Source organism: Haliotis rubra, unplaced genomic scaffold (genome assembly GCF_003918875.1).
Source record: "Haliotis rubra isolate DU_JTF1 unplaced genomic scaffold, ASM391887v1 Scf2084, whole genome shotgun sequence".
NCBI classification, from domain to species: domain Eukaryota; kingdom Metazoa; phylum Mollusca; class Gastropoda; order Lepetellida; family Haliotidae; genus Haliotis; species Haliotis rubra.
This window is the reverse complement of record NW_025766097.1, coordinates 1-67,492: the sequence shown is the minus strand read 5'-3', so window position 1 is coordinate 67,492 and position 67,492 is coordinate 1. Positions and strand designations below refer to the sequence as shown.

General features: G+C 42.2%; 1 protein-coding gene and 1 long non-coding RNA gene across 2 annotated transcripts; both read left to right on the top strand.

Annotated features, from left to right (window-relative positions):
• Positions 1-21,342: 21,342 nt before the first annotated feature.
• Positions 21,343-28,754, top strand: LOC124276379. Its single transcript, XR_006898532.1, has 3 exons — positions 21,343-21,494; positions 25,041-25,137; positions 28,599-28,754. It is a non-coding gene; the product is annotated as an uncharacterized LOC124276379 (long non-coding RNA).
• Positions 28,755-36,785: 8,031 nt separating this feature from the next.
• LOC124276378 (multiple epidermal growth factor-like domains protein 6) lies at positions 36,786-45,207 on the top strand. The gene is made up of 5 exons (XM_046712024.1): positions 36,786-36,871; positions 39,660-39,718; positions 42,293-43,321; positions 43,520-43,640; positions 44,744-45,207. The coding sequence occupies exons 2-5, from the start codon at positions 39,667-39,669 to the stop codon at positions 44,985-44,987; spliced, it is 1,446 nt and encodes a 481-aa protein (XP_046567980.1). The 5' UTR covers positions 36,786-36,871; positions 39,660-39,666; the 3' UTR covers positions 44,988-45,207.
• Positions 45,208-67,492: the final 22,285 nt, after the last annotated feature.

Sequence of the window (67,492 nt, the reverse complement as noted above, 5' to 3'; positions counted from 1 at the left end):
TGTTGGCCGCTAGGATTTCAGTTGCGTATTGCTCTAGATTACTGCTCCACAGGGGAGGTTGTACTCCTTGAGGCGGTCAGTCTCTGCCGACCACTTTCACCACGAATTAGATTCCTCTGTAGATTTCTGTCGTCAAATGTGCCACCCAGTGGACAGGGGAGGTGCCATTGTCCCTTGGTAAGTCTGAGTTACTGCTGTTTTTGAACCGTCATACCTCCAATTGGACGGGCAGGTCATTACTATGAGATGTTACTACCCTATGTTTGTGGCGGGCGGCATTGTACAGTTAGTTAATACAGGGTCCTGTCTGGAGCTCAGCTCGTTAATCGTGATACTGTCCAGCGTGACCATATGTGGTTTCAGCTACAGGCGCGGCCGGCTAAGCAGTCTCTGAGGAGAATTAAGTTAATTGGCTATTTGTTCTTGTGAAGATTCCAGGTTGTTTCCTTAGCTTTGTTTGTTTGTTATGGTTCTCGGTCCACTGGGAATATTCTTGGTAAATATTCTATGCCAGCACTCCTTTACCTTTTTAAAATCGATTTGGGGAACCAATTATTTAGGCGTGAAATGTTCGTCAGAGGGATGTCCCCTGCGTTGTGTTCCAGTTCCTGGTTTGAATAATTCAGTTTCTGTTCACCCAAAGATAGCCGATGGTTCCATTACCAACATGGTATCATGTATAGTCAGGGCCGTGGGTTATCAGACGCTCGTCGTGAACATACCAGGCGTTAATGCTCATAGAGTTACTAAAGTAAAAACACGCAAACGCAACACACACATACTAGGTATTGTTGTTTTTGTTATACAAAGGAACAGGTCGACATATTACCTCCTCTTCCAGGATCGTTGACACGGGAAGGGTCCCAGTTATGATGATGACACAGTTACATGCTGAATGTTTACACACAAAACTGAGTCCGCAGGGTTCCAAGACGATGGCGAAGACCACGTACTTGGCTCAGTTGTGATTATTCACCGGCTCGTATTGGGGCCTGTTACCGTAACAACGGTAACACACAGTGGAGGAATTGTTACATTTCAAAGATAGGTCCATTTAGACTTTAGGGCGTTATAGGCTACTGCGATACTTCAGGCCCTACCTTCCTGGAGACAGAAGCATGAGAGTTTACTATAACGTTAAGATACATCTTCATTACCCGCACGACTAGGATGCTAGCGTGTAATATGTACACACCAAGGGTAGGTCGAAGGTTTTGGAAGCATGGAGAGTCGGCGTTTAACCTTGGCCTATTTCGGTCGGGCCCCTTCTAGCGCACCAGGGTCCTTTTTTAGCATCAGTGTATGTTCATCGTAACCTGGCTGTCCGTTCGTCCCTGGATGGATGTCCTTGGCTATCCGTGGGAGGAGTCAGATCCAGGATAGAGATGACGGATAGCTCAACGCCGTTGTAGACCACCGGGGTCCTCTGCTTTCTCCATCCGGTAGAAGTGCGACGAAGACGCTACTTCGCTGTCTGAAGAGATGTTTATAGCACCTTCCGTGTTATTGAATTCATCTCATATCGGATGTAACGTCAGGTTGTGTTCTACCCACTACTAGTTTAAATAGGTTCAGATGCGCACATTACTATTCCCCCTAGTATTGCTACGATAAGAAATCCGCTGTACTGCTAGAAAATATTCCAATGTTTACGGGTACGCCCATCTCGACCATAGTGGTATCTATATCCATGCTGTTGTGGGTGGTTCCTTAGGAATGTATTTAACGTCCTTAAAACGGCACGAGGCACTTTATGAGAGATCAAATTATTAAAATGTATACACGCAAAGGTTCCAGCATTAGTATTTCCGGAGATGTTAGCGTTATTGATTAGATTCTAGAAAATTATCATTTTACTGCATGGTACGTTTCACGGTGATAATAAGGTGGCATTTAGATGATTATTGGGAGGCAGAACATGTTTTCATTTAATCTTAATGGGCCTAATGGGGGCTTTACAGGTGGGGTTCTAGTTTTGTCTTACATCTTCCCTTACACACAACTGTAAATACCAGAGCAACTCTATTACTTTAGCGAAGCGTATTCCCTTGGCTATATAGGTTTGCCTGTGGCAACAAGGCCCGGAGTCGAGACGATCTGTATCCACAAAATGGTTTACTTTGGCATTTTGGGCCAAATATAGAACTATGCTTACTACAAATTGACTCAAATTGATGGGTATACCGGACTTTCGATAAAACAATATTTAGACATGGGGTGTGTGCAAATTATTAGCACCAGTTCTTTTTCGCGGTAAATTACTGGGTACGTTTAGCGTTTGACGATCGTGTTTGTTTCCCTAATCTATGCAGGATAACATGTTGTAGACTGATTTGTTGCCTGCTTATTGATCGTTAGTAATTGATTTGGGACCGGGTAGATTGTGAACTCTATGGGAATTTCAAATGTCCATTAATATCCAAAGGAGTGCAGTAATAGCGGGACCAATATTTTGTCGTCATGAGAATAGTGCTACATTTAAATGTTTATATAAAGTGAAATCCCAAAGGGGCTAATTGGAAATGGAAGTTTGAATCTTGAGGGTAGATGTACTTTAACGTCGTTCCAGAATGGTCAATAATGATGTTGGGGTAGTACTTAGGGACATGTGTCACAAGCATTGGCATGGTAGGTTGTAATTGGATTAATGTAGAATAACCCTTGTTAGAAGATGAACAATGTCCCTCATTTCTTGGATTGCTGGTTTAGTTTGGAGATACATTGGCTGTGGCCCATTCTAAGTTATGATGCATTATATTTAACATATGCGTTACATTGCTTATCATAATGTCCTGACGTAATTTTCCGGGTGAACATCTTGGTATTCCTGTTTCCAGCTAATCTCTACCGGGGTATTTAGAATGGTGAGACTTTCGTCTACTACATGGGATAAGCGTTCTTGGTTATTTGCTAAGTTTTAGACATTTCGTTTTAATATACGAACCGTCAGCTTCTGAAACCTATTACCAAATAAAAAACTTAAAGCTCTTCCAAAATTGCGATCGTTTGGGTCTGGTCAGTCGCTGATGATTGTTGAAATTTGTTTTAATGCTGTCCAGGTATCGTTGGACTAACTGCATCTGCGTCTAATTTAAACAAATTGAATTATTTTGGTTACCTTGACGCACCCAAATCTTCTGAATCAAATCGTGAACAAGGTCACGTTCAATGTCCATTACGACATTTTTTCTTGAAGAGCATAGTATGGTTCTAAGTCAATTACCAAGTGAATTAATCACTTTGATCGATGTAGTCGTGATATCATTAAGCTTTTTGGGATACGTTCTCATACATCCCTTAGTACTGCTGGCTATGCAAACAATAGTAGAACGCTCATGTTGTGTTCTACCAATGAAACTTATAACAACCATATGTAAAATAAACCGACAGATATATATATGATTATGCACAAGTTAACTGTCTCAGTCTTATTACGAAGCCTATAATGACTGGCTACGGCTTTCAGAAGGGTCTTGACCTTCAGGTCTCTGTGAATCGACTAGTCTGAACACTGTTCACCGTGTTCACGATGTCCATTGGTTCGTCACTAGGTGGGGTCATGTCAGATTATTTCGTCAGGAGGGTGGTCAAGAGGGGGTGTCAAATTTTATTGTAATTATCTTGCCTGTTTCTCAATCTTTTAAAAGCTAATTCGGCTAAGGGGATATTATCTTCATCCCTCTGAATCTGATCTCACAAATTATTAGCGTTTAGCAATTCGTTTCAAAAGGGGTCACGTGGTTTGTGGTTGGTCTTCGTCAGGCTAGAATCGGATGGGAAACTACATGATGCTTTTTCTCTTGGTTTCGCCATCTTTAGTCTTAGGGGATGCCATTTCAATGATATCACAGCTATGCGTAGGTGTTCAGCATGTGTACCTTGGTGGTGGTCCCGTCAAGCTGGTTTTCGGATGATCAAGCGTTACTGGTGACGTTTGATCAATGACTTTGGTAGAATGGTTTCATGTAACGCTCTTGCGCTGATGAAACCTATAATACACTGGGTCTCCAACCTTGATGCAGATTGGCTTGCTGTTCCCTATCTGCATACTTGGCTTGTCGACGCTTGGCTTTCTTCATGTTCCTGTGGACCAAGAACAAACGACTTGTGTTGTTGTAGGGCCATCTTGTGTTCATCTTCTCCCTGGTACTTTCGCCTGGGTTGCAATAAAATTGTCTAGGTAGCAACTTCACATCTCGGTTGTACAGGAGGAAGAAGGGTAAAGGAGCACTTGGTGGATTGCTTGATGTTGAATCTGATGGCCGCTTCTTGATTTGGTTCAGTGAATCCCAAGTTGTCAAGATTGTCATCTAATTTCTTGGCTAGCACATCATGAAGTGTTCTATGAAACGTTCGACTCGGCTATTGGATTGAGGGATGGTAGGATGTGGTCTATGATGAATGCCTGGGGCTGTTAGTGTTTCTCTTACCTACCGGTTTATTCTCCAGGAACCCGTTGTCTGTCAGAACTGCAACACGGACCCACTTTCTGTGGAAAGATTTCCTCGATGAGCAGATGGGCCACCGTTTCCACCAGTCTTGTCGGTACTGGGGATGCTTCTAGCCATCGCCCAGAAGTGGTCCACAAACTGATTATGTAACGGTTTCCAGGCATTGGTGGGAGTAAGGACCACTTAAGATCCATGCTGAGCTTATGGCGTATCCGTTTCTGTAGGAATTTCTGCTGCTTCATGGTGCGTGCTTGGCAAGTGACACATCTGGATACATAGAATTACAGACCTTTGTGCCGTTTCGGCCAGTAGTACCGCACCTTGATGGCATCAAATGTCTTGTCAATGCCCATGTGTCCATTTCATCATGATATTGCTGACCACCATTGGCTGCAGATGTTCAGGAATATACAACCTCGGGTTAGGCTCTCACCGTCCACTTCACTGATGAAATTATAGTAGTCAAATCTATCAAACATTCTCTTCAAGAGGCCTCACCTTGTCCTTGGTTCAGCTGTTTCCTTGATCCCTTGAATTGATTGGTCCTTGGCATTTCAGTTTTTCATGTCGAGGGTACCATATGAAGTGGCGAAACGTGGTTATCGCTATCGTTCGATCTGATCAGTCAAATAGTATATCTTCAAATCTGCACTGGTGACTCAAGCAGGTGCTGAGTGGTTGGCGGTCCGTCTTGATGACAGAAGTTGGCATTTAGTAAGGTGTCCAGTTTCTGGGAGCGTAGTGGATGGCGAACCTTCTCAATTGTCGAATGGCGGCTTTTGGGTGTCGGACGGTTTGTGGGACTGACGGGAAGTGGACTAATCCTACCTCAGTGCTTCCATCGTCAATGGGTGAAGTTGGGTGGGAGACAGGCGCCAACACAGTTAACTGGCATCAGTCAGGTACGGCGGGTCGGTTGGTGTTCCGGGTATGTCAGTAATGGGTACAGCTGTCGGGCTCTGCTTCAAAAACCCTAAACGCTTGTTCACCTTGTCAGACCACAAACCTGGCATACTTCCTTGTGAGTTGGATCATGGGCTCGGCGATCTTGGAGAAGTTGGGAATAAAACGCCGGTAGTAGCTGCACATACCAATGAGAGCTTCTGACCTCCTTCACTGAAGTTGGGAACTCATCTCTCGGATCGCCTTGACCTTGTCTATCCTGGCTTGATGTGATCGCTGATCACGAATCCCAGGTACTTGGTCTCCCTGTTTGTAAAGCTACCGGACGGTTTAGTTTAAAGAGATGTTGCCCTGATCATATCAAATACCACCTGAATATGGTAGATATGTTCACTCCGGGTCTTTGAAAGAATTAGGATATCATCTAAAATTACGCTAGGGCAAATGCTTCCATGTCTTCCTGGTACAATGTTCAATGTTCTACGAAGATCGAGGGGCGTTACGCAATCAAACACTTGGCATTACAGAGTTCAAAGGAGTCCCCTATGGCGCACCAAAGCAGTCTTCTCTCTATCCTTCTCATCATCAAAGAACTTGCAATGTCTGACTTTAAATCTAAGGTCATTAAGAACACCTCCTTCGCCTAATTGAACTAGAATATCGTCGATTAACGGTAGAGGGATGCTCCTGGGACGGGTAATCTTATTCAACGCTCTAAAGTCCACACAGGGCTTCATCTTTCTTTGAATAGCTACTATCGGAGAAGAATACAGGGAGATCGAGATCTTTGAATGATGCCAGCGTCTAACATTTCATTGATGTACTTATCTACAATGGGACGTTGGTCAGGGAGTTCGGTAGGGTCTCTTTTTGATTGGGGGGTGTCGCCGGTGTCTATCTTCATACGAACCGTATCGGTATGCCCTAAGTCCAAAGCCAATGTTTGTGGCGAATAGAGTCCAGAATTGCTGTCAATGGTTCTGAATGTCCAGCCTGATTCTCTGAAGGCTAAGTCAATGTCTTCTTAGTTTGTCAGCAGGAATTTTTGTCATTATCTAACAGGTCCGTCCAGGGCTAACTACATTTTCAGATGTGGCTTACAATCTTACCAAGTAGACAGCCTCTTTTTTAAACCTATTATGTCGGTTGGTATTGTTCACTATCATAACAGGGGAGGTCTTGTTTCTTGTCAAGCCTTAGCTTTGCTTTATTACTAACCAAAGTCCTGATTCATTACTTACATATCCTCTTTCTAGTGCAGTGGTAAACTGATACTCTTGGCTTGTTCCTACATTATCTCTGTTCTTGACCATTTTACCTTACTACATACCTACTCTGAGGGGCCAAGGTCCTCTAGCTCTGCTCTAACAGAGTGATGAGATATGGATAATAGCTACCTAAGGGATGTAAGAAGTTTTGCCTATTCTCCATACTACCTAGGTCAGAAATATATCCTAACACCAGCTTCTGTCAACCAATCATGTGTCAAAGGATAACATTTACGATTCATGTTGCTTTGACGACGCAGAATTGTGTTCAAGGGACCCGGACCCTTGGGTTTTAAACTAGTTTAGCACTTCGTCTACTATCAATGAATTCCCATTTACCTTACAAGGCTACTTTCTTTTTCTAACGGCCTTTAATGACTCAAATGCTCTTCTATGTATGATCGATACTTCCGCGCCTGAATCACCCTAAACATCTAAGCTTCTGCTTTCCTATCTTTATGCTACAAGAATTTGGTCCTACCAGCTAGATTGATTGAAAACGTTTCAGATTGAGTTCTTCCTCAATGAAACTCGTTGAGGAAGAGGGGTCTAGTTAAAGAATTCTCCGTACCAGTGTTTAGATCGACTCTACACTTTGGGGTTTGGGACTAGTGTGTCCTACGGAGTGTTGGACAGTCTGCTCTGATATGACCTTGTAAAATTACGATTATAATATTACGTGATCTCTGGATCTGGAGACAAGCTTGGGTAGAGACACCATTTACAATCCTACGCTGACGGCATTCCCTAAACTTTATGACTGGTTTATTACAGTTATGACAACAGGTTGTGGCACAAATGACTGATGTTTCGCTGCTTCCTGTCTGTGTGCGTTGTTTGCCCCAATGCCTATTTGGTGATACAGAGTCACTACGCCTACGGGGATGGTTCTGTCCTACACCACGAGAAGAGGTTCTGTCCTACCCTGTTTTGCCTAGCCTAAGGTCAAAGCGGGCCCTAAGATTTTGTTCCCAATGTTGCCGACGTTACAGCGGCTGCCAGAAGTGTTTTGGATTTTCTCTCATAATCTTTTTCTTGAGGTAATCATTGCACTGCTAACCCGTCAGTAAAAATCCTACTAGTTGCCTTTCTACCTGCCGCCCCATTCCCAGCTAATCCTGCCGCAGCTTCCTCCAGCTAAATTGAGTAGGCGTTCTGCAAACATTTGCACGCTTTCTCCTGACATCTGTCTGATAGATCTAAGTAACATGCAAGCATGCTACTGAGCATCCCGTAATTTCAGCAGATCTTTGAGCTAATTCTGTTTTAATGCTGCCAAAGTGGCTTGATCATGATCATTCATATACCTTTGTATGAAATCAGCTTAACGGTCCTGAACTACTTTGGAAAGCAATTGGTTTGCGTTGGTTATCATTAGCATTAGTCAGAATTAATAGCCCATTTCCTATTGACCCTAACCCATTGACGGAAGGAGGATGGTTCTCCTTGGAAATTTGGTACAGCACTAGCAATGCCCTGAGCTCCTAACGCTGCTGACAAATTTGAAAGTTGCCCCGTGATTTGCCCTACAATTCCCTGTAAAAATTCTCCTAATTCCGGAGCTGCCATTTCGTAGTGAAGATACAAACAACCTAGTTACTCACCGATGCTGCACGAACTCCTGGTCTTCAGATCCGGTCACGGCACCAAATCAAGTGTCTCGTCCCCTTCGTGTAACAGAGTTGCAATTCTGGGCAGAACAAGAACACAAGCACAGCAAAGGAAGGTGATCAGGTTTTATTCCAGAGCTGCAGGGGAAGGCGTGGCAGGCAGCAGAGGCTCGGAGGGGTCAGGAACATCAGCAGGCGTGTAGAGGCACAGGGCGGCTGGCTGGCTAGATGCTGCTCCTAGAGGGAGGTACTCCTTGAGGCGGTCGAGGGCGTGAGTCTCTCTTGACCACTGCACAGTGGGTCCTTATAAACAGATTTCTGTCCAAAATCCATCATGTAGTTTGGGCGTTATTATCTCCCTGTGAGGCTGGGCTGGTCCTCTGAGGTCGGGAGTTTGGGCGTTATTATCTCCCTGTGGGGGCTGGTCCTCTGAGGTCAGGGAAGTTTGGGCGTTATTATCTCCCTGTGGGGCTGGGCTGGTCCTCTGAGGTCAGGGGCGTTAGTGCAGCTGGGCTGGGCGTTATTATCTCCCTGTGAGGCTGGGCTGGTCCTCTGAGGTCGGTCCACTGAGTTTGGGCGTTATTATCTCCCTGTGGGCTGCTGGGCTTTGGGCGTCCCTCTGGGCTGGTCCTCTGAGGTCGGGAGTTTGGGCGTTAGTTTGGTCCTCTGAGGTCGGGAGTTTGGGCGTTATCTCCCTGTGAGGCTGGGCTGGTCCTCTGAGGTCGGGAGTTTAAGGGCTGTTAGGTCAGGAGTTTATCTCCTGTGGGCTGGGCTGGTCCTCTGAGGTCGGGAGTTTGGGCGTTATTATCTCCCTGTGAGGCTGGGCTGGTCTCTGAGGTCGGGAGTTTGGGCGTTATTATCTCCCTGTGGGCTGGGCTGGTCCTCTGAGGTCTGGGCTTATTATCTCCCCTGTGAGGCTGGGCTGGTCCTCTGAGGTCGGGAGTTTGGGCGTTATTATCTCCCTGTGCGGCTGGGCTGGTCCTCTGAGGTCGGGAGTTTGGGCGTTATTATCTCCCTGTGGGCTGGGCTGGTCCTCTGAGGTCGGGAGTTTGGGCGTTATTATCTCCCTGTGAGGCTGGGCTGGTCCTCTGAGGTCGGGAGTTTGGGCGTTATTATCTCCCTGTGGGCTGGGCTGGTCCTCTGAGGTCGTGAGTTTATTATCTCCCTGTGGGCGTTATTATCTCCCTGTGCAGCTGGGCTGGTCCTCTGAGGTCGGGAGTTTGGGCGTTATTATCTCCCTGTGAGGCTGGGCTGGTCCTCTGAGGTCGGGAGTTTGGGCGTTATTATCTCCCTGTGAGGCTGGGCTGGTCCTCTGAGGTCGGGAGTTTGGGCGTTATTATCTCCCTGTGCGGCTGGGCTGGTCCTCTGAGGTCGGGAGTTTGGGTGATATGTTCTCCCTGTGAGGCTGGGCTGGTCCTCTGAGGTCGGGAGTTTGGGCAAACTGGGCTGGTCCCTCTGAGGTCGGGACTGGCTGATTGATATAATTTCTTTTAGATATACTGACATAGTTCACTTCCCAGGAGAAAGTTGGCTAGAGGCCTGTGAGCATTTGCATGATGCTCCGTATGAGCCATCAGCTGCGGGGGGCTGGTCCTCCAATCGTACCTAGCCCTGTGGGGCTTCTCTGAGGTCGGGAGCTGTTTCTTAGAGTGTTTGCCTGGTTGTGTCAAAACGCTGGCAATCCAGTATAATGTGAGGGACAGTAGCTTTGGTGTGGCATGTTGGACAGTCTTTGTAAGAGGTTTTGGTGAAACCTAGCCTAAGGCGGGTGATCATGATGTCGACTCGCCTGTTTTGTTAGGGAGTGGTTCGCTTCCCTTTCACACTGGGGCGGGGTCCATGATACCATCTGCCTTTGTCTGAGGTGTCCCATTGCCTCTGCCACTTGCTAGTAATTGAACTTTGGATCATGCTACGAATTTCGCTTTCTGAGTAAGGATGGTCCAGTGACAGGTCAAATTCTAGCGATTGTCTAGCTAATTTGTCAGCTCTCTCATTACCGGGGATGTCTATGTGAGATGGTATCCAACACAGCGTGATCTCTTTCTCATTTTCCCTTCTTAGTGTCTGAATGAGAACCAAAATGTTCCGGATGGTGTCAGGTTTACTACTCGAATGCTTAGTTGCAAATGACTGCAATGCACTGAGAGAGTCAGAGAGGATGACCACTCTTTTCTCTCTAAGGTTTCGACTGTACCTTAATGCATGGTGTATGGCTTCTAGCTCCGCTGTGTAGACTGACTGTCTGTTGGGAAGGCGGACCAAGATTGTTTGGTTTGTAGAGGCTGTGTATATCTGGATACCATAGGCGGTTCTATTTCTCACAGGATCCTTGGATCCGTCGGTATATATGTGAGCCGAGTCTTCGTAATGTGAGTCAATCCTACCAAGCGCAATGCTTCATAGCCACATTGGGTTTTCACGTTTAGGCACGATTCCCTACCTAGGGTAGGCTTATATAACTGTCATCGTGCCACGTGACTGGGGAAATCCCGAATTCGGCCAATTCGCACACTCCTTGCATCTCTGCCCCTCAAGATGGCGGAGCATGCAAGAAGCGTGACATCACCCTGTCTCCCCAGCCACGAGGTCCGCATGGGCCAAAGCTTCTACACATAGGACTACAAAGGTAGGTACTACGTCGGCCGACCACCCAACTACATAACCTAACCCACCCACTATGAAACTATTATATTTAGCATACTTATGCCACGAGACGCCCACATTCCCCCACCCCCCTTAAAGTCAAAAGTTACCCTTTTGCTAAATCTAATCTCCTAGAAATCCCCACAAATATATAAAAAATATATAAAAAATTAATAAATTAGCACTTAACAAAAGAACAAAACAAGTAAGTAACAATTAACAAGAAAAAAATTCGATTTAAATGCGATGTAATCAGTCACTGGGGAACTCCTGCATCGACCTTGGATGCTCAGCCTCTTGAGCTTCACGGCTCAGACGTCTCCGGGGGATGGCTGCTCTGGCCTGAGCTGCCTGGTCCTGAGCTAACTGGCGGGGAGCTGGCAGAGGATCCCCTCCGAGAGAGGAGACATATCCCCGGGTCCCGAAACTGCCGGTTCCTTCGTTGTATCACTGTCACGCTGCCAGGAGAAGTATGGGTCTTAGCATGTTCCTCAGCACTCTTCTTCCTCTGGAACACCTTGAAGCATGTGGTGCACTAGTAGTATACCATGCTCAACCAGGACCGCCCGAGCTAAGCCCCCATGTGACGTCACAGGTCATGGGGGCAACCGGAAGTGACGTCATGACCGGAAGTGTCGACATACCGGATGTGCCGTCATTACCGGAAGTGACATGAATTCTGGATAAGATATGGTTAGGGTAGTCCACACTTATTGAGTCGGTCTGTCTGCCGCATATGAGTGCTTTCACACTGTCAAAGTTGATATGCTGGCTTGCACGATAGTTGAGTGTGAACCCCCTAACCTTACACACTGTCCTTGTGCCGTCTTCTTTAGGTCGTGTCAGTTTGTAGGCATAGTTCTTTGGGTCACCTGACACGAAAGTTGATATGCTGTTGCCATCCAGTTTATCTGGCAGGTCTCCCAAAGTCTCCTAACGTCAGGCTTGTGGACGTAAATGATGCTGTCCGTGTCAAAATACAGCACCCTCCGTTCAAGCGGCGTCAAGTAACTGTGAAAAAAACATTAAGATATATTGTAAATACTTTTATTAGATATTCATATAATGTCTCAAATTTTCCATATTGAAGTTATTTAGTTAAGTTCTAACTTTGCTATTTAATCTAATACCTTACCTGTATAAATTGAGCCGTGCTTGTGCTGTAACCCAGGCGGCGATGACGACATCGGAGGCAGGATGCGATGAGTCGAAATCTGTCCTTGGTTCCGTGGAGACGAACAGCATGTTTTCGTTGACGATGAGGACATATTTGACTTCATGCCGCTCGTCTCTGCACATGGCAAAGAAAGCGGAACGTTCTGTGATATAGCTGACTTTTCCAAACCCTAATCTCTGCCCAAACTTGCCCCAGTGATTATTCAGACATCCTGTTGCCAATGTCCGCAGTCCGGGTTTTTTCCTGATTTGGGTTTGGTCGAGTCTGACCCCTTCTTTCTGGAAAATCTTCTCTACATAATTTTGAGTATCAGTACAGCCATCAGGTTGGCCGCTAGCTTCTTGTTTTATTTTGAAGAAGTTATCCACATAGTTTGCAAAGAGACCTCCTTGATGGGTATTTCTACAGTATTGGGAAAACCTATCAAAATGCCAGGCTTCGAATATGTGTAGAACCCTGTCTGCACCTGAATGGTTGTGTATGTTCCAACCCATGCACGTTCCTCATCCGTATGACGGCAATCCCCATCCAGCTGCCCATCTGCACATGTTCTGCATAGAGGGAACATGAGTTTCCCTCCCAGCTCTGTACGGCAATAAGGGATGGTACAGTTATGACGGAGGAAGAGTGCGACACTGGATGAGTCCTAGCTGATTCAATAGGAAACGGAATTTATACAATCATTTGTTACCTTGGCTTACTTTCAGTTCACAAAGACCAGGCAAGTAACATATTTCTACTCTACTTTCTACAATGTTTTCGTTGACTATAAGTATGCAGTGATATAAGCAACAGATCACATTCCAAAATACTACGAAATATGTCAAGTCCAAAGATCGGGTCGAACTACAAAGAAATAAGAATGTTCATTGATTATCATTAAGTATTCATTCATTGAGTTCTCAAGAAACAGGCAACATTTTCCCTCTGGACAAATCTATGATGTAAGGTACTAACATTCAAGTCTGAAATATATTTCCGTCTCTCAAGAACTGTTAATAACTGATTTTGGAAAAAAACCCAAAAAACATTGGGCTGATTCTGTCAGGATCTCCCTACATCAAAAGGCATCGAGTACCTGTTTACATGTCGATGTCTGGTGGGCTGCCACTTGCTGGGGTGCAGGTGAAGCTGTTGGGTCTGGGGTCAACACAGACATTGCTGACTACGTTTGGGTTAAAAAACTTGCCTGAACATAGAGCTGTGTAAAGCGGCATGGTACACATGTAAAATACTAGGACATATAGTTGTCACTCCCTTGTCCCTCGACGATCAGGGTTAGAGTTGTGTAAAGCGGCATGCTACACGTGTAAAATACTACGACATATAGTAGTCCCTCTTTAGGCTCTGACTTGTGATGATCCGGGTTAGAATTGGTCTTCATCAACCCACGTTTGTCGTAAGAGCCGCCTAACGGGATCGGGTGGTCAGGATGGCTGGCTTGGTTGCTACGTGTCATCGTATCCAAAGTGAGCATATCAATGCTCGTGATGTCGATCACTGTATTGTTTGGTCTAGACTCGGTTATTTACAGACTGGGATATTGCTGATTGTGGCGTTGCACAACAAATCAACCAACCAAATCTGTAGCCTCTGCCCATAATTCTGATATGTTTTGTCCACAGCAACAGCTGACGGGGAAGGTTTGCTTGGAGTTTGTAAGGTAAGTGCCGGCTCTTCAGTCGATTCATGCAAGTGAGTGAACAAGTTTAGTTCATAGTTCGCATGGACATTCGGTTTGAATATTAACGTCTACGGGCGAAATTACATGTGTGTGGAGACCTGGAGGAAGCAAAGGTACTGTAAGTCCCCATTGTCCCTTGTATGGTGATCTCCCTACAGTTGTTGCCATCTATAGCCCTTTTTTATTTTGCATTGTCTTTCATAGTTAAGATATTTTAGATTTTCATACTAATTTTACAGTTATATCTGTGATATTCTAGTTATTTTTACTGTCCTTCGCCGACAGGTTTTATAAATTACCATGATTTTTTATGCAATTTTAGTCACGATATGGTCGATATGGCTTCACTCCCTCACTCACTCACTCGTTTATATGAAATAATCTGTTTTGCAGGCTTTGGAAAAAACAGGGAGTCAGGATATTCACCCAACGAAAAGCCCCCGATAAACACTGGAGCCTTGGGTGAAGGCAGACACAAGACAGTATGAATTGTTTGCATCAACATTTGAAGAAACTCAGAAAGAATAAATGAAGAGTTAACAAATCAAGTGCGTAAACTGTTGTGCGATAATAATGTTTCTAAGTGCTGTGCAGATACTCAGAATATAATATGAAGACACAATTTTAGTTTTATTATAATTCATCTGCAGATTTACTGAAGGGGAAGACTTGCAGAAAACAGAAAACTCGCCATTGACGAACAACAACCACAGGAGTATATGTTGTATACAGTAGGGTTGAGCAAGAAAGTCGGCCATTTTGTTTTATGACGTAATCACACAAGTGTGTGACCTTTTTATGACCTAATCGATTTTGATAGTGAGGTTTGAACCCTAAAGCCCCACCCCCTTTGGGATGGGTCTCCTTCAGGCCCAGGTGTGTGACCTTAGGTTAAGCTCAGTGGTCTGTGAATATTATTCAATTATTTTATGTATAAGAGTGGTATGCAGTGGCGTAGCTACAGCGTAGCACAAAAAGCACGTACTTACACTTTAAAATTGAAAAAAAATGTTGTGATTCAAGATGGGGTGGTTTCTTGTATAGTACCGTGGCACCCGAACGCAACTTGCCTCGCGGATTATTTATAGACAAACATGTTTTGTCAACAGTATGAAATTAATTATGTCTGGAAATAGGCCGAAATTTTTTATTTATTATTAGATATTTATATAGCGCACATATCCACGCACTAGTGCATGCTCAAGGCGCTCGTATTTTCCGCCTCGATCATTGGAGGTCAATCTCAAAGGCACATCGTTTTATCAATCTCCGCTCCCTGGGGATCAAACAACTCTTTCTGCCACAAGGCGCACCGAGTTATTGCGGCTTTCTCATCCTTACGAAGTACCCATTCACAGCTGAATGGACTGGGACACATAGTCACAGTACTTTGTCCATGTTTACTGCACGTTGCTGTACCCGCAACTAGGTGTTTGCACGTATTCATGTGGCCACCATCTGGTCATTTACCACGGATTCGTGGGTTCTTTAAGTGCACAGGGTTGTGTACTGTACCCTATGGGTTGTGACAACACTGAAAGAGTTGACTCCAAGGTTTTTACACCCGGTCACAGGTGGGTTCGATCCCGGCACCTCATGCTCGCTGGATCACTAGCCTGGCGCCTCAGCCAGCTCGCCCACCATGCTCCCATGCCCGATATCGCTGATAAACTCTTTGAAATTGTTTTACCCCTTAACTATTGTATCTTTCGCTATGTGCAGAAATGAGTAAAATTCTACAATTGTTTGTTACTTCGTAAAACAACCCAAATCGACTGAAACGCCCGTTTTACCAGACAATAGTACCCAGTGTTCCCAAACACATTCTGTAATACAATAGCATTATCTGTCATGTACTGGTTCTTCACCAATTCTTAAATCATACACTCAGAAACCATCTACTGTCTCTGTTGAGACAGTAGAATTGACAAATGTTAAGATTGGTTCACGTACATCGTGATTTCGTGGTAGACATTGACAAAGTCATTGACATATTCGCACAAGGTCAAGCTAGAAGACTGGCTCTTTGCTTTGACTAACATCTGTGACGACGCAATGCTGCTCTGGTGGTTTGTTGAATCCTCTCAGTCGTCATGAAATCCACGTTACGCTTTGAAGTTGAAGTGTTTCATTTACCGAGCTTTCGAGTTGGTTAGGTACTTAACTATTTGCAATATTTACGTGGGTGTACAACCCCAATATGTAAAATCATTTTACATATTGGGGTTGTACAGGGTCCGCTAGTTTGGAGTTAATTTTTATGTTTTGCATGCAAATTGTAATCTCAAATCTAACATGCGTTACAATATACAGATCAACAGTTTGGAGAGTATAACACTATGCTAGCTGCTGAACCTGTTTGTCGTTTCTGTATGTTGTGTACAGATAGGAATATGATTTTATTCAACTCAACTAGGGTAACCGAACGAAATAGAGTTAGTTATATATATGTAGTCCAAATCTTTTTGCGTGTGACTTTTTCATTACAATAACATCATTATCATAACAAGTAATTAGAATTATCAGCTTTAACTTTCGTTCCAGTGTTTGAATATAATGAGTAATCATTATGTGACAGCAGTTTGCCTACCGTATGTTGAAGTCACATCCTGACTACCGACGATCGTTAATAGTGGTTTTACATATCGATCCTATTACTGATCGTAGTATTATTTGCAACCAGTGCTTTGATTGGTTGAAATGAACAACGTCCGAACAATTCTTCGACAGTAACCAATGGCATCCTGTGTTTAAAACAAGTAAAGGATTTTCCGATAATCAAATGTAAAAGACCTATGACTGCTAATGATGTCGACTGCGAAGACATAAACGACTTACCTGGAGAAATATAATAATATGATGTTTCTGTATGTAATCCGTGTACGTATTACAGTTCATATGCTTCATCATACACTTTTTTATATATTTTTCATAAATTAGTCTTAACAAAGGAAATCTGTATAGGTGCAAGTCGCTGTGCATAGTGTTTCTCGTTTATAGCCCCGCATGTCAAGCACAGTGGTAGTCTATTATCAAACCGGTCCACGCCAACCATAAACTAATTAATCAAAGATGAAGACAGTGAGCTGTGTCGGCTCCGTCCTTTCTTCTCGGGTACTTCCCTTACCAACTACCTCGTGTAGCATACTTTGTCAGCGTAGGATAGATAAGGCATATGGAATCTCCAACTTTAGGGAAACTGGATAATGACAAATGAGTGGGTTAGTAAATCCTGGGCTCTTCCATCTCAGGCACACTTGCTTGAATAAACCCAAGGAACTCACAGCTCTCTCCTTTCTTGTTTCAAGGTAAGAAACATTTAAACATTATTTTTGTTTATGTCTAACTTGTTAAGTTCTTTGTAATTATTGTCTATAAAATGTTAGAGTTAAGTTTGAAACATCCCTACGATATTGCAGCACTTTTAGAAATACCTACCTTTGTAAATGCTAGTTCTAGATAACCGATTAATAATTAGGCACTATCCAGTGATATCTATGCACATTGTGTCTTGGGCTCCTCAAGTTTTATGTGTTTCATGTACAAACAAATATTTCTATGTTTCAACACTCATGTGTATATCCCCAGTCCTTGTCTTGTTGTATTCAGTTGCGTGTTAGATCTGTATATGCAGGTTAGATTCTCGTTCAGTAGCCTAGATTCCAGTACCCTATTCACAAAAACATTTCCGAGAGTTTATACAATCATTTCTAGCAAAGATGAATTGGTATGTAGGTCAGTTATTCCGTATTTTACGATAGTCCGCCGATCAAATAATATTTACAACAGATACGCACCGCCTCCTTGGTGTAGTGGTTAGAGCGTCCGACGGCATAGGTCAAATCTGAGCACTTCGCGCCGTTTACCGCACTTGCTAAATGCATGTATTTCATCATCATCATCATAATCTTTATTTCCTCCATTAGGAGATTATTGTGAAGATATTTACAAATTTGGACAGTAGATGGACATTTACATGTTTTCAAAAAGAGATGTTAGTAGTTAAGGAGTTGGTTTGATTAGGAATTGCAAACATATTGGAACATGTATAATATCACGGATAAAGTATCATTCATATGTCTGTGGCATCTGCATAATGCCTCTCACTGTTCATAATTGTGAATTGAAAGCTCTCTTTGGTAGGTGGCCATGATTTTCATTACAAATGATGCACTTAGGTCATAGAATAGGTCACTGCAATCAGAGTCAGATATTGCATCACAAGGTCGTCCGATCAGGTGCTGAAGGAGAGACTCGTCGTCAGTGCTACTTAGAGTCACTGTCAATTGAAGTGGGAATCTGTCTGTGATGACTGACCAGAAGTTCTCATAATGGTCCCTCAGATGGTTACATGATAACATCACGTGTCTCAGTAGGTCAGTGTGCACAGTGTTGCACAGGTCACAAGGTTGAGGAGTGACCAGCTTTGGACCCAAACACAATTACGTGGCATTTGGAGGGGTTAAGTTCATACCTCCACTTCTGTGAATACTTCGACACAATATCCAAGAGGGTCTGCAGGGTCTCTGGTGTGATTGCAAGTAGGGTGATGTCATCAGCCAATGTTGGATTTCCAAGTTTAAGATCAATAACATTCACACCACATCTTGATGCCTCAAGTTCGTCAAGAAGTTCATCAGTGAAAATGAGATATAAGAGAGTGGACAACACACCGCCTTGTCTTACACCTTGGTGTACGGGGAAGAGTCTAGACTGAATGCCATTTACAAAGACTGAACTCTCGAGGTTGGTGTATGCGTTGATAAGGATTCTCCAGGATTGCCCTGTAATGCCAAGTTGATACAGCTTCAGAAACAGGCCGTTGTGCCACACTGTATCAAAAGCTCTTTTATTGTCTAAAAATGATGTATAAACTTTGCTTCCTAATTCAAGATTATGACATATTGATTCCGTTAGGTTGAACTCTGCAGTCATGCATCCGATTCCCCTTTGGTAACCCTGTTGTTGCTGATTTGGAATTGTGAAGTTGTTTAGCGTGAGCCAGGATGTTAGTCTGTTGTGCAAAAGTTTCTCAAAGAGCTTATAAATGACAGGGAGCAGGGTTATTGGACGATAATTTCCGGGATCGTTCTTTGGTTTGTTGCCCCCCTTGTGGATAGGAATAATTATTCCTGACTTACAACGATTTGGAATAAAACCGAGCTTTAGCATTCCATTGAACAGATTTACTATATATGCTGTTAAAGTTTGTCCACCATAGATGATGTGTTCGTTTTGTACATTGTCATCTCCAGGAGCTTTTGACTTCTTGAGGTTCTTAACTATGCTGCTGACTTCACTCCGGGTAACTTGTTCTTTCAGGGCTGCAATGTGCTGAAAAGATTCTGATTCTAATAATTGAGAAACCTTTGATCTTGTGGCGTTGTAGAATTCATCATAAATTCCTACTGTAGTTACTGCATTAAGCGCGACAGACCGTAATAGTAATAAATTCCTACTGTAGTTACTGCATTAAGCGCGACAGACCGTAATAGCTGTAAATTACTGTAGCTACTGCATTAAGCGCGACAGACCGTAATAGTTGTAAATCCCTACTGTAGTTACTGCATTTAGCACGACATACCGTAATAGTCGTAAATCCCTACTGTAGTTACTGCATTAAGCGCGACAGACCGTAATAGTCATAAATTCCTACTGTAGTTACTGCATTAAGCGCGACAGACCGTAATAGTCGTAAATCCCTACTGTAGTTACTGAATTTGCATTACTGGACGACAGACCGTAATAGTCGTAAATCCCTACTGTAGTTACTGCATTAAGCGCGACAGACCGTAATAGTCATAAATTCCTACTGTAGTTACTGCATTAAGCGCGACAGACCGTAATAGTCGTAAATCCCTACTGTAGTTACTGCATTAAACGCAACAGACCGTAATAGTCGTAAATCCTTACCGTAGTTACTGCATTAAGTGCGACAGACCGTAATAGTCATAAATCGAGTAGTTATCGAATCAGGCACTACATGCTGTAATTGAATTGTCAAGCACGTCTCTCCGTAATTGTCCTCTGCAATTGTTGTTGATGGTTAATTTATACGTGAGATTATGTTATTTATCAGTACCGTAGTTACTCAAGGAAATGTTGTATTATTTGTATAATGTTTCTGTAAGCAGTTACCGTACAAACCCTGTTGTACCACACATTGATTGTATTACCTGACTTAGACTGTATTAGGATGCCACTGATTATTATTTCTATTATTGTATGTCATTATTATTGAATTGACGTGTGTTGAATGTCATGCAAGAGTATCCCGCTTTATCATGCCCTTTTACGTCCGCGTCTCCTCTCCCAGCTGAGGGAGAACGTTTTTTGTTCCTCGTTTGATCATTTGCTGACATCACTGTGATATATATGTTACATATATGTACGCTTCTCTATCTGCTTTCGGTATGATAAACCGTTATTATTGGAATAGCTGACGCGATTGCAGAATCTAAACAGTAAGAGTCGTGAATACTGTACTCTATCACTAGACATTGTTCAGCACGACATCATGTAAGTAAGATTGCGAGTGAAAGGACCGTTGGGGTTCCATGTACATTATACATACATTTTATCATTATATCAAATATGATAAAAATGTTACTTTTTAATGTTAATATTTTATACGCTCTGTGGCATTGTACATTGTTGTTATCTATCTGATGGACAATAAAGCCTTTTTTACACTATCATCGTCGCCTCAGTCCTCATTATCATATCGTCGGCGAGGACCCGCGACATGCAGGGTTTAGAGCGTTTGTTCTGACTACTGTTTACAGAAAATGCTTCACACTAAATCACGGCCTGTGTTGTTCGTGAACACCCTGTTATATCAGTGGCAAGAGACGAGATAATGCCAGCAGTTCAAGTTGATATTGGGCAGCTTCAGTAGAACAAACCAGACTGACAAAAGGTCTCACAGAAGTGGTTAAGAGGGTTAAATCCGTCAGAGTTCCACCACTCAGATGTTGGTAGACGTTTTGTGTTCCACAGGGATCTATTCTGAGTTTAGATTAGTTCAAACGAGTTCTGTTGGTAATTTCACTGGATTTCACCTTATGTGAACAATGCTATTCCCTGGAATATAATTATACAGTCAGCCTCGAGACATTTTTGTCCATTTGTACTGACTATTCGCGGTTATGATTTGGATATATGAAACCCGTGAAAATCCGGGTTAAAATTGGTCTTCAGTAACCCATGCTTGTCGTAAGAGGCGACTAACGGGATCGGATGGTCAGTGCGCTGACTTTGTTGACACATGTCATCGTATCCCAATTGCGAGGATCGATGCTCATGCTGTTCATCATGGGTTTGTCTGATCCATTCTTGATTATTTACAGACCGCCACCATATAGCTGGAATATTGCTGAGTGTGGCGTAAAACTAAACTCACTCGCTCACTTGGATATATGAAAGCAGTGATGAGACATGCGACCTGAGAATCACAGGGTAGCATGAATGTTGTGATGTCATTGCTGTTCCTGCTCTGTCAGGTGGTACTAGTCCCATACTCTGCATGGTCATAACACTGTGAACACTAGCTGTCGGTCATGTACACACACTTGCAGTAAATGATTACAGATAACTGGCAGTTGTTCTGGTTACACCCTACCTTCCTTATCGAGACAGGCCTGACTTGTTTGGGGACACCTGGACGCTCTCTCTAACGTTGTGTCACTTTCTGTAGACAACAGACACAGCAACACCTCATTATGGATTTGCGAATAATTCTGCTTGTCGTGTTCAGTAAGTTGGATTTAAGCTCAATAGATGGGTTACAGACCATGTTAGACATTTAAAGAATGTTCGCAGCATTTCCGTGATGTGCAATGCGTAAGTGATGTATTAACTCACCTTTACTAACCTTTCAATGACAACACAATACAACACAAATATTGACATACTTGTGTTGTCTACTATTGAGGTATCAAGGCTATATTGTCTACTATTGTGATATAAAGGCTATATTGTCTACTATTGTGGTATAAAGGATTCATTGTCTACTATTTTGGTATAAATGCTGCATTGTCTACTAGTGTGGTATAAAGGCTTCATTGTCTACTATTGTGGTATAAATGCTATATTGTCTGCTAGTGTGGTATAAAGGCTATATTGTCTACTATTGTGGTATAAAGGCTATATTGTCTACTATTGTGGTATAAGGCTATATTGTCTACTATTGTGGTATAAAGGCTATATTATCTACTATTGTGGTATAAAGGCTTCATTGTATACTATTATGACATAAAGGCCTCATTGTCTACTATTGTGGTATAAAGGCTATATTGTCTACTATTGTGGTATAAAGGATTCATTGTCTACTATTTTGGAATAAAGGCTGCATTGTCTACTAGTGTGGTATAAAGGCTTCATTGTCTACTATTGTGGTATCAATGCTATATTGTCTGCTAGTGTGGTATAAAGGCTATATTGTCTACTATTGAGGTATAAAGGCCTCATTGTCTACTATTGTGGTATCAAGGCTATAATGTCTACTATTGTGGTATAAATGTTATATTGTCTACTATTGTGGTATAAAGGCTTCATTGTCTACTATTGTGGTATAAAGGCTTCATCGTCTACTATTGTGGTATAAATGCTATATTGTCTACTGTTGTGGTATAAAGGCTTCATTGTCTACTATTGTGGTATAAAGGCTTCATTGTCTACTATTGTGGTATAAAGGCTATATTGTCTACTATTGTGGTATGAAGGCTATATTGTCTACTATTGTGGTATAAAGGCTATATTGTCTACTATTGTGGTATAAAGGATTCATTGTCTACTATTGTGGTATAAATGCTGCATTGTCTGCTAGTGTGGTATAAAGGCTATATTGTCTACTATTGTGGTATAAGGCTATATTGTCTACTATTGTGGTATAAAGGCTATATTGTCTACTATTGTGGTATAAGGCTATATTGTCTACTATTGTGGTATAAAGGCTTCATTGTCTACTAGTGTGGTATAAAGGCTTCATTGTCTACTATTGTGGTATAAATGCTATATTGTCTGCTAGTGTGGTATAAAGGCTATATTGTCTACTATTGTGGTATAAAGGCTTCATTGTCTACTATTGTGGTATAAAGGCTATATTGTCTACTATTGTGGTATAAATGTTATATTGTCTACTATTGTGGTATAAAGGCTTCATTGTCTACTATTGTGGTATAAATGCTATATTGTCTACTATTGTGGTATAAAGGCTATATTGTCTACTGTTGTGGTATAAAGGCTACATTGTCTACTATTGTGGTATAAAGGCTATATTGTCTACTATTGTGGTATAAAGGCTATATTGTCTACTATTGTGGTATAAAGGCTATATTGTCTACTATTGTGGTATAAAGGCTATATTGTCTACTATTGTGGTATAAAGGCTATATTGTCTACTATTGGGGTATAAAGGCTACATTGTCTACTATTGTGGTATACAGGTTATATTGTCTACTATTGTGGTATAAAGGCTACATTGTCTACTATTGTGGTATAAAGGCTACATTGTCTACTATTGTGGTATAAAGGTTATAGTGTCTACTATTGTGGTATAAAGGCTACATTGTCTACTATTGTGGTATAAAGGCTACATTGTGAACTATTGTGGTATAAAGGCTACATTGTCTACTGTTGGGGTATAAAGGCTACATTGTCTACTATTGTGGTATAAAGGCTATATTGTCTACTATTTATCATTGTCGAACAGAAGTAAAGCAGCGACAAAATCCCCACCACGAGGTGTCTACACTAAGACCACAGTGTTTATGAATCACCCCTAAGTAATGATGAGAGCAGGTAAAAACATATGGTACAAGTCAAAAAGAAAATTACATGGGACATCATTTTTGCCACTGTCAATGAAGTCTTAGTGAGGCCTTGAATATCGTAACCCTGGGCAAGAGCAGAATGACTCTCCTTGAAAAGCTGGTAAAAGATTTTTCACGATTGTACCTCACTTGTTGTGAAACCTTAACACCAAAGGCTGGAGCTGTTTGTGTATTGCTCCACGTGAAGGGAGGTTGACTGTTGGAAAGCTGAAATCATCCCTTTTGTCATGCAGCTTTGCTTTATAGTGTATAAAATGTTTTCGTCACGATATGGCTGAGATATTGCCGATGTGACGTTAAGTAATAACCCACTCACTCACTCATGCAGCATTGAAGAGTTTCTTGTCACCCTGAATCTGTAGGCTTAGATCTGAATAGGAAACACATGAGGCGGTCCAACAGGTGGTCTATATTTCAAGCTCTGGAGGTTACATCAGTGGAAGGGACTTGACTGCATGTTTGATTGCTATTGCACAATATTGGATTAACCTTAGTTTCCTGGCCACGTTGGCTTGTTTTACCCCTGCCATGTGCACACAGAAACAGATACGGTAGGAGGGAGCAAGGCTGGGGCTAATGTCTCACTGCTACATCGTACACATTTGTTACATAGGAGAAAAACAAACATTTTACATTATCTTGTTTTGCCTCTGCCGTGTGCACACAGAAACAGATACGGTAGGAGGGAGCAAGGCTGGGGCTAATGTCTCACTGTTTCTCTGTACACATTTGTTACATAGGAGAAAAACAAACATTTTACATTATCTTGTTTTACCTCTGCCATGTGCACACAGAAACAGATACGGTAGGAGGGAGCAAGGCTGGGGCTAATGTCTCACTGCTACACTGTACACAGTTGTTATATAGGAGAAAAACGAACATTTTACATTATCTTGTTTTACCCCTGCCATGTGCACACAGAAACAGATACGGTAGGAGGGAGCAAGGCTGGGGCTAATGTCTCACTGCTACACTGTACACAGTTGTTATATAGGAGAAAAACAAACATTTTACATTATCTTGTTTTACCTCTGCCATGTGCACACAGAAACAGATACGGTAGGAGGGAGCAAGGCTGGGGCTAATGTCTCACTGCTACATCGTACACAGTTGTTATATAGGAGAAAAACGAACATTTTACATTATCTTGTTTTACCCCTGCCATGTGCACACAGAAACAGATACGGTAGGAGGGACCCAGACTGGGGCTAATGTCTCATTGCTACACTGTACACAGTTGTTATATAGGAGGAAAACAAACATTTTACATTATCTAGTTTTACCTCTGTCATGTGCACACAGAAACAGATACGGCAGAAGGGAGCAAGGCTGGGGCTAATGTCTCACTGCTACACTGTACACAGTTGTTATATAGGAGGAAAACAAACATTTTACATTATCTCTATGTACATCTGATACTATTAGATACTATCGACATCCAAATGCATGGTGTTATGTTCCATCTAAGGTCTGACAATGGCGTGGGGGGAGCCTGTTGCCATGACACACGTGTCCAACTGTCCGACATATGAGGTGTGTCCTCTCCACCCACAGGCCAGGTGCTTGTAAGTATAGCAATCGCTCTCACATCTCTTTAAACACATTGAAAACAAATCTTTACATGTTGTGTGTTGACAAGGCCGACATTATGTTTTGAGTTTTCTGTTTTACACCTCATTGTGTCAAGCTAGGGAGACATATATCTGGTGTCGTGGTGGTGTGTGGTCTTTGTGCATAGAGTCCAGGTTACATATCAGTTGAAGTTAAGCAACGTTGGTTCTTGGATGGGAGAACGAGTTTGGCAGCTTGACTCCTAAACGTTTCTAGGACTTCAGTCCTGCCCCACAGTAAGGCATATGTGACACAGGTGGTCTCACCCTAGGCAACTGAGTTTGTTCAGAATTGCCGCTGTCCACAAGCAGTGAGTGGGTACTCGGTGGATAAGTCATATGACTGCTAACCTTTTAGAGCCACACTGACAGTCTGGGCCCACACTGTAATAAAACGTGCATAGATACAGGCGTTTTATAAATAGCCAATAACGGGAAAAACGTTACTGGTGCGTAACTTAAAATTGAATAAGATAAACGTTATTTGAAAAAATTATAAAGTAAACCATTATTAAACATATAGCAAAGAACTTTGCATGCAATTTGATGCCGTGTATCACACATGGCACGTCTGCTTGTGCACAGTGAAGCTGTTGACACCTGAAGTTCACACACTGGATATTGAAAATTGAAGAATAGATTTTGCTCCATTATTATGTTTTACAGATTAAAGATAGTATGCTGCAGAGAGGGCACAGTCAGGCTGGTAAGGCTCATCATCAGCTCAGCGCCCTCGCCCCCTCTACACGCAGCCCAGACAGCGAATGGGACTTCTCCCAGGAAACGCTGCCTAGTCGAACCCACCAAGAACTTTCCGGAGAATATGAAGGCTCCCCAAAAATGCAGCCTTCTGCATTACCCAGAGTGTCAGAAGGGCTGTACTCCCGGTGGAGAACCCGGGCACTCTCCTGATCTGCGCCAAGAGATCAGAAGGTACCAAACCAAGGGCACCAAGAACAATGGGGAGCCTGGCGACAGTGTACATGGGATGCAAGCGAGACATTTCAAAGGCGAACTCCGCATATTTATCATGCTTTTCCTGAATCTTGCCAATCACATTGCTGTCAAAAGGGACAGAAAATTCAATGATATAAATAAATTCATTGGCTTTATCAAAAAGGACAAGATCAGGTTTGTTGGCTGGAATTCTTCTGAGGCTGTATATGGGACTATTCCACTGAAGTTTGAAAGCGTCATTTTTCATGACGCCCTGGACATGTTCAGGGTCGTACCATGGATGGACCTCGGAGTCAAAGCCACAGGCATGTCGGAGACGGTAGTAAAAGCAACGAGCCATGCCATTATGTCGTTTAAGATATGCTGTTTGTGCCAAGGAAGGGCATCCACTGACAAGGTGTTGGACAGTCTCTGTGAATTCATTGCAAAGTCGACATTTCATATTGATATTTTCTTTAAAAGTCACATTTAGGCGATTGCGAGTGGGAAGTGACTGGTCCTGAGCAGCAAAAAAGGAAGCCCTCAGTTTCACATTTAAGACCAGCCGACTTCATCCAGGCGAAGGGGTCGGTGGGATTGCTATTCTGTTCAACACACTGCATGTACACACGATGCAATGGCTTCTCAGAAAGCTTCTCCACAAAAGACCGACTCTGGGCAGACTTGGTAAAGGACTTCACCTGGTTTACTCCCATCACTGTACCGTCCAGCAGTACATCGCCATCAACAAAATCAACCTCAAATCTCAGATTCTGTCAAACAACCTTGGCACGCTTAAAATAGCTGTGGAATTCCTTGCTTTCATCATGAATCTTCACATGCATCACTAGAGGATCATCTGATAAAGATATGTGCAAAAGTACACAATAAAATTATTTCATGAAGAGCCTCCACATTAATCAAACACCGACCTCCAGAATTGATTGGCATGTATAAACGGTTAAGAGAAGAACGAGGGTGGTGGGCTCTGTTATCAGACATGATCCTTCTGGTCAGACGGTCAAGACTCTGTATGTCTTGTTTTGTCCAATCAACTACTCCAAAGGAATATGAAAGGACTGGCACAGAAAAAGTATTGGTGGCTTTGACCTTGTTTCGAGCATTTAGCTCTGAGCTCCAGATTTTCTTTAAACGTGATTTGCACTTGTAAGTGTAAGTTTGTCTTGAATCTGGGCATTCTGGAGCTTGTCTCGAACTTGCATTCCAGGATAGGTGTAGGCCTGATCTTCCACAAGATGCTCAATAACTCCTCCCCCTTGTAACCTGACCGATCCACTATTAACTGCCTTGCCACGTTTCAAATGAAGAGTATTACATTTGTCGAGTCCAAATGTCATGCCAATATCATTAGAAAAGGACTCGACAATGAGAACTTATTCCTTTAAAGTGGTATCTCCTTTGACAAGGAGCTCGATGTCATCCATGTAAAGGAGACGAGTAAGCGGTGTTGGGGATCTGTGCTGAAGAGGTCGTCGTGACGTCATGTCAGCAAGGCAACCACATTCGGCTGACGCATCTAAGGCATCGATTCCAGACTGCCAGTTTGACTGCTCAATAATTCCTGGCTTACGCCCAATCTGTTCCACGATTTTACGAAACCGACTGAGAGTGCACAACATTCGGCCCCGACGGCCTGCAATACATCCAATTTTGCTCCAACGTCACCGATAGGCACAACTTGCCTGGTGTCGACAGCATCTTCGGTACAAGGAAACAAGATAAGTGCTGTTTTGTTCACTGAAGAGTCGAGACTTGATCTGGACAGCTCAGATGGCAGAGCAAGGGTGTACAGACGACGAGGTGATCGGTATGCTGACGCGTGCGTTGCTCAAAGTCGCCAGTGGCGATAGCGTTATGGTATGGGGAAGGGTCACATCTTATGATCGAATACAACTTGTCATTGTCAATGGTAAGCTGGCAGGTGTGCCATACAGGGATATTGTCCGTCGCTCGTGTTGTGATCAGGTACTCTCCTGGCCATCTGTTACCAGTCCCCTATCGACGTTTATGTCAAGCCCAGAATCAGCCATTGTCGTCAGATGAATTGAGACAAGTGTTGGTTCAGACATGGAACAGCATTTCCCAAGCTTTCTTCAATCACTTAGTGTCTTAGCTGTTAAGCCTGCATGAACGCCAATGGTGACACACACCATACTGAATTTGTGAACTGACTTTTGACACAAAATCTCTCCAATGGCATGTCATGATGCCTGGTGGCAAATCATACGGATTCGATATTATCCTGTCAGCAGTTAAACAGTGATTAAGGAAAACACTATAATTCATGTTACCATCTTTTGGCATTAAAAATGGCATAACATCAAATAATGCACAGTTACTTTATTCCAGTACCAGTATATATAGTTTAGTTCAGTTTGATACCTTAATGTGTCTAGCAAATGCAGGCAGTATATCTGCCCATTCTACCCATTCTATTTGATACCATATTGTGTTAACAGCAATGACTGCTGGACATCACGTGGTCTACAAGAGTGTGGTTTCCATTTCTATGACGACCAGGACAGGAGAGTTATCTGCTGGTTTCAATAGTGTAAGGCGAAGGTGAAGATCGACTGAAGAAACGCGCCTCTTGAAATAAAGCTGTCATGAGAAAATTGTATCTGTCATGATCCCCACAGGATGACGTCGTATCTTATCAAGTTTCCGTGTCACCCCTCCCAGGAGGGTGACAACTGGAACAAATTATTACCCACTGCCACGTTAACCGCCAAACTCTCCGCCGAGAAGCTGTGTCGCTAACAATCATATGACGTCATAATATGACGCATGCAGTGCCGGGATTCGAAGACTGTTCGATTAGCTGTTTTTTTCGTTCACTATGTACACATTTATCTTACCAGTTTTCACTGCTTTATTTAAACTATTCTATACATCGTTTGCACACTCAATTTAATCATAATTGAACATTTTATAGCACTTTTAAGCTTGTCAGAATATGTTTCACTGATTTTAAAAATCCAGTCGGGCCATTTTGTTTAAACGTCACATAGTCGGTAGCGATATTTTAAATAAAGTAAAATGATATTTTGTACAGTAAACATGTCGGTAAGATAAATACGTTGTATGCTTCTCCCCTCGGGTAATACAGTCTGATAAATGCCTCTTTGTAGCATATTATCCCTCGCCTACAGGCTCGGGTGACACTCCTACAAAGAGGCGAACATCAGACCGTATTACCCTCGAGAGAAGCATACAACTTATAATGTCTCAACAGAATCACAGGAATCTAGGATGGTAAACTGTTGTCCCTTGAACATATATTAAACAGTCCGCTAAGTAGATCACATTACATGCATCCAGCACATTGCAGAGCTAAGTAAGGATGTTACGACCTGGAAGGATATAATATTATTAGTGTTATTACTGAGAAAATAGGTAGCGGAAAAATGAGAGCCCAGAACCAGTTGGAGATGTTCCACAAAGGGAGACTACTCGTGCTGGTCTAATGACACGTGTGCAGCCATTGTCTCAAGCCCTCTAAGGTCAAGCCTGCTACTGAAACTGAAGAGGACACAGTGGTGAAATTATGTGAATTGATAGATGTAAAGTCGCTGACGAGCTCCAGGTATGAGAAAATGCGTAAGCATGTTCTGTCCTACCTGGAACACCAGCCACAGTTTATATAATCATGTTTGTGTTTGTCCGTGAACTAACGCCTCTCAGAGTGGGTTACGCCAGTGCGTGATGTTTTCATTGGTGAAATTAACAACCTAAAAATGAGGAAACAGAATTAGATAAACCCATTCTTTCAGAGCCAGCTGTAATCCAAAGTCTGGCTGCCCTGCACGATAGATTTGCATCATTCGATGATACAGTGGGCATTTGTAAACAAACATGGTGAACACAGGTATGCCTACATATCTATCTTTAGAGGTTCAGGACAGTTTGCCAAAATTGAAAGCAAATGTCATTTTGAAGTTTACCTAGAAAGCTGTCTGTGAAATGCTGGACTTCGCGTCAGAAGTTGTTTTTTTTCAACATTCAAGGCCTCAGTGAAGCTTTCAAAAAGTTTTATGTTAGACAAATTTAATGCATCCCAAGTTTGACTTTTACATACGTTCCCGAATTATTTCAAGTGAACAAATGACTGGACTTAGCATATGTTTATGACGGGTGCCACCGGTGGGGCAGGATACGCTCACCTTTTCGCGAACACCTGGTATCACCACTATTGCATAGTGATTTATTAACTCATGATTTGTCATCGTATCACATGGTGACAATCACTGGATTGTCTGGTCTGGACTCGGTTTGTTTACAAACAACATCATACAGCTGTAATGCTGCTGAAACAAATATCTGCTCCAAATATCTGCCGGTGTAGGCCCTGGTTAGAATGTGCCTTCGGTAACCCATGCTTGTCGAACGGTCAGGCTCGCTGACTTGGTTGACACATGCCATCGGTTCCCAATTGCGCAGATTGATGCTCATGCTGTTGATCACTGGATTGTCTGGTCCAGACTCGATTATTTACAGACCGCCGCCATATAGCTGGAATATTGCTGAGTGCGGCGTAAAACTAAAACTCACTCACTCACTCACTCCTGATATAGTCACAACTGTACAATCGACACTTTTAGAAACGTGGAAGGAGTTTTGCCGCTTCTGTTTATAGTAGTACTTTGCCGTACAACTATGTCTTGTAAACAATCATGTCTCACACAATCCAGTGATGGACAGGCAACCCACTGATGGACCAGCCAGTCCAGTGATTGACAGGCAACCCACTGATGGACCAGCCAATCCAGTGATGCACCAGCCAGTCCAGAGATGGACCACACAATCCCATGATGGACCACACAATCCCGTAATGGACAGGCAACCCACTGATGTACCAGCCAATCCAGTGATGGACCACACAATCCAGTGATGGACCACACAGTCCCGTGATGGACAGGCAACCCACTGATGGACCAGCCAATCCAGTGATGGACCAGCCAGTACACAGATGGACCACACAATCCCGTGATGGACCACACAATCCCGTGATAGACCACACAGTTCCGTGATGGACAGGCAACCCACTGATGGACCAGCCAATCCAGTGATGCACCAGCCAGTCCAGAGATGGGCCACACAATCCAATGATGGACCTCACAATCCAGTGATGGACCACGCAATCCAGTGATGGACCACACAATCCTGTAATGGACCACACAATCCCACAATACAACGCAGTTCTTATTTTGTTGAAACTAATTCTAATTCTGAAGTTCGCCAGCTGTTTGCCAGTTCCCTTTTTTTGCTGACAAGTAACGTGAAGTAACTATAGATGTAGATGAAACAGTATGAAATTTTCATGTGACCCCGTGTCCGGACGCACTGACCTTATGGGAGGAGGACATGACGTGTCACTTTTACAATAAAATCTAGGACCAGGCTGGGTCATCGTGACATAAAACATGACAACACGGTGACAATGGGACAATAGGCTAGAGGAGGGAGGGTAATGGGGGTGGGGTACTTCTGGTCAAGTGTTTTGTTAATTTCAACAGTCTTCCCAAACTATGCTGCATAGCTTTCAGTGACAAGTCATGTCATTGTCTATTGTCGATTTTCGGTTGCAGTGTAGAGAATCTTCCTGTTTATTATTGCTGTTTCAGTTCCCGGGAAACCTGTGTGACTATCTGAGGGTAAACATCACTTGAACACGTCTCTCCCACATGTGACACATATATTATGCCCTTGCTTTATCAACTTCAACTGTAAACTGAAATATTCTTCTCGTCACATTAAATGGCACATTGAATGCTAGCACCTTATATACTGGAACATTAAATACTAGCAATTTAAATACTGGCACAGTACAGACTGGGACATTAAATACTGGCACTTTAAATACTGTCACAGTAAATACTGTCACATTAAATACTGGCACGTTAAATACTGACACATTAAATACTGGCACGTTACATGCTAGCACCTTAAATACTAGCACATTAGATACTAGCACTTTAAATACTGTCACATTAATTACCGGCACATTAAATGCTAGCACCTTAAATACTGGCAAATTAAATGCTAGCACTTTAAATACTGGCACATTTAATGCTAGCACATTAAATAATGGCACATTAAAAACTGGTACAGTAAATACTGGCACATTAAATAATGGCACATTAAATGCTAGCACATTAAATACTGGCACATTAAATACTGGCACAGTAAATACTGGCACATTAAATACTGGCACATTAAATACTGGCACATTAAATACCGGCACATTCAATGCTAGCACCTGAAAGACTGGCAAATTAAATGCTAGCACTTTAAATAATGGCACATTAAAGGTAACATGCAACCAAAAAATCAAACATAATTAAAACACAATTATCACTTCTTCATGACATATAATATGCATTGCTGATTATGAAAAAAACAAATAAACAAAATTATAAGCGTATAATCGCAAATCAAAAGTGCAATATTTTGTACTTGGGTTTACCTCCCTCGAAACGAAGCAGCCGGGATACCGAACCCAGTCAGAGCTTGTGGGTGTGCACTCAAGTGTAACGGCTGGTTCATTTGCAGATGCCGCCCTCACAGCTCATTGTGTGTGTATATATAGAGATGTTGGGTTTTGTAAATACATGCTCATTTTGTGTATAACATTTTGCAATCAACAGACATCAGAACATGTCATGTGTTCAAGTATCACACCTGCCTGTCTGTGTAATTACATAATATGACAGAGACCGAACTCGGCCATAAATCAATGCATTTTGTTTATGGTGTATAGCCTGATTGGTGTTAAGTTCAAATTGCATGTGGTCAGTGATCGCAGTTGTGTATTGAATATTGTCATTAGCAGACAGGCAGGCAGACACACAGGTGTCAATAAAACAAGATATTGAGTTTTGTCTGTGACAGCGACATATCTATATCACAGTTAGAAATTCTGTCAACGCTAAATAATGACATTGCTTTTAAGTATCAAACTGAAAAAGTGACTCGGTAAGAAGAACGTGCGGTGAAATAGACAAATGAAATTATATAAACAGTTTATTTACTGTCATAACATATAAAAAGCTCGCGCCTGTGAGATATGTACAAAACATTATGAAAATAGCTCACACCAAAGCTTCACCGAGTATTCACCAGACAGCCCGCTTCCAAGTTGCGCGAACCTATTTCACTGCGCACATGCTATGAGCGCAGCCCGGCTGTTGAAACCCGTTTTCCCCAGAAATTTTCGGGGGAAAATTAGTGAATCGTTTGAACTCCGATTTCGCGCGGTTTCTTCATCGCGTTATTTTTCCACTTTATAAGTTGAAGTTGCATTTTTGATGATTTGTTTCGGTCCGTCCATACCGAAAGGTATCAGAATCTGCAAAGTTGTGTTTTACGTTGCATGTGACCTTTAAATAATGGCACATTAATTGCTAGCACATTAAATAATGGCACCTTAAATACTGGCAGTAGATACTGGCACATTTCAATACTGGCACATATATATTGGCACATTAAATACTGGCACAATAAAGGTTGGCACATTAAATACTGGCACATTAATTAATGGCAAATTAAATACTGGCACATTAAATACTGGCACAGTAGATACCGGCATATTAATTACCGACACATTAATTACCGGCACATTAATTACCGACACATTAAATACTGGCACATTAAATGCTAACACTTTGCATACTGGCACATTAAATACTGGTATTTGTAATACCATCACAGTATTTAGCATCTGACTATGTTTTCTTTCCGTTAGCTTTACAGCCTTGGGGCACCACGGAAGTAATTCAACTGCCTTCTGGAAAACATCCCCGAAATTGGATGGCCATGGGTGTTTGAACATTTGCCACATGTGTCATAATACAATTATATTGGTGTAGTGGACAGTGTTCCCTTACACAAACAGGGATCTTAGTGGAAACCGTCTTACGGGAAGCGGTCAATGTAGTGTTCCCTTACACAAACAGGGATCTTAGTGGAAACCGTCTTACGGGAAGCGGTCTATGTAGTGTTCCCTTACACAAACAAGGATCTTAGTGGAAACCGTCTTACGGGAAGCAGTCTATCTAGTTACACAAGCTAGGATTGTGACAGACATATTGAGAAGTATGAGTGAGTATGGTCTTACGCCGCTTTTAGCAATATTCCAGCAATATCATTGCGGGGAACACCAGAAATAGGCTTCACATATTGTACCTATGTAGGGAATCGAACGCGGGTCTTCAGCCTGACGAGTGAACGCTTTAACCACTACGCTATCCCATCACCCTCACACAACTTTACTGTGAGGGTCTTTCAAACAGTTAGATTACAACAAAAAAATCCAGCAAATCATAACTATTATTATAAGATACTTATATGGCGCACATATCCACGTAACTAGTACATGCTCAAGGCGCTCGTATTGTTTCCCTTGAGCACTGGATGTCAATATCAACGGCACATCTTATTATCAGTCTCAACTCCCCGGGGATCATACAACTCTTGCAGGCACTAGGTGCACCGAGTTTTACGTCTTTCTCATCCTTACGAGGTACCCATTCACAGCTGGTTGGACTGGGACACATAGTCACAGTACTTTGTCCAAGTTCACTGCACATTTCTGTACCCGCAACTAGGTGTTTGCACGTATACATGTGGCCGCCATCTGGTCATATACCAACGGATTATATGTACCAACAAAAATCATGTAATTACTGACGCAGGCCTTCTCCTTATTCCAGAAGGGTTAACATGAAGGAGTATATCACGAGTTCCCTAAAACAATCCGTGATCTCAGTTCAAACAGTCGGATAACAAACAGTATATATCTAGAATTCCCTTAAACAATCTGTGATCTCAGTCCAAACAGTTAGATAACAAACTGTATATATCTAGAGTTTCCTTAAACAATCTGTGATCCTAGTTCAAACAGTCGCATAGAAAACAGTATCTATCTAGACTACCCTTAAACAATCTGTGATCTCGGTCCAAACGGTTAGATAACAAACTGTATATATCTATGTGATCTAAGTTCGAACAGTAATATAACAAACTGTATATATCTAGAGTTCCCTTAAACAATGCGTGATCTATGTTCAAACAGTTAGATAACAAACAGTATATATCTATGTGATCTAAGTTTAAACAGTTAGATAACAAACGGTATATATCTAGAGTTCCCTTAAACAATGCGTGATCTATGTTCAAACAGTTAGATAACAAACAGTATATACATATGTGATCTAAGTTCAAACAGTTAGATAACAAACAGTATATATCTAGAGTTCCCTTAAACAATGCGTGATCTATGTTCAAACAGTTAGATAACAAACAGTGTATATCTAGAGTTCCCTTAAACAATCTGTGATCTCAGTCCAAACAGTTAGATAACAAACTGTATATATCTAGAGTTCTCTTAAACAATGCGTGATCTATGTTCAAACAGTTAGATAACATACAGTATATACAATGCGTGATCTAAGTTCAAACAGTTAGATAACAAACTGTATATATCTAGAGTTCTCTTAAACAATGCGTGATCTATGTTCAAACAGTTAGATAACTAACTGTATATATCTAAAGTTATCTTGAACAATCTGTGATCTAAGTTCAAACAGTTAGATAACAAACTGTATATATCTAGAGTTCCCTTAAACAATATGTGATCTATGTTCAAACAGTGAGTCTAAGATAACAAACAGTATATATCTAGAGTTCCCTTAAACAATATGTGATCTATGTTCAAACAGTTAGATAACAAACAGTATATCTTGAGTTCCCTTAAACAATATGTGATCTATGTTCAAACAGTTAGATAACAAACTGTATATCTAGAGTTCCCTTAAACAATATGTGATCTATGTTCAAACAGTTAGATAACAAACTGTATATCTAGAGTTCCCTTAAACAATATGTGATCTATGTTCAAACAGTTAGATAACAAACAGTATATCTAGAGTTCAAACAATATGTATATATCTAGAATTCCCTTAACGGAGAATCCCTTAACGAGAGAATACGAGCGAATTGCAATAATTTGGTGGGTGAAAGATAAAGAAACATATTCCCAATTTTTCAATTAAAAATTATGTATAATTATGTTTTAATCGCGAAAACAGTTTCTGTAAATCTCAGCTTCGGCCATTATGCATATTTCGCCGGAACCCACGTAACCTTTTGGCTCGTGACGTCAAATGTGCCTGGAGTCCGCCATATTGCCAAAGACCAAGCGCTACAGTATTACAAATCGTGTTGTTTCTGTCGTTTTTCGTCGCGATATGGCTGAAATATTGCCGATGTGACGTTAAATAGTAACTCACTCACTCACTCACTCTGTCGTTTTTGTAAATGGTACGGTGGTGTATTCTGTTGCCTGGGGATGCACGGAATCATCTCACAATGGAAAGCCACCATTTCTTCCGTTTTCCAAGCAAAGTGACAGACTTGGGCAGGAGAAATGGTCCGATCATTCCCAGTCGGAGGCATATGAAAAAGACAAGCACACATGGGGCATACAAATCCCAAAGCTAGGCTGAAGAAAGAAGAACTACCCACGAGTTTCATTTAACAATCGGTGATCTAAGTTCAAACAGTTAGATAACAAACAGTATATCTAGGGATGTCTCACTCAGGCTGTCACAGTGATACCGGGAAGAAGGAAAACGAAAACTGTCAAAACCAGCTTCATTGCCTTCAGTCAAGACTGGACTGTTGTTCTGGCTTGGCCGGCCTTGAATTCGTCGACTCCAAGTATCCGTCATTGGTAGGTCATTGTCTTTATTCGCCTGATTTCGATTCAACGTTTGATTGTACATCAGTGGTAGGTGCATGTATCTTTTGTTTTGACTTGACACACTTATACTTGGATATTACATTTGAAGTCTAACTGAACAATGGATCACTGATCTTACCCGACGTCTACATCGACGGCACATCGTAGGTCATCGTTGCTGATCTGCGGTACAAGGTTTCAAAGTTCATATAAGTCAGATCCTTGATGTGTCTTGCCTTGATTGTTTCAAATGTATTCATCAAAGGTAAGCTTTATACTAGTAACTGAAACGCTTCAATACCATATCCTTCCAGCCGAAGGGACAAGGCAAGGCCCTGAATCGTTGTCTATGCAATAAAGTGAGTAAGTGAGTTTAGTTTTACGCCGCACTCAGCAATATTCCAGCTATATGGCGGCGGTCTGTAAATAATCGAGTCTGGACCAGACAATTCAGTGATCAACAACATGAGCATCGATCTACGCAATTGGGATACGATGACGTGTGTCAACCAAGTCAGCGAACCTGACCACCCGATCCCGTTTGTCGCCTGTTAGGACAAGCATGGGTTACTGAAGATCAATTCTAACCCGGATCTTCAAGGGTAGACAAGCATGGGTTACTGAAGATCAACTCTAACCCGGATCTTCACGGGTAGACAAGCAAGGGTTACCGAATATCAATTCTAACCCAGACATTCACGGGTAGACAAGCATGGGTTACTGAAGATCAATTCTAACCCTGATCTTCACGGGTAGACAAGCGTGGGTTACTGAAGATCAATTCTAACCCAGACCTTCACGGGTAGACAAGCATAGGTTACTGAATATCAATTCTAATCCGGATCTTCACGGATAGACAAGCATGAGTTACTGAAGATCAATTCTAACCCGGATCTTCACGGGTGTATACAATAAAGAAGAAGGTGACATCCATAATCCCCCGTATCGGTAATGTGGGGAATATTCTGTTGAGTCTATAAGAACTAGAAGTTACAAGTTATTCTGTTGAGTCTATAAGAACTAGAAGTTACAAGTTATTCTGTTGAGTCTATAAGAACTAGAAGTTACAAGTTATTCTGTTGAGTCTATAAGAACTAGAAGTTACAAGTTATTCTGTTGAGTCTATAAGAACTAGAAGTTACAAGTTATTCTGTTGAGTCTATAAGAACTAGAAGTTACAAGTTATTCTGTTGAGTCTATAAGAACTAGAAGTTACAAGTTATTCTGTTGAGTCTATAAGAACTAGAAGTTACAAGTTATTCTGTTGAGTCTATAAGAACTAGAAGTTACAAGTTATTCTGTTGAGTCTATAAGAACTAGAAGTTACAAGTTATTCTGTTGAGTCTATAAGAACTAGAAGTTACAAGTTATTCTGTTGAGTCTATAAGAACTAGAAGTTACAAGTTATTCTGTTGAGTCTATAAGAACTAGAAGTTACAAGTTATTCTGTTGAGTCTATAAGAACTAGAAGTTACAAGTTATTCTGTTGAGTCTATAAGAACTAGAAGTTACAAGTTATTCTGTTGAGTCTATAAGAACTAGAAGTTACAAGTTATTCTGTTGAGTCTATAAGAACTAGAAGTTACAAGTTATTCTGTTGAGTCTATAAGAACTTACAAGTTATTCTGTTGAGTCTATAAGAACTAGAAGTTACAAGTTATTCTGTTGAGTCTATAAGAACTAGAAGTTACAAGTTATTCTGTTGAGTCTATAAGAAGAAGTACAGAAGTTATTATTCTTGTTGAGTCTTATAAGTCTATAAGAACTAGAAGTTACAAGTTATTCTGTTGAGTCTATAAGAACTAGAAGTTACAAGTTATTCTGTTGAGTCTATAAGAACTAGAAGTTACAAGTTATTCTGTTGAGTTTATAAGAACTAGAAGTTACAAGTTATTCTGTTGAGTCTATAAGAACTAGAAGTTACAAGTTATTCTGTTGAGTTACATAAGAACTAGAAGTTACAAGTTATTCTGTTGAGTCTATGAGAACTAGAAGTTACAAGTTATTCTGTTGAGTCTATAAGAACTAGAAGTTACAAGTTATTCTGTTGAGTCTATAAGAACTAGAAGTTACAATTCTGTTATTCTGTTGAGTCTATAAGAACTAGAAGTTACAAGTTATTCTGTTGAGTCTATAAGAACTAGAAGTTACAAGAATTCTGTTGAGTCTATAGAAGTTACAAGTTATTCTGTTGAGTCTATAAGAACTAGAAGTTACAAGTTATTCTGTTGAGTCTATAAGAACTAGAAGTTACAAGTTATTCTGTTGAGTCTATAAGAACTAGAAGTTACAAAGTTATTCTGTTGAGTCTATAAGAACTAGAAGTTACAAGTTATTCTGTTGAGTCTATAAGAACTAGAAGTTACAAGTTATTCTGTTGAGTCTATAAGAACTAGAAGTTACAAGTTATTCTGTTGAGTCTATAAGAACTAGAAGTTACAAGTTATTCTGTTGAGTCTATAAGAACTAGAAGTTACAAGTTATTCTGTTGAGTCTATAAGAACTAGAAGTTACAGTTATTCTGTTGATCTCTGTTGAGTCTATAAGAACTAGAAGTTGAGTCTATAAGAACTAGAAGTTACAAGTTATTCTGTTGAGTCTATAAGAACTAGAAGTTACAAGTTATTCTGTTGAGTCTATAAGAACTAGAAGTTACAAGTTATTCTGTTGAGTCTATAAGAACTAGAAGTTACAAGTTATTCTGTTGAGTCTATAAGAACCATACTACGTTATGTTTGCTCATGTTCTCCTTGCGGTAATCACCACTTTATGTTTACAGATCCGATATGTTTGTGTTGAGAGTCATCTGTCTGCTGTGTACAGGTCTATCTGTTCAAGGTATGCACACTTATGTTTTGGCCTGACGGTCACGTTTTCCTGCAGCTCATGGCGGTTGCAGGGTTGTTTAGATGTTAGGGTGTTTTCCTACAAGGGTACATCCTCGATTATTTTCAGGGTAAACGCTACGATCAATCTGGCTGGCTTTTTATCCAATTAGATGTCTACGCTGGGAAGTTGAGCGTACCAATCACAACTCACTTTCGCTTCTAAAATTATCTAACCCTTTAAACTTGGCAACGCAATTGATGCAGAAGTACTCTGAAAGAGGAAGGAGGAGTTCTTGCTGGCAGATATTTTTTCAGACCTGTCAATTTGTGTGTAGACCTGTCAATTTGTGTGTATGTTTTTAGAGCCCTTAAAACTTTACCGAGACAAACCTTCGCCCTGCTGCGACCATTAATGGGTACAACAAGGACTGGTCTGCTCAGTTTGTTGACACTGCGCAAGCTCGCTTAAGTTTAGTAACGGATTCTTATCTGTTTGGCTACTTTGAGAATGTTAAGTCAGCAAACTTTCGGACCGCTATCTTTGTTGACACTCGTTGGTTTAACGGATAAATTATCGGGCCGAGCCATAGATGCATCCAGGGTATTTGTGGAGATTTATCGGAACATATACCCTGGAGATTATCGAGGATGACAAGGGTACAGGATGACCGAAGTCCATTTCTGGCCGTCCATTTCTGGAATACTTCTCACTGCGGCGTAAAACAAAACCCACTTCATCTCTCGTACTCCAGGGTGTTTCTCGAGCATCGTTTAAGTCGACGGGTCAGGTTCCAAGACACATTGGGAGTGACTTGATTGTGTTTTTAACCATCTGAGGATATTGCTCCTCAGGCAATCCTCAACACGTGAAAGTTCAAACATTTTGTTACATCTTCCTTGACCTCTCATACAGAAGCGTTCCAAACAAAAAAGCCAAAGGCCAAACCTTATGCCACTCTTCTCTAAAGAATGGGTACGATTCTATCATATAACAATTATATTTCAGCTGCCTCATGATAATATTTTGTTAGTTCATGTCAAGGATAATGCCATATTTTACCAAGTACGTCAGTAGTCCAAGACAATTTGTCCAAAATGAAAGCAAATGTCATTTGAAGTTTATTGAGAAACCATTATATGAACTGGGGGTCTTCCACATTGACAACATCCATGTACAATTTTTGGGTGAAACACATGGGTACCAACGGGTACCAATTGTGTTCCCGTCTTAGCGGATTGCTTCTTTGTGCATATGAATCCGAATTTCTGCCAGGATTGGCATAATCCAAACAAGGACATCTGGCTAAGAAGTTTACCTTAAGCTTCAGGTATCTTCGGTTGAGATATTCAAAAACATGTAGGCATTTCGATGGCTACAAATTGTGGGTATGTTTCTTTGTGCTTATAATTTCGACACAGAAGGAGGTAATTTGGCGAAAAAGATTTATTAAAACTTCTGGTTTATCGATGATCTGATATCGTTCAATAACTGTTAAATAGCCAATTCCATTTCACTGTTTCACCAAACTTTTCTTGAAATTAAGGAGACAACAAGTATTTCATTGATCACCACATGCTCATTTCATTGAAATAACTTTCCACAAGTGTGTATGCTGACACAAGAGATAACTTCAACTTTCAACAGCCAGCTGGCTCTTTATGACGAGCAATATCCCAACAGCTCCAGCATTTGGTGTCTAGGTTTTACAACTTTGGAGGTACAATTGAGCATGGTGTTTCGAGGGACATTTAACAGAAAGACACACAGTCGAGTTTTACCGAGTTTGCTAATTTCAAGGCCTGAGCGCATTTCATTTGAATATGATAGACTTGAAAAGGAAATTGTCATACATGACGCACCATTGACAAACTAATGATGTCAGTGACAGTTCCTGTTTTGTCTTGTTCCCTTCTGTGACCGGTGTCCCCGTGTGTGTCCGGTGTCCCTGGGTCGGGCAGGATACGCCCACCTTCTGTGACCGGTGTCCCTGGGTCGGGCAGGACACCCACCTTCTGTGACCGGTGTCCCTAGGTTGGGAAGGACGCGCCCACCTTCTGTGACCGGTGTCCCCGGGTGGGGCAGGACACGCCCACCTTCTGTGACCGGTGTCCCCAGGTGGGGCAGGACACGCCCACCTTCTGTGTCCGGTGTCCCCGTGTGTGGCAGGACGCCCCACCTTCTGTGTCCGATGTCCGGGTCGGGCAGGACACGCCCACCTTCTGTGACCGGTGTACCCGGGTGGGGCAGGACACGCCCACCTTCTGTGACCGGTGTCCCCGGGTGGGGCAGGATACGCCCACCTTCTGTGACCGGTGTCCCCAGGTGGGGCAGGATACGCCCACCTTCTGTGACCGGTGACCCCGGGTGTGAAGGTGGGCAGGATACGCCCACCTTCTGTAACTGGTCCGTGACCACCCCACCTTCTGTGACCTCCCGGTGTCATCACTGTTTGAGACTAAATCATAAACACGTGCTCATGATACAGTCTGAATGGCACAGTCAATTCCGCTGTAGCAGATGTAGCGTCTTGTAGCTGTGGGAAAGGCAATCTCACATTTATTTATTTTACTTTGATATTTCCAGCTGGTGACTGCACAGACAGCCAGCACTGCTCCGACTGCGACAGGTACACCGGACACTGTGATACGGAGTGTAGTGACGGGTATTTTGGTCTGCAGTGCAAGTCGATCTGCAGCAAGAACTGCCGACACGGTAAGTGCCACCTCTCCACCACCGGCAACGACGACTGTACCGACGGCTGCGTCCTAGGATACCAGGGCAACAGCTGCAACATACCATGTGACAGTCCAGGAGGTAGCTGTACAGCATGTCCAGGTGGCTGTGATGGAGGATATTGTCAGGTGGGGTCATCCTGTGTGTCTGGATGTGTAGACTCCTACTACGGGACTGGCTGTAAGTCGTGTTCCAGTCGATGTAAGTCCTGCAACAGGATGACAGGAACCTGTGCCGAATGCCACACACTAACCTTCGGCCCGGACTGTGAGTATTCCTGCGCCAACTGTGTGGGTTCCTGCAAGTTTGGATGTCTTCAAGGGTGCGTCCACGGATATTACGGTTATGTGTGTGACGCGAACTGTAGTGCCAACTGTCGCCTCATCCCCAACACAACCCGCGACTCTAGGGGAGATGGGACGTCTACACGACCTGAGTGTCATCAGAGAAACGGTGTATGCGTCCATGGATGTGTCGACGGCTGGTACGGTACTCAGTGTTCCTACCAGTGCAACACCAACTGCCTCAACGGCAGATGCAGCCCTGCTGGCGACTGTGTCGACGGATGTAAAGATGGCTGGTACGGTCCGGAGTGCTCCTCACCTTGTAACACCAACTGCCTGAACGGCAGATGCAGCTCTACTGGCGATTGTGTGGACGGCTGTGTGACTGGGTATATGGGAGGAGATTGTACAGCATGTATGACGGGGTTCTATGGGGAGTCCTGCAACCAGACGTGTAATGTATGTCGCGATGGTCTGTGTGATCGGATGTCTGGGTTCTGCATTAGCGGCTGCAACACCACCGCTCTCGACTGTGAGCCCGCCTGCAGGAACAACTGCTCCATAGCTGACTGCCTCACAGGATCCTGCCACCAAGGTAAAACATTCATAAGTTGTATGTTCCCCAGGGAGCTGAGATCCACATCCACGCATACCCAAATCCCCGCGTCCCCGTGTCCTATGCCAAGTTGGGTACAAGATGACCCTAGAGTTTAATTGCAACAAACTTAAGTACACACTTAAACATATATGCAAGACAGTAGACCTGATCATGAGATCATGTTTACTTTGACAGGCCATGACAGCAGCTACTCCACCATCATAATGGCAGCGGCACCAACAGCATCCGTCGTCCTCGTCGTCTTCATCCTGCTTGCAGTCTGTCTCTGTTACAATCGTAGTTCTAGAACAACCAGGTATGTATGTGCAGTCATCACGGGGTCCCCATTGTGTGCCTCATGACAACTAAACCTGTGAAGATCCGGGTTAAACTTGATCTTCAGCAACTCATGCTTGTCGCACGAGGCGACTAACAAGATCGGGTGCTCAGGCTCGCTGACTTGGTTGGCACATGTCATCATTTCTCCGTTGCGTAGATCGATGCTAATGCTGTTGATCACTGGATTGTCTAGTACAGACTGGATTATTTACAGACCGCCGCCATAGAGCTGGAATATTGCTGGGTGCGGCGTTAAACAACAAACCAACCAAACCAATCAGGACGAATAAAGCTCATTGTTTATGATTTGAAATTAAACTGAGTACTCATTAGATCTACCAGCTCTATTTCTGTCATATATATACTTTAACTGTTCCCCTAGTTTATAAACGAAAGATTCGATTTTAGTATAGGAAATTACAGGCTGCAATGATTAAACCATTTGTGTCAAAAGTATTGCCAAGCTGTTTAAGAGAGCAGCCTGACAGGTGTGCCTAGTGGGCTAAGGTGCGTCCATTACGTACATTTTAACCCGGAAGTTCAGTACGATATTTACGGAGAAACAAATCAGAGTATAGCAGATGAACGTTTAACCTAGTATATTCAGCTCTGAAGACGTGGTCCGGTAGAGAAGTATGTCCAGATAGGTCAGGTTCTAGACGTGGTCCGGTATAGAAGTATGACCAGATAGGTCAGGTTCTAGACGTGGTCCCATAATAGAGAGCTATGTCCCAGAGAAGGTCCAGATAGGTTTCTAGACGTGGTCCGGCAGAGAAGTATGTCCAGATAGGTCAGGTTCTAGACGTGGTCCGGTATAGAAGTATGTCCAGATAGGTCAGGTTCTAGACGTGGTCCGGTAGAGAAGCATGTCCAGATAGGTCAGGTTCTAGACGTGGTCCGGTAGAGAAGCATGTCCAGATAGGTCAGGTTCTAGACGTGGTCCGGCAGAGAAGCATGTCCAGATAGGTCAGGTTCTAGTTTTAGTAAATCCCACTGTTTACCTCTCTATTAAGTCTGGGTACAGTGGTACAGTAACGTACAGTATATGTGTTACAGTAACGTACAGTATATGTGTTACAGTATCAATGAAGTTGACCCCGGACCAGCGTTGATGGACTACTGTGAGGTCACTGATGAAGACGTTGACAGAGCTCGGGCAGCGAGGAAGCAGGAAGAAGTAGAGATGCCGTGTCCAATGCTGGTGTTGGCCGACTATTTCCACGACGTAGCCGGGGACGTTGATGACGACACATACAGCACACTGTTACCTGGCGTTGACGATCAGAAAACTGAAGTGAACTATGTTTCACCGATAGGGGACTGAGGACTGAGTAGATAGATGTATCTATAAACAACAGGCTGGTCACTGGTTGGAGTATACGATCACCACGGCTTGATTGGGGAAACAGTCGTAACAGTGGCGGTTCTGGAGATATGATGATCTGCCTACTTGTACCTCCAGGTCCTACCCACAAATACCACTAAAGCAGTTTAGAGTATACAACTTTATCTTACCTCACACATAAATGTCGTTTTCTGATTGACTGAGCGCTCTTCTATTATTTTCAACGTATTTGCATACCAGTAAAAAGTTTCTGTTACCCGCTGGGAATGCCGAACTGTGGTAATTCATTTGGTACTTCGTGTTAGTAATACTTTATCTCGTTTATTGTACGGAAATTACCGATGTTATTCTTGTCGCCTTTTAGATTTCTATGTCATCGGGTATTGGCTAATTGCCTAACTCTAGCATTCCTTATTATACCATGATCAGTTCAAAATTAACATTGAGGTGTTGGGTAAGATGAATACGTTGTTTTAGATAGACATACATACAGACAGACAGACATCAGGATGAATGACGGGAAGTGACACATCACGTGACATGTAGTTGCTCAAACGAGTCTATAATTAGCACATGAGTCGTCTCAACTTTCATAGAAAAACCATCTCCTTCTTGTACTCTGCTTATCGGAAAAATTAACTGTGCGGGTTAAAATTCTCACATGTCTAATTGTAACTTTCGCCGTATATAGAGTATCGTTATAAATAAACAAGTTAGATAGGTGGAGTTAGATAGCACCCCCTCTACTGGAAGATGTTGCCCCCTGTCCTATTTATGTTCGTATAAATAAACACGTTAGATAGGTGCACTTAGATAGCAACCCCTGTAATGGAAGATATTGTCCGCTGTCCTATGTCTGTTCGTTATAAATAAACAAGTTAGATAGGTGCACTAAGATGGCACCCCCTGTACTGGAAGATGTTGTCCCCTGTCCTATGTATGTTCGTTATAAATAAACAAGTTAGATAGGTGCACTTAGACGGCACCCCCTGTACGGGAAGATATTGTCCCCTGTCCTATGCATGTTCGTTATAAATAAACAGGTTAGATAGGTGGACTTAGATAGCACCCCCTGTACTGGAAGATATTGTCTCCTGTCCTATGTATGTTCGTTATAAATAAACACGTTAGATAGGTGCACTTAGATGGCACCCCCTGTACTGGAAGATATTGTGTCCTGTCCTATGTATGTTCGGTATAAATAAACAAGTTAGATAGGTGGACTTAGATAGCACCCCCTCTACTGGAAGATATTGTGTCCTGTCCTATGTATGTTCGGTATAAATAAACACGTTAGATAGGTGGACTTAGACGGCACCCCCTGTACTGGAAGATATTGTCCCCTGTCCTATGTATGTTCGTTATAAATAAACGAGTTAGATAGGTGGACGTAGACGGAACCCCCTGTACTGAAAGATGTCCCCTGCCCTATGTATGTTCGTTATAAATAAACAAGTTAGATAGGTGGACTTAGATGGCACCCCCTCTACTGGAAGATATTGTGTCCTGTCCTATGTATGTTCGGTATAAATAAACAAGTTAGATAGGTGGACTTAGATAGCACCCCCTGTACTGGAAGATATTGTCCCCTGTCCTATGTATGTTCGTTATAAATAAACACGTTAGATAGGTGGACTTAGATAGCACCCCCTCTACTGGAAGATATTGTCTCCTGTCCTATGTATGTTCGTTATAAATAAACACGTTAGATAGGTGCACTTAGACGGCACCCCCTGTACTGGAAGATATTGTCCCCTGTCCTATGTATGTTCGTTATAAATAAACACGTTAGATAGGTGCACTTAGACGGCACCCCCTGTACTGGAAGATGTTGTCCCCTGTCCTATGTATGTTCGTTATAAATAAACAAGTTAGATAGGTGCACTTAGACGGCACCCCCTCTACTGGAAGATATTGTCCCCTGTCCTATGTATGTTCGTTATAAATAAACAAGTGAGATAGGTGGACTTAAACGGTACCCCTCTACTGGAAGATATTGTCCCCTGTCCTATGTATGTTCGGTATAAATAAACAAGTTAGATAGGTGCACTTAGACGGCACCCCCTGTACTGGAAGATATTGTCCCCTGTCCTATGTATGTTCGTTATAAATAAACAAGTTAGATAGGTGCACTTAGATAGCACCCCCTGTACTGGAAGATATTGTCCCCTGTCCTATGTATGTTCGTTATAAATAAACAAGTGAGATAGGTGGACTTAAACGGTACCCCCTCTACTGGAAGATATTGTCCCCTGTCCTATGTATGTTCGTTATAAATAAACACGTTAGATAGGTGCACTTAGACGGCACCCCCTGTACTGAAAGATGTTGTCCCCTGTCCTATGTATGTTCGTTATAAATAAACAAGTTAGATAGGTGCACTTAGACGGTACCCCCTGTACTGGAAGATATTGTCCCCTGTCCTATGTATGTTCGTTATAAATAAACAAGTTAGATAGGTGCACTTAGACGGCACCCCCTGTACTGGAAGATATTGTCCCCTGTCCTATGTATGTTCGTTATAAATAAACAAGTGAGATAGGTGGACTTGTAGTTTTTCTACAACTCAACAGGTTGGGTAGTTGTTTGTTTGTGTAGTTGGCTGGTGGGTTTATCCAGGCGACAACCACTTGGACGGACATGACTGAGTGAGTGAGTGGTTTTCACTGTTGGTTTTAGAGTACAGTATGTGTGTGTGGTCCAAACTCCGTACAGCTAACTTTAAATCATGAAAAAAGAGCCAGACAACCTAGTGAGTGGTTTACACGGTTGGTTTTAGAGTACAGTATGTGTGTGTGGTCCAAACTCCGTACAGCTAACTCTAAATAATGAAAAAAGAGCCAGACAACCTAGTGAGTGGTTTACACGGTTGGTTTTAGAGTACAGTATGTGTGTGTGGTCCAAACTCTGGCCACACTAGATATACTCACCAATATTTACTGAAAGGTGAAGATCCTCCGTTTTGCATCCCTTGTGATGAAAAGAATCACAGTCAAGCATGTCCTGCTTGACTGTGTTGAATATTTCATCACAAGGGATAAGTATTTTATTGTCAAGACATTGAAGGATCTTTTATAATGTTAATTTTCATTTAATAGTTGAATTTTTAAAAAGAATTAGATTTGTGGACTGATCTGTAAATAGTTAAATATTATATTGTTGGTAGTTTCTATTAGTAACTGAGATTGTTAGTGGCTGTACCCCCTTAAAGGGGTTGACGTAGTGTAAAATTATTGTCCTCCTGAGGGGGTACGTAAGTCCCCAAACTTTCAAAGTCAATTTAAACTTGCCAGGATTTTTAAACGTAGTATTCTTGTTCTTTTAATTTTGGCTAACATTTCTTCCAATCGCCAGCAGCTGAAGGGATGGTGTAAATCCAGCTAGGGTCCATGCAGGTAGCAAAAGTAATGTAAGTCCCCATGGTCCCTAGTATGGTGACCTACTTTCAGTTGTTGGTGATCTATAGCCTACTTTTTATATTGTGTTGTCCCCTATGGTTAAAATGTTTTAGACTATATTACTAGTTTTACATGTATATCTGTGATATTCTAGTTGTTTTACTGCCCTTCGGCGGCAGATTTTTTATAATTGCCATATATTTCATTCCAATATCAAATGTTCTCGTCACGATATGGCTGAAATATTGCCGATGTGACGTTAAATATTAACTCACTCACTCACTCACTCACCCAAACTCCGTACATTTAACTTTAAATAATGAAAAAGAGCCAGACAACCTAGTGAGTAGTTCACACGGTTGGTTTTAGAGTACAGTATGTGTGTGTCGTCCAAACTCTGTACAGCTAACTCTAAATAATGAAAAAGAGCCAGACAACCTAGTGAGTGGTTTACACGGTTGGTTTTAGAGTACAGTATGTGTGTGTGGTCCAAACTCCGTACAGCTAACTTTAAATAATGAAAAAGAGCCAGACAACCTAGTGAGTGGTTTACACGGTTGGTTTGAGAGTACAGTATGTGTGTGTGGTCCAAACTCCGTACAGCTAACTTTAAATAATGAAATAAGAGCCAGACAACCTAGTGAGTGGTTTACACGGTTGGTTTTAGAGTACAGTATGTGTGTGTGGTCCAAACTCCGTACAGCTAACGCTAAATAATGAAATAAGAGCCAGATAACCTAGTGAGTGTCATCATGAGCATCGATCTACAGAGTTGGTATAATCATGATCATCCTGAGCTGACCACCGGATCCCGTGTCGCCCTGACCATACAACCCAGTGATCAACATCATGAGCATCGATCTACAGAGTTTGTATAATCATGATCATACTGAGCTGACCACCGGATCCCGTGTCGCACTGACCATACAACCCAGTGATCAACATCATGAGCATCGATCTACAGAGTTGGTATAATCATGATCATCCTGAGCTGACCACCGGATCCCGTGTCGCCCTGACCATACAACCCAGTGATCAACATCATGAGCATCGATCTACAGAGTTGGTATAATCATGATCATCCTGAGCTGACCACCGATCCTGTGTCGCCCTGATCATACAACCCAGTGATCAACATCATGAGCATCGATCTACAGAGTTGGTATAATCATGATCATCCTGAGCTGACCACCGGATCCCGTGTCGCCCTGATCATACAACCCAGTGATCAACATCATGAGCATCGATCTACAGAGTTGGTATAATCATGATCATACTGAGCTGACCACCGATCCCGTGTCGCCCTGACCATACAACCCAGTGATCAACATCATGAGCATCGATCTACAGAGTTGGTATAATCACTATCATACTGAGCTGACCACCGGATCCCGTGTCGCCCTGATCATACAACCCAGTGATCAACATCATGAGCATCGATCTACAGAGTTGGGCACCCATGAAAGGCCACCTCCTCGTGGTGGGTGCTGGGTCACGCTAAGCGCCTTTCAACCTCCCGGGGGGGATATTTTGGTCCACCAACCTGTTTGCCGTGGGTTGCGCCCCTGTGTCGGTGGAGGACGGGATTCTGGTGGTTGAGGGCAAGGGCTCCAGGAACAGTGTTCCTTTGCCCAATACACCACTTCGACCCTTACTTCACCTAGACGGGTGGTTGAATGGGCCCGGTTCAACCAATCGGCTGGTCATGCCGAGCCCTGAGCACTAACTTTCATTGCTCTATCATTTTGTGGCTTGGTTCTGTTTGGACACAATATTGAAATGTTCTATTCTCTATATACTCTATTACATGGATTTTCAAATTTGAGAAAATTTGCCTAGATGCCGGTGCCAGAAGGCGATGGCTCATGGGCCAAACTGGTAGGACCTACTACTGGTGTATATCATCCCTATATCCCTGGTGTTCTGTCTGTTGGATATCCACAGGCAATAGGATACAGCCTTTCTTGGCACTCGGTGGCGGGTGGGGGGTAGTAGGGATGATGAACCTTAATCACACAACCATGGCTTTTCAAACCCCCATAAAAATCAAAACGTACTCTAGAAGTTGATTCTGAGAACGATGCGAACCATATCACAAAACCAGTGGAGTATTGGGCCACGATTCTTGGTGGCGATGGAAACACCTAATCAGACACCAATCAAATTGAACCCCTTTGCGGTTGCAAAGGGTATTTATGGAATTGCAGGTGATGTCAAAACTATCAAACGTTTGAGGACTGGTTCTATCTTAATTGAATGTGCCAAGCGACATCAAGCCACAAACCTACTGTCAGTAGAGGAATTTGTTGGAATTTCTGTGTCAGTCTCTCCACACAGATCCTTGAACATACCAGCAAAGGCATCATAAGAGATCGTGATCGACTCTTTGATGACATGTCAGAGTTGGATATAGTTTCAGAAATGCATGATCAAGGGGTTACATTTGTGAAAAGATTTTACCAGGAGACAAGGCACTGAAACGTTCAAAACAAACACATATTTATTTTCCTTTCATCTCCAACGGCAATTCAAAATCAGTTAAAGCAGGGTATTGCAATATGCATGTTGAAATGTACATCCCAAACCCATTGAGATGCTTTAAGTGTCAGAAGTTTGGTCATGGATCTAATTCCTGCAAAAATAAGATCACGTGTGCAATACTTGTAGCTAAACTTCTCACGTTACAGAAGATTGTAACAGTGATATTAAACAGTGCCAGAATTGTTCTGGAGCACACTCGTCATCCAGTAAAGCCTGCCCAGTATGGAAAAGAAATGGAAATAAGTAAAATAAAATGTACAAAGAATATTTCTTACACTTCGAAGCAAAGAAATTGGTATCTACAGATCAGACTGAAACGTATGCTTCTGTTACCAAAACGTCGACAGTTTCCTCAGCTACAGTTCAGTGTCAAACAGATTTGACATGGATTAATTCTGTTAATCCTGAACCCCACTGTCCATCTCTGATTCTTCCACTCAGACTGCGGATCCCTTCCCAGCTGAACAGATTCCTTCACAAACTACTTCTGTGACACTATCTCAAAGGTCAGGGATCACAACATGACTCCTCGACAAAATTACAATCTAGGAAAGAAAGGAATAGTTTAGCAAGGCAAAACTGTGACTCATTGTCTCGCAACAAACAGACTGATAGGATTCCTAAAGGATCAAATGATCCCCATAAAACTTCACAACAAGTTTGATCACTGGAGGAGATGGACGCTTTCGGAAAACATCCATCGCAGGACAACAAGTTTATCGCCTAAAAGAAATGGGCGAGCCAGATCTCCAGTCAATCCGCCAAAGAGATGAATAGTTCACAACGATTGATTCAGTGGAATTGTAGAGGATTTAAAACGAATTTTAATGGATTTACAATTACTGACCCAAAACTACAAACCATCAGCTTCTGTCTCCAGGAAACATATTTAAAGCAGACAGACAAACTTTAACTTTACGTCAGTACAACTCATATCATTGTTTTTCTCCTCCTGGCGATAGGGCCACTGGAGGTTCTTCTATCTTGGTGAGGGAGGGAGTGATACACAGCCCCTGTCAAACTGAACAGTAATCTGCAGGCTGTTGCCATTCGAATTACATTAAATATGGTGTAGTTTACATTGTGCTCTTTGTATGTTCCTCCTTCTTTGTTCTTCGGCAGTCTGATCTTCAGTCATTATATGATCAATTACCTAAACCATGTGTCATCATGGGTGATCTGAATGGCCAATCCGCTCTGGGTGGTCTCCCACACCAACTCTAAGGGCAAGGTCCTAGAAGATTTTATTACCAATAATGATTTATGTATTTCTAATGATGATTCCCATACATATTTACATCCTGCAACAGGCACATACTCCTCACTTGATTTGTCGCTGACAGATTCTGACTGCTCAATGAGTTCGAATGGTCAGTTCATGATGACCTTTGTGGAAGTGACCATTTTCCAACTCTTTACTTTCACTCGTTCATCCAGCTGATAATTCCACCTTCATCCAGATATAATTTTACAAAGGCAAATTGGTCTTTATTTGAGACATTATGTCAACGGACAATTACACCTGAATTAATTCTTTTTAATACTTGACCCGATTCAGATCTTTCAGAAGAATTACTGAAAATTGCAAATGAAACTATTCCTAAATCCTCTACAAATCCACATATACGAAAACCATGGTATACTGACGACTGTAAACAAGCTAGAAAAGCAAGGAAGAAGGCAGAAAAATATTTTCGCAATCAATTCCCACCGTCCACAACTTAAACAAATTTAAGATATCAAATGCTAAAGCCCGACGCACCTTCAAGCAATCTAAACGCCAATCCTGGCACAAATATGTATCTAAAAATCAATTCCAGAACTCCAATGTCCAAGGTTTGGAATATTATACAAAAAATTAAAGGAAAGGTTCCTCCGATCTCGTGTTCACCATCTAAAGGAGGGTAACACATTACTAACAGATACAGCAGATATCGCAAACAAACTTGGGGAATCTTTAGCCAAACATTCCTCCCTCATCAAATTACACACCAAAAATTTCAGAAATTTAAAGACCAGGAAGAAAGAAAGAAACTTAATTTCAATTCTGCTAACGGTGAGGACTATAATGAGCTTTTCTCCTTACATGAATTGCACACTGCTTTAGGGCAAGCACACGATACAGCAACAGGGGTGATAATATTCATTATCAACTGTTAAAACATTTACCTGATACTTTGTCTTGAAGTCCTACTATGTATGTTTGACAATATATGGACTACTGGGAATTTCCCCTCTTCTTCATGGCGGAATGCTGTCGTCATTCCTATACCAAAACCGGGCCGGGATCATACGGATCCTTCTAATTATAGGCCAATATCTCTTACCAGCTGTTTATAAAACCATGGAGAGAATGGTCAATAACCGACTGGTATGGTACCTGGAAACAAATAATCTTATAACAAATATTCAGTGTGGTTTTAGAAAAAAATCGAAGTACCATTGACCATTTAGTTAGACTGGAAACGTTCGTAAAGGATGCTATCATCCAAAACAACATGCTGTGTCAATATTTCTCGATTTAGAGAAAGCGTATGATACGACCTTGGAAGAATGGAATTTTAAAAGATCTTCATGAAATGGGATTGAGAGGCCGTTTGTCTCAATTTATATCTCAGTTTCTTTTAACAGATCGGCAGTTCCAGGTACGTGTCGGTTCCACCATGTCTGATATGTATGATCAAGACCAAGGTGTACCACAAGGTAGCATATTATCTGTAACGTTATTCAGTATAAAATAAACAGCTTATCTTAAAGTTTTAAATGAATCCATTGATGGTTCATTATTTGTTGATGATTTTAATGTGTCATGTCGAGGTAAAAAATATGCACACGATTGAGAGACAATTGCAGTTATGCCTTAATAAAATTAATGATTGGTCAGAACGAAATGGTTTTAAGTTTTCAAAAACTAAAACAAATTGCATTCATTTCTGTCGGAAATATAAGCCGCACAGAGACCCAGAAGTGCATCTAGCAGGCTCTCCAATTAAAAATTGTAAAGGAAGTTAAATTTCTGGGAATAATCTTTGACCAGCATCTTACTTTCTTACCACATATTAAATCTCTGAGAGCTAAATGTCTGAAGGCACTCGATTTATTAAAGGTAGTTTCAAACTCCAAGTGGGGAGGGGACCAGTCAACCCTCCTTCACTTATACAGATCACTCGTCCGTTCTAAACTCGATTATGGTTCCATCATTTATGGTGGAGCCTGCAAAAGCAATCTTAAATTATTAGATTCTGTTCATAACCAAGGTCTCAGACTTTGTGTTGGATCTTTCCGAACTTCTCCTATTGACAGTCTTTCCGTAGAGGCTGATGAGCCATCTCTCAAACAACGCCGTATAAAATTATCGTTACAATATATCACAAAACTATATTCTAGTGAGTCTAACCCGGCATATAACTGTGTTTTTAATCCTCTTTATGAGGATCTATATAACAAAAAGTCTTCCCTAGTTCCGCCTCTTGGGCACAGAATTAAGCCATTCATTTCTGCTGCCGGCATTGCGCTTGAAAATATATCTCCTTCGCGTCTTCTTTCTTCTCCTCCTTGGCAGCTGGTGAGGCCTGAAGTTGACCTAACTCTGACAAACTTTAAGAAATCAGAAACCAATGAATTACAATATAAACAGGAATATATTCAAATAAAAAGTAAATATAATACATACAAGTCCTTATTTACAGATGGGTCCAAGGACGGTGGCGCAGTGGCTTGTGCCACTGTTATTGGATCAAAACAATATCTTCTAGAATACCTGACAACAGCTCTATTTTCACACAGGAAGCTAATGCCATACTCACAGCTCTTAAATATATTAACAAACACCCAAAATCTAAACAATACATAATATTTTCAGATTCTCTTCTTGCCTGCAGGCTATTAAAAAATTTGTCTTCTCAACATCCACTTTTAATTGAAATCGTTGAATTATATAATGATCTTGCTACTGGCCAATGCGACATCGTCTTTTTGTTGGTTACCAAGCCATGTAGGAATCTCAGGTAACACAATGGCCGATTTTGCTGCCAAGGCAGCACTCAACAAATCTGTGACACCACTTCTTATCCCATATTCTGATTATAAAGCCGTGATTAGATCATATATCCGAGATCTAATGCAAAGAAGTGGGACACCCAGGTAGGTATTAATAAATTACACGAAATTAAACCAACTATCGGTCACACCTACTTGGGTTGTCAGTCCAGGTTTGAGGAGGTCATCATGCGACGATGTCGCATTGGTCATACAAGATATACACATGAGTATTTGTTGAAAGGTGAAGATCTTCCATTCTGTATCCCTTGTGATGAACGAATCACGGTCAAGCATGTCCTGTTTGACTGCATTGATTTTTCCATTACAAGGGGATAAATATTTCAGTGTCAAAACCCTGAAGGATCTTTTTATACCGTCAATTCTCATTTAATAATTGGTTTTAAAAGAAATAGAATTATTGCATAAATTTTGAATAATAAGTCTTGTAAATATAAAATGGTATTTTAAAAATGGTAGTATGAATTAGCAACTGCGATTGTGAGCGGCTGTATCCTCAAAGGGGTTAAAGTATCGTAAAATTATTGTCCTCCTGAGAGGGTACGTAAGTCCCATACACTTTCAAAGTCCATATCGCACAACCATATTTTTTAATCGTAGCATTTCTGTTATTTTAACTTTCGGCTAAATGTTCCTACATCGCCAGCGGCTGAGGGATGTTGTAAATCCAGCTAGGGTCCATGCAGGTAGCAAAGTAATGTAAGTCCCCATGGTTCCTAGTATGGTGCTCTACCTTCAGTTGTTGGCGATCAATAGCCTGTTTTTATATTGTATCGTCTTGTATAGTTCAAATGTTTTAGATTTAGTTACTAGTTTTATATCTGTATCTGTGATACCCTAGTTGTTTTACTGTCCTTCGTTGGCAGAATTTTATCATTTAACTTAAATTTTGATATATTTATAACTTGCTTTAGTCACGATATGGCTGAAATATTGCCGATGTGACTTAAAATCTTAACTCACTCACTCACTCTACAGAGTTGGTATAATCATGATCATCCTGAGCTGACCACCGGATCCCGTGTCGCCCTGACCATACAACCCAGTGATCAACATTATGAGCATCGATCTACAGAGTTGGTATAATCATGATCATCCTGAGCTGACCACCGGATCCCGTGTCGCCCCGACCATACAACCCAGTCATCAACATCATGAGCATCGATCTACAGAGTTGGTATAATCATGATCATACTGAGCTGACCACCGGATCCCGTGTCACCCTGACCATACAACCCAGTGATCAACATCATGAGCATCGATCTACAGAGTTGGTATAATCATGATCATACTAAGCTGACCACCTGATCCCGTGTCGCCCCTAACGACAGACACGGGTTGCTAAAGACCAATTCTAACTGGGACCATCGCGGTAGAGTGAGTGAGTGAGTGAGTGAATCAGTAAATGTTGTCCATCACCAAAAGTGAATGAGTGAATTTAGTTTTACGCCGCGCTCAGCAATATCCCAGCTGTATGGCGACGGTCTGTAAATAATCGTGTCCTGACCAGACAACCCAGTGATCAACATCACGAGCATCGATCTACACAATTGGGATACAATGAAATGTGTCAACCAAGTCAGCGAGCCTGACCACCCAATCCAGTTAGTCGCCTCTTAGGACAAGCATGGGTTACTGAAGATCAATTCTAACCTGGATTTTCACTGGTCACCAAAAGTAACACTATTTGAGCGACATGTGGTGAGGCTGGCGAATGACTCATACAGTTCATATAACCATGGTAACCAGACCATCCTCGTGAGGCGGGTTATCCGGCAGGTCAAGTGTCAAGTAGGGTGCTTCCTGCTCTAGGATGAATACGAAAATATTTCTAAGATTTCAGATATGAAACTGGCATTCGGGTAATGTCCTTCCTTTCCACGTTCATTTAGAACAATGCCATGGCCACGTGATCACAGGGACATGGAAACATTTTAGGTAACATCAGTGTTTTGTTAAAGCTAAAGAAACATAGTTTAGGTAATATCAGTGTTTTGTTAAAGAATCACATGTGGTTACACAGTTTAGGTAACATCAGTGTTTTGTTAGAGAATCACATGTGGTTACACAGTTTAGGTAACATCAGTGTTTTGTTAGAGAATCACATGTGGTTACAAAGTTTAGGTAACATCAGTGTTTTGTTATCACATGGAATCACATGTGTTTTTGTTACAAAGTTAAAAGTTTACATCAGTCAGTTTTGTTAAAGAATCCACATGGGGTTACAAAGTTTAGGTAACATCAGTGTTTTGTTAGAGAATCACATGTGGTTACACAGCTTAGATAACATTAGTGTTTTGTTAAAGAATCACATGTGGTTACACAGTTTAGGTAACATCAGTGTTTTGTTACATAATCACATGTGGTTACACAGTTGAGGTAACGTTAAAGAATCACATGTGGTTACACAGTTTAGGTAACATTAGGGTAACATCACACGGGGTTACACAATAAAACAAACTAACACATGTTGTCGTCGTAAAGTTATAAATAGCATCAACACATCCTTCGTCACGGTCATTCCAACTGGTGTCAGTATGTATAATTATCTAGACAATCGTTGAACAATCTGGTCACATCGTACTGTAAGTATTGCACTAGTTGAAGCTTTAGTGCAGATTAGCGTATTTAGTCTGAACTCGAAGCATGCGCACAAGAACGGAAGGTTTCAGGCAGGGGGAGACATGGCGGGAGTTAACAGTTGGTTTGAAGCAAGATGGTGGCCGAAATTCAAAACGAAGCTGATAGTTCACGCTAACATAGGTAAGTGTCGTGCTGCCATTCACATCCTAAATAGGATTGATTTCTCACCACCTAGCGCTGGGATCTGATGGCGTTTTGTGATGTGATCTGTGTAACAGTGACTGTTGAGCTGACACTGCATGACTTGGTCAGATACCAAGTTTGTCCGGCTGTCACATACAGAGATCTGTTCCCATCTGTGTGTGTGGTCTGTTTGTCGGTCTGTGTGTATGACTGACGATATCTGTATGTATGTGAGAGTGTGTCTGTCAGAAAGTGAGTGTGAGGAGAGAGTGTGTGTGTGTGTGTGTGAGAGAGTGTGCGTATGTGTTAGTGCGTGTGGGGTGGGTGCGTATGAGAGTGTATGTGATAGTGTGTGTAGGGAAAGAGTGTGTGCATGTATGAGAGGTGTGTGAGAGAGAGGTGTGTATGAGAAAGTGTGTGTGTGTGACTGTGTGTGATAGTGCGCGTATGTGTGAGCGTGTATGTGTTATTGTGTGTGTATGTGTTTGTGTGTGTTAGTGTGTGTGTGTGTGTGTGTAAGTGTGTGTGTGTTAGTGTGTGTATGTGACACAAACTTAGTGAATATTGAAGTGTGAATGAATTCAACACCGTTTCAGCATTCTTCCAGCTGTACAGCGATGAGAACATATAATATTCATGACTCTCCTGTAGGGAATGGTTATTGAGAGTAAAGTGTATCATTTCCGTGAGGCTATGTTGAACATTTTGTTCTGACACATTGCCCTGACCCCTTATTTAGGAAGGATTGTGCCCCTTTAGTCGATGTGGCATTTGAATCCAGCATTAGGGACTCATTTCACAGCAAACATCTGAGATATTTGCTAAACAGACTTAGCATGAGTTTGAAACATTGGCACCATCAGTAGTATGGTCATAGGGGATAAGTGTACACTAGCAGAGAAGGAAATCTTGACTAGCCCCACATTCACTGAAGCTGACCACGACTATTGCTCTATTCTCCGGTATATTTCCAGTTGTTGATTTCACCATGTTTGTGGTGTTTCAGGTTAAAGTGGAGTACGAAGAGATGGCCAATAGGCGACACACACAGAGCGAAGTTTAAGACAAACTACAGGCTCAGTGCAAATGTAGAAAATAAGACAACTGGAATAGTGTGTTACAAAGTGCCTCGGCTATTTCCTATGGTGTCCGGTGTTAGCTTTCTACGTACTAAATGCAAGCCTTCTCAGATATGTAATTATTGAAGACAGATATAACTCCGCCTTCTCTATAAACAGTCAATACTTGTGTTCAAAATGAACCTATATAACTGTCATGGTAATACTCACAACCGTTGTGGAACATCTGTCGCTAAAGCATGATAGTATCAATAAAACTGCCTGCAATGATTTCCCCGACTTGAGTATAGGCTCTTGGTGGACGCCATAACCCAAAACACGATAATCTGGTATATCCAAACAGCACTCAAGTTTGGCCTACACATGGATCAAATATATCAATTAGCCAATCAGATGTCGGCTTATTAATTCATTTGGCTTAATGTATGATATATATTGGGACTGGGGAGAGTTTCACAAATTCTATTTTGTGAATTGTTTCTCAGTGCGAGGAAAGATTTGGTGCTTGGAAGTGACATTATTTGGCGAGAGGGCTGGTGGAGATGGATGATGACTGCAAGTATCATAATATGGATACGAAGGGATTCGAACCCTCTTGTCTCAATCAGATGACATACTTTATAATCGTGCATCATAGCACCAAATTCAAAAACAAGCAATCCGTCATTCACATTACATAATTACAATTTATGACAATGATTAATTTGTCCTTCCAAGATGGTCGGCAGAGGATTTATCGTCGCAATGGAGAGCGAGTCACCGATGCAACTGTGACCACGCATAACCAATTTTGTCGGGGGTCGATCATGGTTTGGGCAGGGATAACTCGTACAGGACGTACTCCACTGCACGTGGTCGACGGTAATCTTACCGGCCAGCGTTACCGGGACGAGATTCTGGCTCCTATTGCAGTACCCATCCTGCAAGCTATGCATGGTGTTTATGGTCGACCCTCTTTCATGAAAGATGACATCATTAGGCCTCATAGGGCCAACATCGTCACGGAATTCCTAAGGCAAAGGGTGTAGAGCGGATGGAGTAGCCAGCATGTTCGCCAGACCTTAACCCAATTGAGCATGCCGGGGATGAACTCGGTCAAAACACGTCTACACACGTCGACCAGCACCCAATGATCTCCCAGGACTCCGCAGAGCTCAAGTAGAGGAGTGGAATGCGATTCCGCTAGCTTTCTGTATGAACTTGACAAGGGGCATGAGAACAAGGTGCACCTGTGTCTTTGACGCTTGAGGAGGGTACACAAGATATTGAATGACCGAGTGCTGCATGTTTGTCATTTTCATTTTGAGAGGTTGGTCTATACATCTGATGTTTACTAGTGCTGTTTGAACTTTTTGTCCGTATGTCACGATGTGTCACGTTTGTCAACACATTACACATAATGATGACACTCTTAGTGCTATTATTTCTGAGAAACATTCCTTTGCAGGTGATGTATATTGTTTCTCCCTTTGTATGTATGCGTTGGATGAATGGCTATATGCAATTTCGTTTGAGGAGGGGAGTGAGTGAGTTAATATTTATCGTCACATCAACAATATTTCAGCCATATCGTGACGGGAACAATGAATAATAAAATTAAAGATGAACAAAGTTAGAAACTAAAAGCCCATTGATGAAGAACAGTAAAACTACTACTGTATCACAGATATCCATTTAAAACTAGTAACAAAATGTAAAATATTTCAACTATAAATGGCAATACAATATAAAAACATGCTATAGGTTGCCAACGACTGAAGGTAGATCACCATACTAGGGACCATGGGGACTTACAGTACATTCGCTTCTTCATGCATGGGCCCTAGCTGGATTTACACCATCCCTTATAATGCGTTGTATCTACTATCTCAACGAGTGGGACCCAGGTCAAGCGCTAGCATTGATATCATCGCTCATAAGCGTACTGACACTGGACTGGTGTTATTGCTTCCCCTCACTATGGTTCGGACGAACACAGTTGATGAGGACGGCATCCCCCGATGTCACGCTGACGATGGTGTTATTGCTTCCCCTCACTATGGTTCGGACGAACACAGTTGATGAGGACGGCATCCCCCGATGTCACGCTGACGATGGTGTTATTGCTTGCCCTCACTATGGTTCGGACGAACACAGTTGATGAGGACGGCATCCCCGATGCCATGCTGACGATGGTGTTATTGCTTCCCCACTATGGTTCGGACGAACACAGTTGATGAGGACGGCATCCCCGATGCCACGCTGACGATGGTGTTATTGCTTCCCCACTATGGTTCGGACGAACACAGTTGATGAGGACGGCATCCCCGATGCCACGCTGACGATGGTGTTATTGCTTCCCCTCGCTATGGTTCGGACGAACACAGTTGATGAGGACGGCATCCCCGATGCCACGCTGACGATGGTGTTCTTGCTTCCCCACTATGGTTCGGACGAACACAGTTGATGAGGACGGCATCCCCGATGCCACGCTGACGATGGTGTTATTGCTTCCCTCGCTATGGTTCGGACGAACACAGTTGATGAGGACGGCATCCCCCGATGCCACGCTGACGATGGTGTTATTGCTTCCCCTCACTATGGTTCGGACGAACACAGTTGATGAGGACGGCATCCCCCGATGCCACGCTGACGATGGTGTTATTGCTTCCCCTCACTCATGGTTCGGACGAGCACACTTTTTCATGAGGACGGCATCCCCGATGCCACGCTGACGATGGGGAATTGGTGTGCTTCAGCACTGGAAGCAGGACATAGAGGACTTCACCCCACACCTCGACATTGTGCGCGTATCTCAAATCCAGGTTGGGATGAACCGTTCGTCATTGATCGGATTTCGATGCGAGGGAAATCATTCGCCCTTGATTGATTAGGATATCCATCAACAGAGTAGACTGCCCATCTGTGGTAAGTAACATACTTTTCAGGCTAACTAAAAGAGATTTAAAATGATTAATAATATCATCAAATTGATAATAGCTAGCTAACAGCAAGAGTGTGTTTAACTCTCTATATAAGTGCATATTAACAACATCACTTAATTGTTAATCGTTAATTTGGATAAATTCTTTGCGTCTAACGGATACTATATTCCCCCTAATTCAAAAAGTTATTGCGGCGCGAAGCTTCCACAGCTCGTGGTGTGTAATGGCATGTTCTCATTTCGCCTACATCCCAATTCGCCTACAGTCTTAAAACAACACTTCATGGTCTGTTGACTGTTGATTACGCAATGATACGCTAGTGTCACCTCTATGATCTAAAAGTGGACTCTTCTTGTTGAAGTAGTTGAAGGACAAAAGACATTTTTTAAAGAATGTATTGCTGTTTGTCTGCTATTTATTTACTCTGTTATTTTGTACATTTTCCGATCACAGTGATTTTCACATAATATCACATCATATCACATATGCTTAGTGTTAAGGAAGTTAACTTGTGCGGATGTCTATTCTCACCTCATCAGGAACACGAAGTCTGGTCTCTTCTTCGTTCATCAGAGGAGGGTCTCTTCTTCATTCATCAGAGGAGGGTGCTTGTGCTCTATGACGGAAAGATACGTGATCGCCAATGGTACTGCATTAACCTGTACATTTATCTATGACACACTTCCAGTGTGTGGCTACCTGTCCTCACAAAAATTCGGTCGATATTTGTGGCCATCATGTAGTACCTGTCTTCCTCCTCTCTGAGACTCCGCCTCTGCAGGTTAGCCATTGTGACCGTCCGTGCTTGGCTTAACGCCCATTTTAAATGGTTAAGTTGGTTTAAAGCCATTAGTAGCAGAAAGCTGAGTATTTTGTTATAACCTTGTTAGTGGATGCAATCAACTTTCTTTACTCAACAACATATCCTTATCACAACTGAGTGCCCGTGAAGATCCGGGTAGAATAGGTCTTCAGCAACCCATGCTTGCCACAAAGGCGACTATGCTTGTCGAAGAGGCTTAATTAACGGATCGGGTGGTCAGGCTCGCTGACTTGGTTGACCCATGTCATCGGTTCCCGATTGCACAGATCGGTGCTCATGCTGTTGATCACTGGATTGTCTGGTCCAGACTCGATTATTTACAGCAAGATCGGCCAAAGTATTCCCAGAAATACCAACGTGGCTGGGTAACCAACAGAGGACGACGTCGTATTGGCCAGTGGCAAGATCATTATATAATTCTATAATTTCTAATAAAAGGGGATGTTTACAAGACAGATTTTAATAGCCTGAAGGCAAGAAAGAGAGTCGGAAATGTCTATAAATATATTTAAGAGCTGTAAAGTATTGCGCTTGCTTCTGCTGTGAAAATTGAACTGTCATTGGGTTATCTGAAGATGTTGTTTTGGGACTCCAATGACAGTGGCACAAGCAACTGCGCCACCATCCTTGGATCCATCTGTAAGTAAGGATTTGTATGTATTATATTTACTTTTAAAATGATTATATTCTTGTTTATATTGTGTCAGTCATTAGTTTCTGATTTTTAAACGATGTTAATGTAGAGGTCAACTTGTGGTCTCAACCAATTGCCAAGGCGGAGAAGAAAGAAGTCGGAAGGAGATATATTTTCCAGCTCACTGCCGGCAGCAGCAATAAATGGCTTAATTCCTAGCCCTAGAGGCGGAACAAGAGAAGGTTTCTTGTTATACAGGCACCCGTGAAGAGTCACCTCCCCTCGTGGTGGGTGCTGGGTAACGCTAAAGCGCTCTTCGATCCCCGTTGTGGACCGGTGGTATATTTGGTCCACCAACCCGTTTGCGTGGGTTGCGCCCCTGTGTCGGGTGGAGTACGGGTTCTGGTGGTTAAGGGCACTGGTTCCAGGAACAGCGTTCCTTTGCCCAACACACCACTTCGCCCCTTACTTCACCTAGACGGGTGGTAGAACTGGCCCCGCTTCTATCAATCGCCAATGCTAAGCCCCTGTACATGTAAGTAGAGAAAAAGTAGGAAAATCATGACAACAATACCAGCTACCTCCCAATTTCAATGGAAAGCGATGAAGCGTGAGCGGGTGTACAATGGAGGGAGGTACTTGACTATTGCTCGTAGGGTATGGGTTGGATACGAAAACGTTCGACTGATTTAGGACTGTCGTCCGCTAGCGAAGCGAAGGGTTGATGAAACTGGTAACATGACTTGTCATGTTGATATTTCTAAAAATACATAGAAGACACAGCTAATCATTCATTGCACAGACTGCCTTCGACATCGCATCCATCCCTTACATGTGTAGTCTTCGTGAGAAAGTCGGCAACATTGACTAAAATGACGAGTGAAAGAACGTTTTTACTCTTGGAAGTATGTACATCGTAATCCCGACAAGCTACAGGAAATCACAATACTTGAATCATCAGACTGGTTTCAAAATCGGAAAGAGACTGTGAAAGATGCTGTGGCCATGTATCAACCTGAAAATAACGAGTCAACTAGGAGAGTAATCATTAAGAAGATCAGAACATTCCCCTTGTGTGTTGACGAACTAGACGCAGACAACAGACGAAACTCTTGTCGCTCTGTTACTGCTTGGAAGTGACTAAACTCATTCGTCAACTTTCCCGAGAATTGTGTTTTGCTTGTATGTTTGAAGCAGATGGTGAACAAACCCATACCTGTCGCTTGTCAGAAGAGGAACAAGTTGACAAATACTTTGCAATGACTATGAACGATCTCAAGGAGTGTGTCTTAGATAGATGGATGAACATTTTAGTCGATGACCCATCGCTGAAAGATTCCTTTAATTTTGTACCCTACCAGTGTAAAATTACCGCAACTCGCATTTCAAAACCCCAGAATGGTTGGAGCAATTGAGGCAACGCACTGTTAAAATGTTAATATTTGAAAAACGTTGGTCATCGTAGTTTAAAAAGAAATTCTGGACTTGTCTTAATACCGCTTAATTGAGTGGCTAAACCGATGTGCTTTACTCTATGTAATAAAGCATAATATTATTGTACATTTCATGTGTCTGTTATATCTGATACTGATATAAAAGAGGGAGAGTTAAAAAGTGTGGATCATAGATAAATTTACCACACAACACAGAAGTATGTCTAGCACGTCGGATGCAACATCGTCAGCGACTCATCGGAAAGCGATAGAAGCAATTACTTTAACCCCAAGTCCCCGGGTGTGTATTATGGTGCTTCCAAATTTCATCAGAGTTTAAGAAGACGGGGAAAAAGGTTACCGTGTCGAAGGTAAAAACCGAGTTGAGCAAGCACGATGCTTATACGCTTCATAAGTCAGTGAATCGTAAATTTCAGAGACTAAGGGTGCGTGTTAACCGAGTTGATCAGCAGTGGGATGTCAACCTCATGGACATGAGTCGCTATGCAAAAAGCCAATGACGGTATGCGTTACGTGCTGATAGCCATTGATATATTGTCTCGCTATCTGTGGGTTGCCACTATAAAACACAAGAACCCCGAGTCTGTCGTCGAGGCATTCAAAAGCATACTGTCGCACGGTCGTGCGCCACAAAGCATCAGAGTGGACAAAGGTACAGAATTTAAAGGGCTTTCCGATTTTACAGAGCGTCAGTCCATCAAACTGTTCGTCACTCAGAACGAAGACATTAAAGCCAATTACGCCCAGAGAGTTATTCGAACGTTGAGGACACTCATAGCGAGGTATCTGACCCAATAAGAACACCCAGTGCTATATCCGTGCTGTCGGATCTAGTATACAATTATAATCATACGGTACACAGAAGTTTAGGCGAGTGGGCCCCTGCAGATGTGAACAAACAAAACGAAAGTCAAAGTTTGGAGTCAATTATACATGAAACCGACAAAATACTTTTACAAACAAGATACTTCCCTTTAAGCATAAAATAGGGATATCGTGAGAATCAGTTATTTGAGAAAGCCGTTTGCTAAGGAGCACAACTTGAGATGGACGGAAGAGTTATTTTAAAGTGGCAACACGTTATCGCCGACAAACCATTCCTTTATACACACTGAAAGATTTTCACGATGAGCTCTTAAAGGGTCGCTTTTACGAAGAAGAATTACAACGAGTTGATAAAGATCTAAATGCCGCATGGATATTGAAAAAGTGTTAAAGAAAAAGAAAGACAAAGGAAAGTGTATTATTTAGTCAGGTGGGCAGGCTGGCCGTCGAGTTTCCAATTCCTGGGTAGAAGCAAGCGAAAGAAAAATAAGTAAAATGGAAAAATACATCGTTTAACAGTGCAGACTCTAAGGAGTTATTACCGAACAACACGCCTTTACCGTTTCCGCATGAAACTGTCTCAACATTTGAAACTGGAGGGTGGATGGTGGCTCTGTTAGAAATGAAATTAGGCAAACTAGAGTTGACAGATATCAAGAATACCACCATTTACGTGATGTGTAATCTGTGCAAAAGCTTAACACGTGGGTCAAAATTATCTGCCTTTGTTGAGACGGATCGATCTGAGAGATGGACCAAACTATTATTTTCAACAGCCTTGGTACTTTCACCCGTCATAGTGAGAGACATCTTCAGAAAATCGAATTATATAAAGTGTGCAGAAAGAACCCCTCATTCATTTCTTGAAAAGAGGGAGGAATATATCACTCCTGTTGCGTGTTGTTATCTCTTTCCTGAGCTCAAGCAGGATGGAACGGAAACTGTACATTCCAGACACAAAGAAGTTTGTGGACTTTCTAGATCGTAGAAGTAAGCATGCAGGAAAACAGCTTGTCAAAGGTCATCCTAATTCACGAATCATTCCCACCACATCCCTCGTCAGAGTATCACCTAGCCACGACTCCAAAGCGAACATAACAATGATGACATCTAATCAGAAAGTCGTCCAAAGAGACGAAGCGGCTCAGAAGGCGAACCAAAGGGCTATAAAAGGCAAAGCGGGGGACAAGATTGTCACTTCGAAGAAAGTACGTCGTGAAGGTAACAGCTCCAAACGATCCTTCATCGAGTTTAAAGATACTCCGCTATCGACCCCAGAGATATCTTCAACCAGTAACCTTCATGTCGGTCCTGATAGAGAAAGAGTTTAATGAAGCCCCGCCAAATAGCTTAGATTTATCTGACTTGCCTCCCTATCAAACCAGCATCCCTGCAACACTATTACGAAAACATTAGGCCACTGTCTGTCATCACCGATTCCAGTCCGGTGGAATTTCACATTCCCAACAGAGGGAAAGACTATACATCGACTTGTGTCAGACTCGACTCTCACGTCAAACTGAAGGTCACTCATATCGACTAAACGCCCTTAGCCGATAAAGAAAAAAGTAGGGCCTGGCCAGCCTCACTCTGCAAAAGCTTGTGAGTCAGGTAAGCGTGTTCCTACAAGGTCAACAGGTCAGCTCCAGCAATGGCGGTTACCCCTTACAAAGCCCCTCATTGAAACCGCCCTCTACTTGGGTTGGCAGAACAGGATGCTAAGACAAGCCAACTGACTACTCAGCTGTATTACAAAGATCTTCGGGTCACACCATAGACGAGTTCAACTCCGGCGACCCCTACGCCGGGGAATGACGGTCTCATCAACCGCGGAGCTTTTATCGCCAGCAAGTCACCTCAACTTCTAACAGGAACCAATCATGGAAGCACTTTGTTCGGTTCTGACCGTCAACTGGTGAATGGTGTGGACGGGACTCCAAACTGTTTCTGTCCCAGCACATCCTTTGTCCTTCTTGATGGC

Bases quoted from the DNA above. Each gene is read 5' to 3' on its own strand.
- LOC124276378 (XM_046712024.1), top strand. From the start codon at position 39,667: ATGTTTGTGTTGAGAGTCATCTGTCTGCTGTGTACAGGTCTATCTGTT. The intron at 39,719-42,292 runs GTATGCACACTT...TGATATTTCCAG, and splicing joins TACAGGTCTATCTGTTCAAG to CTGGTGACTGCACAGACAGC. The intron at 43,641-44,743 runs GTATGTATGTGC...TATGTGTTACAG, and splicing joins CGTAGTTCTAGAACAACCAG to TATCAATGAAGTTGACCCCG.